Source organism: Arachis stenosperma, chromosome 3 (assembly GCF_014773155.1).
Source record: "Arachis stenosperma cultivar V10309 chromosome 3, arast.V10309.gnm1.PFL2, whole genome shotgun sequence".
Lineage (NCBI taxonomy): Eukaryota > Viridiplantae > Streptophyta > Magnoliopsida > Fabales > Fabaceae > Arachis > Arachis stenosperma.
In genome coordinates this window covers 166727946-166797091 of record NC_080379.1, presented here as the reverse complement: position 1 = coordinate 166797091, position 69146 = coordinate 166727946, and the positions used below count along the sequence as shown (strand labels likewise).

At 33.7% G+C, this 69146-nt stretch overlaps 10 protein-coding genes across 23 annotated transcripts; 4 read left to right on the top strand and 6 right to left on the bottom strand.

Moving 5' to 3' along the window:
* Positions 1-1688: 1688 nt before the first annotated feature.
* Positions 1689-5780, bottom strand: LOC130967252 (chloride conductance regulatory protein ICln-like). Of its 3 annotated transcripts, none has more exons than XM_057892070.1 (8): positions 5478-5704; positions 5157-5340; positions 4943-5066; positions 4755-4869; positions 4622-4681; positions 4473-4532; positions 4285-4370; positions 1689-2011 (listed from the first exon to the last, which is right to left on the bottom strand). In XM_057892070.1, exons 2-8 carry the CDS (start codon positions 5315-5317, stop codon positions 1940-1942), a joined length of 678 nt encoding a protein of 225 aa, XP_057748053.1. In that variant the 5' UTR covers positions 5318-5340; positions 5478-5704; the 3' UTR covers positions 1689-1939. The 3 variants fall into 3 exon arrangements, with proteins under 3 accessions (XP_057748053.1, XP_057748054.1, XP_057748051.1); XM_057892071.1 differs by having other exon boundaries at positions 1692-2011; positions 5157-5330; positions 5478-5589; XM_057892068.1 differs by having other exon boundaries at positions 1728-2011; positions 5157-5371; positions 5478-5780.
* A 916-nt stretch (positions 5781-6696) lies between these two features.
* Positions 6697-11326, bottom strand: LOC130970345 (putative pumilio homolog 7, chloroplastic). The gene is made up of 5 exons (XM_057896406.1): positions 9367-11326; positions 9108-9270; positions 7982-8145; positions 7211-7469; positions 6697-7001 (listed from the first exon to the last, which is right to left on the bottom strand). The coding sequence occupies exons 1-5, from the start codon at positions 10953-10955 to the stop codon at positions 6894-6896; spliced, it is 2283 nt and encodes a 760-aa protein (XP_057752389.1). The 5' UTR covers positions 10956-11326; the 3' UTR covers positions 6697-6893.
* A 17725-nt stretch (positions 11327-29051) lies between these two features.
* Positions 29052-30939, top strand: LOC130967880 (uncharacterized). The gene is made up of 5 exons (XM_057892919.1): positions 29052-29216; positions 29306-29526; positions 29683-29756; positions 30571-30680; positions 30781-30939. The coding sequence occupies exons 2-4, from the start codon at positions 29308-29310 to the stop codon at positions 30638-30640; spliced, it is 363 nt and encodes a 120-aa protein (XP_057748902.1). The 5' UTR covers positions 29052-29216; positions 29306-29307; the 3' UTR covers positions 30641-30680; positions 30781-30939.
* Positions 30940-31512: 573 nt separating this feature from the next.
* LOC130969369 (pentatricopeptide repeat-containing protein At5g18390, mitochondrial) lies at positions 31513-34272 on the bottom strand. Of its 2 annotated transcripts, XM_057895050.1 has the most exons (3): positions 32547-34272; positions 32087-32200; positions 31513-31945 (listed from the first exon to the last, which is right to left on the bottom strand). In XM_057895050.1, exon 1 carries the CDS (start codon positions 34085-34087, stop codon positions 32714-32716), a length of 1374 nt encoding a protein of 457 aa, XP_057751033.1. In that variant the 5' UTR covers positions 34088-34272; the 3' UTR covers positions 31513-31945; positions 32087-32200; positions 32547-32713. The 2 variants fall into 2 exon arrangements, with proteins under 2 accessions (XP_057751033.1, XP_057751032.1); XM_057895049.1 differs by lacking the exon at positions 32087-32200.
* LOC130969370 (uncharacterized) lies at positions 34263-35383 on the top strand. Its single transcript, XM_057895051.1, has 3 exons — positions 34263-34491; positions 34564-34720; positions 35095-35383. Exons 1-3 carry the CDS (start codon positions 34321-34323, stop codon positions 35226-35228), a joined length of 462 nt encoding a protein of 153 aa, XP_057751034.1. The 5' UTR covers positions 34263-34320; the 3' UTR covers positions 35229-35383.
* Positions 35384-35606: 223 nt separating this feature from the next.
* On the top strand, positions 35607-38155 carry LOC130969371 (heavy metal-associated isoprenylated plant protein 45-like). The gene is made up of 3 exons (XM_057895052.1): positions 35607-37249; positions 37478-37550; positions 37727-38155. Exons 1-3 carry the CDS (start codon positions 37244-37246, stop codon positions 37921-37923), a joined length of 276 nt encoding a protein of 91 aa, XP_057751035.1. The 5' UTR covers positions 35607-37243; the 3' UTR covers positions 37924-38155.
* A 733-nt stretch (positions 38156-38888) lies between these two features.
* LOC130969141 (serine/arginine-rich splicing factor SC35) lies at positions 38889-42667 on the bottom strand. 6 transcript variants are annotated; one of them, XR_009081797.1, is made up of 10 exons: positions 42478-42667; positions 42291-42369; positions 42127-42206; positions 41974-42040; positions 41712-41783; positions 41027-41242; positions 40720-40930; positions 40473-40616; positions 39794-40205; positions 38889-39641 (listed from the first exon to the last, which is right to left on the bottom strand). XR_009081797.1 is itself a non-coding variant. In XM_057894746.1 (8 exons), exons 1-8 carry the CDS (start codon positions 42551-42553, stop codon positions 40611-40613), a joined length of 807 nt encoding a protein of 268 aa, XP_057750729.1. In that variant the 5' UTR covers positions 42554-42667; the 3' UTR covers positions 40298-40610. The 6 variants fall into 6 exon arrangements, 1 of the variants encoding a protein (XP_057750729.1); XR_009081798.1 differs by having other exon boundaries at positions 38890-39622; XR_009081799.1 differs by having other exon boundaries at positions 38892-39641; positions 40002-40205.
* A 659-nt stretch (positions 42668-43326) lies between these two features.
* Positions 43327-49290, top strand: LOC130968555 (potassium transporter 7-like). Its single transcript, XM_057893899.1, has 10 exons — positions 43327-44047; positions 44169-44397; positions 44506-44754; positions 44957-45007; positions 45138-45398; positions 45893-45945; positions 46061-46175; positions 46262-46516; positions 47232-47754; positions 48355-49290. Exons 1-10 carry the CDS (start codon positions 43796-43798, stop codon positions 48890-48892), a joined length of 2526 nt encoding a protein of 841 aa, XP_057749882.1. The 5' UTR covers positions 43327-43795; the 3' UTR covers positions 48893-49290.
* Positions 49291-49929: 639 nt separating this feature from the next.
* LOC130968484 (copper-transporting ATPase PAA1, chloroplastic) lies at positions 49930-61958 on the bottom strand. Of its 6 annotated transcripts, none has more exons than XR_009081674.1 (19): positions 61344-61958; positions 61178-61231; positions 60518-60671; positions 58879-58953; positions 58452-58729; positions 57491-57724; positions 57033-57131; positions 56569-56718; positions 56163-56309; positions 55320-55370; positions 55072-55244; positions 54563-54695; positions 53652-53749; positions 53101-53341; positions 52494-52697; positions 52205-52285; positions 50878-50976; positions 50262-50475; positions 49930-50142 (listed from the first exon to the last, which is right to left on the bottom strand). XR_009081674.1 is itself a non-coding variant. In XM_057893779.1 (18 exons), exons 1-18 carry the CDS (start codon positions 61776-61778, stop codon positions 50434-50436), a joined length of 2748 nt encoding a protein of 915 aa, XP_057749762.1. In that variant the 5' UTR covers positions 61779-61958; the 3' UTR covers positions 49958-50433. The 6 variants fall into 6 exon arrangements, 2 of the variants coding, with proteins under 2 accessions (XP_057749762.1, XP_057749761.1); XR_009081672.1 differs by having other exon boundaries at positions 49959-50142; positions 50665-50976; positions 61344-61957; XR_009081671.1 differs by having other exon boundaries at positions 49957-50475; positions 50665-50976; positions 61344-61957.
* A 2751-nt stretch (positions 61959-64709) lies between these two features.
* Positions 64710-67401, bottom strand: LOC130967754 (ubiquinol oxidase 2, mitochondrial-like). The gene is made up of 4 exons (XM_057892751.1): positions 66797-67401; positions 66311-66439; positions 65636-66124; positions 64710-65037 (listed from the first exon to the last, which is right to left on the bottom strand). Exons 1-4 carry the CDS (start codon positions 67145-67147, stop codon positions 64978-64980), a joined length of 1029 nt encoding a protein of 342 aa, XP_057748734.1. The 5' UTR covers positions 67148-67401; the 3' UTR covers positions 64710-64977.
* Positions 67402-69146: the final 1745 nt, after the last annotated feature.

Below are 69146 nucleotides of genomic sequence, written 5' to 3'. Positions count from 1 at the left end.
TATATTTCTTTTAAATCCTTGAATGGTGGATTGTATGGTTAGATTTTGATATTTATAAAAGTGTTGTTTTTGTTTAAAGTGTGGCTAAATAAATAAAACACACTTTTAACCAAAGCATCTTCATGAAAAGATATTTTTGCCATCTTCATTGTAGTATCCACCCAAGATAATATCTAGAGAGTTTGCGGTAGGTCATTCATGTATCTTTTCCATAAGTTAGGAACTGTTTGAGCCCACTGTGACGCAAATTAATTTTAACACCAGTGATGAATTTAAAAAATCTTAAGAGTGTAGACAAGATATATATAACATGGAATAAAATAAATAGTGGAATTAATTTTTATAATTTAATAAAGATAGTTATACATCATTTTTATATATTACTTAAAATATTTTTAAATTTTAGTGGGGAGTTTGCTCCTATAATTATACAAGTATATCTGTCCTTGTTAACAACAAAGTAATATATTAATTCGATGATTATAATAAGCTTTTTAAATTTAAAAAGTATAAATGATTAGTTTTTGAAAACATTTTTATAAGTGTTTTTAAAATATTCCTAATTTTTTCAAAACTAAAAATACAGGTACCTAATTTTTTATTTACTAAATATAAAATAAAATATTTATGTTTTTTTTAAACACAAATATTTTTCCAAAATAACTTTATCAAGTTGGACTTAAAATTAATAGTATAATTTTGTATTACCCTATCCTTCTTAAATGAATGTATTTGGATTTTGGACAAATTTTATCATCAAATACGTTAATGTTTTTAATAAATTTATGAAAAATAAAAAAAAATTATATTTTCTCAGAAAGAGAAAGTATATTACAGTGCTAGTACATGTGGAGTCATTGAAAAACAAAAATAATAATCTCAAGCAAATGAAAAGCTGGAATACTATTTGTTACGAGTTACGGATGAGTTTGTGGTTAAAGGTGAGGTTTAGACTCTTTTAGAGTAACGTTTAATGTCTCTCGTATTACAGTGTCATCATCTAAGTTTTTTGTAAGGAAATGGGAGGTGATACTTGTAAAGGACTCTAATACTTAAGTTAATATAAGTTTTAGACACATTTTTAGTAAATTAAATTTGAAGTATATTTGAGGATGTCAAAATATTTATAATTATAGACGTAAAATCAATAAAAACTTCCTTAATTTATAAACTTAACATATGTCCTAAGGGTATAAGATATATAAACCCATAATAAAATTATCAAGTCCCTTTCATTTCTTACAAAATATTTATTTTTATGCCTATATTCGATAAGTCATGAGTTTAGGAAGGAATTAATATGTATCATAGGGAATATAGTCCAAGAAAAAATAAGAGAATACGATTTTGGAAGGCATTATGATAGTTATTCAATTTTTCGTGGAGGAAGCCAATATAAAGGTAGAAGAATTGAAAGGGGTGATAGAAAACAAAAATTTAGTTGGATGGATTAAAGAACAAACGAAGACTAATTAAAAAGAAATATTCTTGAGGAAGGAGTGCTAGAAGATCAACAAATTTTGTAATTTGTAATCATTAATTAGCTATTATTAGTGTTTTTAACAGTGTAAAATTTCATCTAATAATGTAGAATTATTCACTTTTCTCTTGATGATTAAGTGTTGACTAAATTTTAATAAAAGTATTAGCCTCCTAAACTTTCTTATTTAAATTATACCAATCATCAGCCACGACTTAGCACAAATCTACTCACAACTCACCTATTCTTAGTGGTTTAGAATAAAACTAGGGGCTTAATATTGTTACCTGCTAACACTTTCAAAGCACTTTCATCATTCTAAACATGGAACAAAATTCATTAATCGCGCATAATTGTCCATCAATTATCAACAGTATATAACCCCCTAATCAAATTTTCATACTAATTTACATAACATAACCAACAGTTCATATGCTATGTTCGGCTAAACACAGCCACTCAATTATGGGTGCCATCCTCATCGTGCTCCATCTCTTCTGCATCCTCAAAACGCTGATCATTGATATGAAGCTGCAATCAATCAAACTTAATATAAATAAGGGATAATTTTGAAACAAATTTAAAATCTGGTACTGAACATGGGTTTCTTATATAACTAATCGACAACTCGCCATAACCACTTCTCTTTCCTCCCCGGCCCCTCTACCAGTTACTTTGGAGATAAGCAAATACAAAATCATCAATACGAAGCATTAAAGCCTCACAAGTCATGAGAATAGATAAGGATTCCGGTACAGAGAAACACATTACAAACCAGCATTGGGTTTATCCACATCAATACACAAAATAGAATAAAAATATGCCCTCAACCAGTTAATAAATTGTCTTAGTGTAATCATTTTTGCTTCAAATTTTTAAAATAATAACAAAAAACTATATTCCAATATTTGAATTTAGAAATTAGGTTACCATGAACTTGAAAGTGTCAATAGAATGAAATTCCATAAAATAGCATTAATCATTCAAATATCCTAAAATTGTACTTATCAAAATTTTTGCAACAAAGATAGGTGGTCTACCCCTCCGAAGCACAAGCCAGTTATTGGTAAAAAATTATTTAGAGAATGGGTAGTAAAATCAGTTGAAAAACTTTCATACACTAGATGCAGTGAAGACACTACACAATAAATAGCCACCCCTTAAACAAGTAGAATAAAGACCAAATGATATGTGTGGCTGTCTTGTTCTTATAGCGACTGCCAACAACTTTTTCGCATCCATATCTAGCTCGGTGTCTCGAGCCTATCAAAATAAAAAGCAGAGGAGAAAAAAATAAAAAGATTTTGCCAAACTCCTTAATATTTAATAGATTATCATAAAATGCAATGAATTTTACATTAATATTCAGGTCATGCCTAAGGTTCTCCTTTAATCAGAATTCAGAAAATGGTACTTGATCCAAATAGTATATAGTAACCTAATTTGTTCTAGATACTAAAAAAAATAAGGAAACAAAACAAAACAAGGTTCATGATGTTTGCAATAGCAACAAGCATTTAAACAATTTAAACACATCTGACGTCTTCTCTCCTGACCTGGTCTCTCCCTATATCACAGACCATTCAATAACTGTAACAAACCAAGAGGGACAAAATCGGAATTTAACTCCTTTTAAATTTACTTATAGAGGGAGGGGAAAACAGGTAACTGATTAACAACTTCAAATTGTTGTTATTCCACATGTTTAGGGAAGTGGTTAGTATTTTGATATTATAAATAAGAAAGCTGAAAAGTTTTTAGGCAGGGAATAAGTGGAGTGACTATTTAGTGGAGAGTTTGGCCTCTCGAATGCCAAGTGAATCTTCTTTCATAACTCATTCTTCATCCTTCTTTTCTGAATAATACTTCTTGAGAGTGTCACATTGATACCTCAACTTTTCTCTACCCTAACTTCTATCTCTCACCCCTTACTACTCTAATTGTTAATTATATGCTACTGTACCTCTTAATAATCTGGAATTAGTGAGGAAACTCTTTAATAATAACCCACAGTGCTGAAGTGGCTGAACTAAGAGTGTCTTCGAATAAAGCATTTGGAGGACAAAATGTATTCTCTAAGAGGCTTTTAAATCCTTTCATTGGAAATGCTGTTTGGATATTAATAGAAAGAATTTTACAACTTACAAAAGTATCTTATAGAGTAATTTTGTTTAGTTTAAATAAAGAAATTAAAATACCCCATAAGAGAGGGAATTCTAAAATTCTTCCGTTATCTCTTCCTTTAAAACTTGATGGACAACAAATTTGTTCTCAAACTTGATACATATATATCATCTTTTGTTGTTGCACAAACAAGACATTTCAGAATTACATCAATTTAGTTACACTATTTTAAATTCTTCAAAAATTTTAAAATACTCTATCCAAACAACACTCTAAAGGATTTTAGGCAAGAAAAGAATGAAGTTCTAGTTTGAATGTGTTAAAACAGAAAGCAAATGATAATTATTCCATATCAAGAGAGGAACAATTAATCTGCAAGTTTTAAAATTTATTCAAGAGACTCAGTATATCAAGACTCAAGCATAACACCATATAAAAGGAAAAATAAAAACAACCACCAAAATGAAAGAGAAAGCACAATTAACAAATAACCTAAAGTATCCATAACTGAATTTACAGAAACTTTGAAGGTTAGACATAAAATAGTGATAGACAACTTTTAAGTATCCATAACTGAATTTGCAGAAATTTAATCACAAGAGAAGTTGCAGGATTATATGTCAAAATGTGAGACTGCACAAACAAAAGTGGATAGGGAACTATGAGGAAGAGCAACCAACCTCAAGTACTGTACGAGCTAGATCATGATGTCCATTTGACTGACCAAGAGAGTTCGCTGGATTATGAGAGATATAACCTTCTTCCTCTGGGGGAAGATGAAGATCTTTAGCAACGTAACAACTAGAACAATCTACGGGATCAAACCTTTTCAAATTTTAACAAACAAGGTAAAAAGCCCCGCATATACCTTCCTCTTCCCCTTCCATCTGATCAGCACTGAAAACCCAATCATGCTCTTCTCCTTCCTCTAAAAGAACAATATCAGCACAAACAACTCAGAAAGGAGTAAAAAGTAAAAATAGAGTATTAATAACAGTATGGGAGGATAGCGCTAACCATCCTTTGGTTCTGGATTAAGCTCAGCACACTCACAGAATACTTGAAACAAAGTATCCACTGCAAAAAATACATATAAGCAAACCCCGGAGTAACAACAAGAAAAGTACCAAAGTGTAAATTGCCAACATACATTGAGAAGGATCAGAGGGGATAAGCCTCATCTCTGTGATCCTGGATAAATCCTGTATGTCACTGGATTCAGAGTCGGAGTTTTCGGAACCATCCTCTTCAGCATTAGTGTCAATCTTCAGGAAGCGCCCTACTAGTCAGAGATTTGAAAATAACAAAACACATTAATTAAGAAATGATAGGTGATACCTGGGTGTATAAACAAGGATGGGGGTAGGCATCTGGGTCTCTTGAGACGGCATGGAGGGAAATAGACAAGAAATCAACAGCATATCCCTTGGTGTTGTCTACATCGCTGAGCCATATCACTTGCCCGCAACAAACAGAGTCACCAGATTGTGATGTTTAGTAAAATTGAGTATGTAACTGTAAAAGGATGGAAAATAACAAGTGATTTAGTTACTTGGTAGTAATATAGAGTGTGCCGGAGGAGATGGGAGGGAGGTTCGCAAGCACAAGGTCCACACCACGCTGCATGTGCATGAGTTCCTCCCCATTCTCAGTGTCCAGGACAGGTTGTCCATTATTGTTTCTCTCACTGAAGTTTCTCAACCCTAAACCCATTTTATCACCGATTCTGCCAATATCTATTGACTCTTAGAACGAACTTCAGCTTAGCTATTACGGTTGCAGACGGTTAGGTTAACAGAATCAGACTACAATTTCAGGAATCACACACACAAAACACAGAAATATAAATTTATAATTAAAAAAAAGGGCATACTTAAAGCGAGAATAGGAGAGGCAGCGAAGCAGATTGGGAGGCAAAGGGAGAGAGGCGGAGAACAGAGAGGAGCAGCAGAACAGAAGAGAGGAAGGCGACGGCAACGGCAGAGCTCAGGGGCCCGGAAGAATGGTGACGGCTGGGGCCTGGGGCTGGTGTCGCTGGAGGAGGATGGAGGAGATGTGGAGAACTGGATATTCACAGAACAGGAATCCTCGGGATTTAGGGTTTAGTTAATAAAGACACGTATTAAGTTACTATTAATAAAAAAAATTTAAATTATAAATACATTAGAAATTTTAATCAAATCGCAATGCGAGCATCCGAGTTTCTGTTCCATGCATTCTCAGAATATTTAACTAAAAATTTCAATAATCATTTTGTTTCATCCGGACATGCTGAATTGCTGAGTCATGATACTTGTCTTTCTCTGTCCTAAAAAAACATTCTCTCACCTTTGCCATTCTTGTTTGACTTGATTATTATATATGATACACACATTCACAACTACATGCATCGTGTATAAGCAAGTAAAATATTTTGTTAATCATAAACATATTGTTAACAGGTTTGATAGTGTTCCGATCCTTTATTTGGAAAGCGACACTAACTCTTATGATTTACGAGGAATATGAACGTATAACTCTAGCACTACTTTGACGGCTTCAGATTCAGTACTATTCTATCCGTTTAACAGTAATAAGTTACTTTTGGTACGTACTTTCATTCAATTTGAGTCTAGTTATATTTTAAAAGTGACTAGTATTACTCGGCTGAATAAGAGAAAGCAAATTGATTTCATGTTCTTTCAAAAGGGGAATTTTGTGAAAACTTCAACAACTCCAGAAAGAGGAACAAGAACAATAAGATAAGAAGTATGAATACAGAATAAGATGCAGCATAATTCATTCCCTTGCAACCAAGGCAAAGGATGTTATTCTAAAAGCGCCCAAGAGAAAAGGCTATTCTAGAAGCGCCTTACACAAAATAACGGAAGTTAAACCTTCCTCTTAGTATTTGTACAAATAGCAGCAAAAAAAATCCTAAATATTCACTATACACTATACTTTCTCACACATTGAGAATACCATAATTAACAGGATGATAATACTCAAGAAGTTGAAATACAAGACAACAGAAATAGTACATTCATATTTGTCCAAAAAATAAAAATTAAATGTGAGCAAGACTTGTCTGCTCTTCTTTCCTTCTTTTTTTTTTTTTTTTGTTTCCAAAATTACATGAGCAGATGGATAAGCACTTCTAAACAGATTGTGAAGAGTCTTTTTGTATGGTTATCAGCATCAGCATCCCAACTTACACTTAAATAACAATGCAAAACAAATAACTCTGCCAGCAGATTCCGACATCCTTATGAACAACAACAACACTTCTTGCAAAAGAGGAGAATATACATCATTTTCTCAAAAGATTTGGTGAGAAAATCTTCTTAGAATATGGGCTGTTACGAGAAATTGCCTTGTGGGACTCGATCGTTTCAACGAGTAAATTGTGCAAATGACCCTGGTTCAGTGAAAAAAAAAAGAGTGTGAGAAAACAAAAAGAAACTCAAGGAAAAAGTTGCAAAGACAAGATTATGGAAATTATGTGCACTTCTCACACAGACAAAACAAGAACAGAAAAAAGCATGGCAAGATATTGAAGTTGAACAAAACGTTCTGTAATGGGTTTGTCAAAAGTGAAAAGGAAGATAATGTGGTCTTGCTACAAACCTCAGAATAGCGAAGAGCTGATTGAACGACATAATTTGCATGTGGATCTTGAAGCAAGTGTTCAAAGTGAGGAGCAGAAAGCAGTTCATGAATGACTCTCGACCGATTCTCATCATTGAATACAGCAAGACACTTCTCAACCACATGGCTGCTGAACTTCTGTCTTGACAGGTGCACATAATTACCTTCAAATTGCAGAAGTATGGCTCCAGTGGCATGTGGAATTCCTAACTCCAGGATATATTGAACAACATAATTTCTGCAGCAGGTAGAAAAGAACAGAGATGAAACAGTAATAAAATCAAAGAGGTAGTAGAGGAATCATTCATCTCATAGTTTCAAGTACACTACCCTATCATCTAGAAATGATTAAGGTACGCATAGAATTGGTGATTTGTTAAAAACAGTCAACTTTGCTATCATCTTCTTTAAAGAAAGAAATCTCATTTAAAATTACTCTCGCTGCTATCATCTTCTTTGCCACAATGACACTATAAAACAACACAAGATTATCATAAGAAATGCTCATTAGCACAAGGCACAGATGTAAAACAAAGGATGCTGCATGAGCACCAAATTTTCTAGTCCCCATCAAATGTAGCCTCCGGTAAGTTGGGTTAAAATCTTCTACACAAATTACTAAAGATATTTCTGGCTTCTGGTATAAGATAGAACATAATCTGTAGGTAGACAAAAAGCTAGATGTGTCTTAAAAATTCAATGGAAGGCTTTAGCACATGCTTTATAATCTAACATTTTTGTAATTATTACCCAAATGGATCTTGAGATAGCAGAAGTGCATTAGCAGATATCTCTGCAATCAGTTTTTCTCGATGCTCCCCAGTTGAATGGCCGATGCATCTTTGTAGAACACAACATCCATGCTGATGAGTTGCAATGTCAACACAATACTTTGCAGCAGCAACAAAGATGAACTGCTTAATGCAAACAGAAAAAAATATATATATAATTTCTCCTCAAGGAATTAACAATGCCCTTCTCTCAAAATGGCCTGCATTAAATCAATTAGCACGGCTACCCGTAGAAACAAGAGGGGGCACTAGGAAAAAGAAAATATACCATAACATCATCCATATAGTTCAATTCATACAAAATTTAACATACAACATAGATATATGCCAAATGAACATTTCCATCACACAATATATATTAAACCTTAAACCTTAAACCTTAAGTTAAGCAATACATACCAAAAACAGATACCACTTCAATCATCATCACATTTTACAACTCTTCACCTACCTCAGATTATCACAGATTGATGATTGTTTTGGTTCATTAGTTAGTACTCTCTATAATGCTTGTGCACTTTGAAAATCCTACATACATTATTTTACAATGACATGTTTGTTACATGCTTGATGTTTTCAATAAAAAGACAAATATTGCTGCAACCCATAATACATCAGTAAAACAATTTTTTTATCCAATATAGAACAGGAATCTTAATGCAACCCATAACACCTAAGCAAATTTAGTCTATCATTTGTCTTGGTAATGACCATCAAGAGCTTTTACTAAACATATTCCACTGAATACAAAACTTCTCGAACTACGGTAGCATAAAAATTGCAAGAGTAGCAGGTTAAATCAATGATGGCAAGAGCCAAGCCAGAAAAAATGTGGAATCATGTCTTTCATACTTAACACGCCCCTTAAACGTCTCCCTGTAACTACCGATCCAAACAAATAAAGTGTTGCATGTTAAGCAAAAAGTGTGATAACTTCCAGAATGAAATGAATCCGTGAGAAACAAATAATGTGCTCTTTCACATGAGATGATTAGTTATCATGATCCACCATCAACCGTTTATAAAAACATATCAAGAAGACTGAACTTTTATTTGCAACAATATTATGAAATGGATCATCATACCTTGTTATCCTCATTGTTCAGGCATAGCAAACAACGCTGAACTACATGGTTTCCATTTAGGTCTTTGATGAGAGCTAAGAATCCTGGTTCAAGAGCTGATACAACTAATGAAATTTGCTGCCTGGTTTTGAGAGTCTCAATCAGCTTCTGTACCACACGAGTGCTGATAAAAAGGGAGGAAACAAATTAAGAATGATGTCAAATTGGATATCATCTAGTCAATATAATACTGTAATATTTGCATAAGTTGCAGCACTACCCATGGGTGTTTAAAGAGATTCTAACAAGCTGTCCTGGTTCTTCAGTAATTATGAGTAGAATCTGCATTCTCTGTTCTTCACTGCATACATCCAATAACTTCTGCATAAGGTAATTCCCAAAGGGATTCATCATAAGTTCCACCACATGATCAATGATCTCATTAAATATCACTTGAACATCTTCTGGGGTACCCTCTTCAAACGTTCTTTGGAGGAACCTACACCCATGCTGATCTTTGGCTATTAAATATATATATCCTCGAGCTTCGGCTAGGGAACTATACTTTGGCATCAAAGGGAACGAGCAACCAATCCCAACACTCCTAGGACTTCCATGAGATCCAACAACCTGGTGCTGGGTGTCAAGTTCTGTTCTCCTTAGATGTTTACCATATCCAGTACCTCGCACAGCAGCCTTATTCTGACATCTTGAACGATCTGAGCCTCTGTTAACAACATAATTTAAACCTTCACCTTGTAAAATGAAGCTTCCCTCACTGGTGATAGAATCTAGATTCCCTTGTGGGATTCTTGCATCTGAAGGAAGCACAGTTCTTGCATTAGATAAAGGGTGGCTATGCTGAACACTCAAATAAGGTCTTAAATTAGTACAAAGGGAAGAGTTTGACAATCTTGACATGCATGTCTCTTCCATTAAATTCATTCCATTTTTCTGTGCACATAGTATAGCATCAACCACTGAATTTCGGCTCAAAGAAGCAGCAGGCACCGGTCCCTGATTTCCTCTGAAATAATAGTTATCTAGCATCTGCCTTCTGTGCCTTGGAGAATCCATTGAAACACCAAATCCATTCAACTGAGAAGGAACTGTCTCAGGCCATTTAGTACACTGTCTTGGTCCGAATAAATTAGCCATTTTGTAATCCTGGGTTAATCCTGATAATGTCGGATTTATATCAGAACCATGGTTGATAGGACTCCTGGGAAACAGTGACTGGACCGCCGCACAATCTAAGAATTCCCTATTGAAATTGCAATAATCACCATGTTTGTTGACATTGATTGGAGTATTTCCAGTAAAGGAACAATCACGAAACGGAACCCCATTCATACCCATTGAAACATCTTTGGAATCGTACGGACTGTCATGTTGATTTCCAAGGTACATTTGACTCAAATTGGCACAGAGGCCAAGTTCATCAGCGAAGCTTCCATTGGCACTGTTAATGGAAGCTGAATCAGGTGTCAGTGAATCCAAGTAGAAAGGATTCGGGTGACAAGAGCTTCCAGAAGGAATGGTGGATTTGAGATCCTCCAATGTTGGTGATCCAGTGTCAGAGAGGGAATGTCCACCATGGAGGAACAAGCTTGACGAAGAGCCGTCAGAGAAGCCACTCAAAGGTGATGAAACACATGGATACTGAATCTGAGTTGTTAACGGCTCATCAACATCATCATACATACCACACATTCCATGATCATGATCATCATCACCATTAACATGGCGATTCCTGTGGTAAAGGTGGAGGAGATTGTGCGATGTTGCCCGAGGGATCTCATTCAGCAACATCTCAAGCTCCTCAAGCTCACCATCGTCTTTCACATTCTCAGTCATTTCTTTACCCATCTCAACACATTCACACACCAAAGAACTGAAAGAACAAACGCAGAGAAAAAGAAAAAAACAGAGAACACAAAAGGAAAAACTCACACAAAGCAATGAGAGAACCCTTTTCAGATATCGATTCAAAGAAGATGTTACGACTGTCTGGCCATCTGGGTCACAGTTTTTTTAGAATAATAAAAATGGTTCCTTTATGATGAGAATTGGGATTGCATTTTAGCATTTTAGAGAGAATCATATGAATTGGGTTAATGGGGTTTTGTTTTTGTGAGGAGTTGGTGAAGCATGCAAAGATTGAAGATTTACATGCGGTTACTGGAAAGCGTAGGTGTACACACTCAGCGTAGTCTCACACGCCATTAAAGCTGGAGCAACAAGAGACGCTCTGGGCTTTCTATTTTTCCCATATAACATTTGTTTTCCTTTTATATACTTTCACTTTTTTTTTTAAATTATTATTTCTTTCACAATGTCATGCGCACTTCTTATAAAAATATTTTTATTAGCATAAGAATATAGATATAAATCTAGTAAATATGTAAGTATTATTTTTAATTAAATTACAAAAAAGTAGTCATACTTATATATGAATAAATAAATTATATTACATAATTTAATTAAATATTTAATCGTTTTACATTTTAATATAATGTAATAAATATTTTAATCATCTGAATAATTGATAGTAAATAAAATTTAACATCTTTATATTTATATATTTTAAGGACAGATTTGGGAAAAATTAATTATAAGCCTTAATAGTAATAAATATTTATATTTTTTTCTCTTCAACTGTTTCTGTCATATCTTTACCTGTTTATCAAAAAGTATAAAAATATTATTTATTTTTTGTTCTATTTTTAAAAAATTATAAACAAATAGTTCATAAATAAAATAAATATTTGTTTTTCAAAAGTTTATTTTCTTTTTAGTCTAATATAAATTAGTACTAGTGACATTTATACATTAAAAAATAAGGGAATGGTAATTTTATTTCTACTTTTTATAATGTTATTTCTTATATAGTATTTTTTTTCATTATATATTTGTACGAATTTATAGAAAAAGATGACATTATTATTTTAAAAAAATAATTAGACTATGCTGTTAACATTTGGCACAATGGGTATGACGACTAATGAGTAATGACCAACTGCTTTTATGCGTTTATTCTTCTTCAGTTTCGAGGGGGAAAATTGTCCGTCAAAAACAGAGGAAAAAAGGGGGTGGAGAATTATTTAAATATATTAATATTATTTTTATATATTTTTATTTTTACAAAAAATAAAAAAATTCGAACCCTCAATCTCAATATAAAGAAATTATATCATTTGAGTTATAGTTTGTTGGCAATATTATTTTTATATTTACACTTTCATTTAATGTCAAATGTTATTATTTTCTTTTTCGTAAAACATTTTAATTTCTACTCTTAAGTATTATTAATTTTTTTAAAAAGTCTAACACTTTGTTTGGATTGAAGAAGGAAAATGAGAGGAAAGAAAATAGAAAGAAAAAAATGGAAGAAAAGAAAATAAAAGAAAATTTTTTTTTATGTTGTTTGGATGAAGAGAAAATGGATAAAAAGAAAATAGAAGAATAATTTTCTTTTATTTGGATGGAAAGAAAAATAAGAAGAGAGAAAATCATAACCAAGTGAAATTACCTTAATACCCTTTCTTACATTATATGTAAATTATCTTATACCAATGTATTTAAATTATTTTTTTAATAAAAAAAGTAATTGATTACATTTCAAAATTTTAACTTGTTATCTTTATTAACAATAATATTTTTTTGAATTTATTCTTTTATGTTATCTTTTAATGCATAAATAAAAATATATATCATTCTTTTTAAATATATAAAAATATAACAAGACGCAAAATCAAGTAACAACGATCAGGAGGTGTTCTCTTCTTTTGGAAAGATTGAAATTAGAGATTTTAATTTCTGTAATGAAAAGGGTAAAATTATTTTTTACTCATAATTTCCTTTCTATCTCAATTTTCTACCCAACTTTGAAGTGAAAACTTTTAAGTAGGTCCTATACATACTTTTCTATTTTCCCTTCATTTTTTCTATTGATCCAAACGAAGGAAAACTAAATTTTCCATCCGTTTTCTTCTCCCTCATTTTCTTTCCTTCCAACTTCATCTCATCCAAACAAACTGTAAGTAACTAATAGGGATAAGTATTGTTTTGGTCCCTCACGTTAAGGGTCGGAATCGAACCCGTCCATGGTGTATATTTTGACTTAAAATCGTCCTTAATGTTATATTTGGTATTAAAATCGTCCTTTTTGACCATTTTACCCTTGTATTCTCTCACCTCTCTAACTTCAAACCCTAACTTCTTCACTCCATCGTTACAACACAAAACACACAGCGCAACTCCTTCTCCTCCTTCTTCTTCACACACAACAATCACTCTTCTTTTTCTTCTTCACACACAACCATCACACACCACCTCCTTCTTCTTCTTCTTCTCCATCACACACAACCGCCACACACACTTCACCTCGACGGCGACCTCCACCCTGATGGCGGCGACCTCCACCCCGACGGCGCGGCGACCTCCAAGCGCAGCAGCGGCCAACGACGACCTTCACCTCGACCTCAACGGTGCAGTGATCTCCATGAGCAGCAGCGGCCAACGACGACCTCCACCCTAATGGCGATCTCCAAGAGCAACAACGACGACCTCCATGCTTTTTATAAGATAAAGTTTCATTCTTTATGTTTTAAAAAAAATTGAACATGTTATTGTTGTTAGATTTGGAGAATTTGATGTTGTTGATCATAATTCCTAATTTCTTAATTTTTATTGTTGGTTTTGTTTTTATTCTTATTTTCTGGATTTTTGGATTTCTGGATTACTATTGTATTTTTGTTTTCGAATTTTGTGTTTCTCTCTAATTTTTGTTCTTTTTTCTTGTATTTGATTGTTCTTGGTAATTAAAATGATAAAATTTTTATTTTTGTAATTGGAGATGAATTTGAGTATTTTTAATTCTTGTAATTGGATTTTGTTAACTGTATTAAGATTTGAAGTTTTGAGTTTGTTAATGGAAGAATTTCTTCTTCCAGAAGAAGAAGAATAAGAACAGAATTTGTTTTCCTAGAGGAAGAAGAACAAGAAGAATGAAATGGTGAAAAAAAGAGGTATTTTGTCATTTAGAAAAAAATATTTAAAAGGACGATTCTAAATAAAAAAATTACATAAGGGACGGTTTCGATTCTTACCCTCAATATCAGGGACCAAAACAATACTTATCCCTAACTAATACTACTGCTAATAATTTAATAAATCAACCAATTTATAACAAAATTCTGATTTTATATTAACAAAAAAGTTGATTTAACGTTAATTTTTTTCATAGTTTCTCTCAATTTAATAGGTTAAAGATTCATTTGTCACAAATTTAAACTTTATTTCAGAGTTTGTTGCTTGCGAATAAATTGCTATATACATAATACATTATTCACATTTATTTAAGCAGAATAATAAACTAACCACTAAATCAACTCAAATTGATTTTTTTTTCTTATATAATTCTTAGTAGATAGCTAGCAAACTAATTTTGACATTTATATTTATATATAATACTTATTTTACTCGTCACTCCTCCTTTACTTTGCGTTTTTTTACTGATCATCAATTCTGCAATGTCGTGCATCTCCCTAGCGTTGTCAATTCTATAATGATATGTGCACCTCTTCTACCGTCATTAATTCTGAACTATTGTGTGTTTCTCTATCGCGATCGTTTTTGTAGCGTTTTGTGTGCCTCCCTTGTAGCTGTTAATTCTACAGCATCGTGCATCTCCCTGTTACCATCCCTCCTTCTGATCGCGGCGGCAACCATAACAGCGTCTTTTACTGACCAAAAAATCTAAAATATAAAAAAATTCAAAACATAATAAAAAGGAAAATCTAAAATTATTGTACAAAAAGAAACTCTAAATCCTAACAAAATAGAATAATCAAAATATATTAAAAAATATCCAAAATCTAAATAAACATTCAAAACTTAATAAAAAAACCTCCAAAATTTAACGAAAATAAATATTTAAAACATAACAAAAAGAAACATTCACAAATTGTAAACAAGAATATTCAAAAATTAACAAAATTAAACATGCAAAACCTAACAAAAATAAATATTCACAAATATAATAATCAAAAACACCGCAGACCGAGATTAATACACACGATGCAAACTTCTGACGAGATAGCAAATAATGGTACATATTTTCGACAAGACAACAAATGACAACGGTAGAAGACCAATTTTAATGTGGTGACAGAAGCAGCAGTGCGAAGGAGTATTGTTGCTAGAAAAAAGTCGTGAGAGAGAAAAGAAAAGGTGAGGGTTTTGGATTTTTTTTTTTTCAATGAGAGAGAGAGTAAAAGTGAGTTTTAGAGTGAATTAGAATGATAGTTAATTGTAATTAACGGGTATTTTAGTTGATTACCTAGTATGAGTGATGTTCTTATACATGGAGCTAATATATTTAAAATAATAAATTGGTCCTACGTTTAGGTATAATCTTGTTTTGGTTCTTAAGATCTAAAATGTTCTATTTGAATCTAAAAAAGTTTCATTAAGCTTTAACGTAGTCCTACCGTAAGGTCGAAGTTAAATAATTAACGAAATGTCCTACATGACAGCAGTATAAGAACAAAATCGATAATTTGGAGAACAAATACAAACTTCATAAATACAAAATCAATCGTGGATGCATCAATACATTTATTTATCATATAAAAATATGATAAAATAGTTGACTTATTATATAAAATAGTATATTAAACAATTTTTTACCTTTTTCTTTTAAAATAAAGGCTAAACTTTTCGAATATAGTTGCTCCTTCCACATATATATTTATTCAAGATTTTCTTATTTTGTGTAGAAAGTGCCGAGGAAAAAGACCGAAGAGAAAAATTGAGAGCGAGGATGAGTTATGGAATTGATATTTTGAGTTTATGTATTATGGTTTGTGGTTTGGAAATAACAAATTACAAAAAAAAAAAAAAATTGAGAGCGAGAGGGATGTGAGGGAGTGATGTCATATGTTTGATTGGGAGTATTTTCGGCTGATGAGAGTTTTGGGCTAGTAACTTTTTATATATATATGATTTAATTTATTTTAAGATATATTTTATATTAATAACTAATTTTAATATATATTTAATATAATTGTATTATATAATTTTGTTGTTTTTTAATTAGTTTGATTTTTTTAATAATTTTAGTTTTGATATAGTAATAATATAAAATATTTTATATTATTGTTTAATAATATTTATTCTCTTAAATAATTATTTATGTAATTAATATAAAAGTTAATTATTTTTGTTAATATATCATTATATAATTATATATATGTAAAATTTATTTTAAATTGGTAGTATATCAAAATTATTATTTTTTTAATTGATAATAACTCTTTTATTGTGTATTACTTTTAAATTATTCCTGATTTTTATAAAAAAATAAATAATAAAACTAAATAGTAAATTAAAAAAAGAGTAAAGTATTATTTTTTGTTTCTAATATTTAGAGTAAGTCACAGAGTTGTCCCTAACATTTAAATCATTCTATTTAACTCTTTAACGTTTCAATATTATTTTGTTGTTAGTGATATGTTTACAGAATTGATGGTAGGATAACATTAAGACGATGTTGAAACGTTAGAGACTTAAATAGAATAAAAATGTTGAAAACAAATTAAAAACGATACATTACTCTTAGAAAAATTAATAAACCAAGTAAAATAAAAGTGAATTTTAACCGAATAAATTACATTACAAATTCAAATTTTTATTCATCATAAAATGTTTGTAGAATGATTAGTAAATAAACTTTCGAAAAAAAATAAGATGATACATACACAATAAAGTATGAATTATTTTTTTTGTCTTTTGTGTACCGAAATCCTTTTATGTCTAATTTAATAAATTTTACTTTTAACTTTAAAATAAATTTTAATTTTCTCTTTTAATAATATAAATTTTTTTATGGTATTTAATTATTTAATTATTTTTAATAATATTTAAATAAATCATTCTTAATCACATTATTTTATATAAATAAATTATTTTTTAATTTTATTATTAGAGATTTTTACTCATCATAAAATACTAATAAAATAGTTAGTAGATAAACTTTTGAAAAAAACTAGTATGGTATATTTATAATAAAGTATAAATTATATATTTTTATCTTTAATATATCAAATTTTTTTAATGTTTAATTTAATCAATTTTTATTTTTAATTTTAAATAAACTTTTATTTTATCCTTCAATCATATTAATTTTTTACCATAAATAATTATTCAATTATTTTATAATCATATCTAAGTAAATTACTCTTATTAGATACATTATTTTCATTCTAAATGAATTTATTTTTCTACTTTTACTGTTAATCACGTTACTTTCGTTCTAAGTAAATTTATTTTTAATTAAGTTAAACTTAAAAAAATAAATTAAATAATTATCTATCGTAAAAAAATTGATATTATTAAATTATAAAATTAAATTTTATTTTATAATTAAGAAAATTAATTAAATTAAACATGTAAAAAGTTCTGTATATTAGATACCAAAAATATCATTTATATTTTATTGTATATGTATCGTACTCTTTTTTTTGTTAAAAATTTATTTACTAACTATTTTATAAGTATGAGTAAAAATTTTAAATTTATAATACAATTTATTTCGTTAAAATTTATTTTTATTTTAATTTAAAATTCTTCTAAAAGTAATATATCAGTTTTGTCTTTAAAATTTTCATCTTAAGTATCTAATATTTTAAAATTGTCTTGATAAGATAACATAAAAATTACTTTAACACGTTAAGTAATTTTGATGAAAATTACTTATTAAAAAAAGAGTAGTATTATCAATTTTGATAATTAATAAAATCGATATATATATATATGTATATATATATATATATATATATATATATATATATATATATATATATATTAGCGACTTAGTAATTACTCTTGAGCAGGAATAACTATTGAGTGGTTTATGACGCGCCAAGATGCCAGAAAATTAATCCTCCTGAAATCATTCTTATGAGTTATGAGTTATGACCATGAAGATTGAAGTGTGTTAGTGTGTTACGCTACCCGCTCACTAAGCCTAATCAATAACTATATCCGAAAAGTGGGTCATGCAAAAAAACCAAAAGCTGCATTGCTTTCAAAAAAATCTTTTACCACCAATGGGTTTAACAAAATCAAAATAAGGATTTATAGTTATATTATTCTATGAAAGAAGAAGCGTTTCTTAAATTTGATATTAAAAAATTTTATCAATTAAATTAGTTTTTTAAAGATTATAAATTAATTATATTTGTCTTTCAATAATTTTAAAAGTATAGATTAAAAGTATATGGTTAGATTATTAAACTAAAAGAATCGAACTGATGGCTAAAATAATGACAAAAAATAATAAATTCTGCTGATTTTTTAATATTTATTATTTTTATAAATATATCTAATTTACATCTAATTGGACATGTCAAGTATTATGTATATTGTCAATTAATATTTCATATCATTAATTGTTGACAAAAAATATTAATAAAATGACTGAAAGATAAATATAATTAATTTATAATTTTTAAAAAATCAATTTGATTTAATAATTTTTTTAAAGACAAATTCAAAAAATAAAAAATCTTATTTTTAAAGACAAATTTAACTATTAACCCATCAAAATAATTTTAATATACATTTTCTCTGTAAAATATATTTGGGTTGTTATCGATCTAATGATATAATAAAATTTAATTAATTTAAATAATAAACATGTAATCCCACGTGCATGTGTATCTTGCTATTTAGACATGATTTTAACTTTGTGATGCGGGTGTGTCATTTACAAACCCAAAAAAATTACCAACTCTAATTAGGAGGTGTGGAATATCATGTATTATATTGTATATATATTATCGTTGTTATTATCACTTTGGCATTTAAAAAAGGACATGGTTGGAACTTTCGGATTTCCGAAGGGCAAATTATGAACAAGCGAAAATTTAAAAAAGTTCATTTGGATTTAAAAATAAAATAAAATAAAAAGCGACAAGTGACAAAAATCGTTTTATTCGTTTCCGTATAAGGAAAGCGAGAAGCTGCATGGGTCCACATAGCCGGCAGCTTTATTTTTTAGGACTTAACTATATTTTGTGTATGGTTATTAATAAATTTTTTTTAATTTTTTATTTAATAAATATACAATAAACACATTAAGAATTTAATTTTATATTTTTATATTAAATTTTTAAATTAATAAGTTTACCTTATATCTTTAGAATATTTGTTAGCTAAATCATATTTTTTATTTATAAAAAAGAATTAAAAAAAATTATAAGATAATATATTTCTCACAAATAAATTTTTATACTTTACATGCATGTTTGATACTTCAACATGGAAAAAAAATGCATATGGCTATAATCTGATTTTTTAAGTATATTCTTTTTTTTTTTCAAAATATGAGGACAGTTGAACAAAAATCAAAATCAAAATATATGTTTTGCAATTTTTTTAAACTCGGCATTCAACAAATCGGTGGGTCTATTATTTTCAATATGAGAAATTCTCCGTATACAAGCATTTTTTTATACAAGTCTTTACAAGTTATTATATTAACGCGCTTGAACGTTACTGCACGTTCTTCTTCCTCTTCCTCTTCTTCTTTTTTTCTTTCGTTTCTTACTTTCTCTTTCTCCTTCTTCAACCGTTACTGCACAATTTCACTGCATCGTCTTCTTCTTCTTGCTGCACATTCTTCTTCCTCTTCCTCCTCTTCTTCTTCTTCTTTTCTTTCGTTTTTTGCCTTCTCTTTCTCCTTCTTCATTTACGTACTTTTCTCTTTGTTTTCTTTTTTCGTTATTCTTGATTTCCATTATTTTTTGATATCAAGCTCTGAAATCATTTTTGAAGAAGAAGAAGCAGCAGAATATGAGGAGAAGAAAGAGAAAGAGTTCTGAATTATGCATAAAGTGTCCTTTGGGTGTATTTTCTATAATCGTTTGGGTGTATTTTCTGTAATCGTTTGGGTGTATTTCTGAAGTTTCATTATTTTCAAAACGATTTCAAAGCTTGATTTCAGAAACCATGAAAATCGAAAAAAAAAAGAAGTAAGAATACCAGTAATAAACGAGTAAAACAACTAATGAAAAGGCAAAGAGAATAACGAAGAAATATCGTTTGGGTGTATTTTCTATAATCGTTTGGGTGTATTTTCTATAATCGTTTGGGTGTATTTCTGAAGTTCTATTATTTTCAAAACGATTTCAAAGTTTGATTTCAGAAACCATGAAAATCGAAAAAAAAGAAGCAAGAATACCAGTAATAAATGCAAGTAAAACAACTAATGAAAGGGCAAAGAGAATAACGAAGAAATATCGTTTGGGTGTATTTTCTATAATCGTTTGGGTGTATTTCTGAAGTTTCATTATCTTCAAAACGATTTCAAAGCTTGATTTCAGAAACCATGAAAATCGAAAAAAAACGAAGCAAGAATACCAGTAATAAACGCAAATAAAACAACTAATGAAAAGGCAAAGAGAATAACGAAGAAATACATGGAGGAGGAGGAAGAAGAAGAAGAAGGAGAAGAAGAGGAAGAGGAAGAGGAAGAGGAAGAGGAAGATGAGTTGTTCATAATCCACGGTGAGTGAAGAAGAAGAAGAAGAAGAAGAGGAAGAGGAAGAGGAAAAGGAAGATGAAGATGAGTTGTTCATAATTCACGGTGAGTGAAGAAGAGGAAGAGGAAGAGGAAGAGGAAGAGGAAGGGGAGTCGTTCATAATTCACGGTGAGTGTAGCGCTTTGGAAATTAAATAACGCATTAAAAGACTTTAATGTGTAACAACTTGTAAAACTTGTAAGTCAAAAAGACTTGTATGTGTAGCAAGCCTCTTTCAATATTATGAATCTTTTAATTTTGTAAAAAGTGAAATTGAAGGGTCTAATTTCAATATAACAATATTTTAAAATAAAATTGAAGAATTTGATTTTAATTTAAAAAAATTTATAATTTTATAAAGACAAAATTAGAGTGTTCGATTTTAATATAATTAAAATTTTTTATTTTATAAAATCAGATAGTTCAATTACTTCTAATAACTACTACATTATATTATATTTATGAAAACAATTTTGTTAAGTAATCAATTAAGATACTTACTAACTGCAATCAATTAGTTTATGAATTGTATAAAAGAAGTCCACTAAGAAGGAAAAAAAAAAAAAACTGAATTTACACACTGCGATCCAAAACTGTGCTACTATGCTGCGCCGCCCACCACCTTTTCTCGCTCAGAAATCGTTTGTACCACCCACCACCATCCATGCTTAGAACTGTCCACGTCACTTACCACCGTCCGACGAGTCGTTTTTTTTTGGAAGGAATCTTAATTCAAGTTATCATATGAAACATCCAAAACCAAATGAAAATAAGCATGCAAAAATCTAAAAAAAATTATCTAAAATCAAATAAAAACAAACATCCAAAGAATATCTAAAAACTAAGAAAATAGACATTTAAAACTATTAAAAAAATTCAAAACCTAAAAAGATAAAAAAATTTAAAATACAATGAAAAAAAACATTTAAAACATAAAAAAAAATACATTTAAAACTTAAGAGAAAGAAACATCCAAAACTAATAAAAAAAATCATCCAACAAGAAGAAGAAGGAGAATGCTGTATATGGTGTAACTGCGACAGTCGCTCTCTTATGCATCGTCGATCGTAGAGGACGCGTTTTTTCTGCCAGCGGATGACTGGTGCACAATAGACGATGATGGCGGTACAGATTTGGCATGGCACGGTGGCTGCTCGAATAGAGGAGACACTAACTGACGTTTCAGCGAGAGAATTTTCATGCGGCGGCATTGCGATGAGAGTGAAAGGAGTTGGAAAAAGATAGGGCAGCGTTGCGACGAAAAAAATTAGTGGCCGGAGAGGATGCGGCGTTGCAACGAGAATAGTAAGAAAGGGGAGGCTCGGCATTGTAGTAACAGGAGACAAACCAAGAAGACACAGCAGCACAGTGACACGACTTGAAAAAGGAGGACACAAGGTCGCGGCGAGAGGAGTTGGAAAGAATGCGACATTGTGTCGTGCTATGAGTTGGAGTAGTATCACACATGTTATTTGAACGTCGACTTAGTTTTTTAAAAAATTAAAACCAGATTTTTTGAAAAATTAACTATTAGATTAATAACCATTTGGTTCCATATAAAGTTAATTACCTATACTTTTTCTTATAAAAATTATAACATTGATGTCAATAGCATAAACATCAATTGAAATAATACTATCATATAATAATCGTTACATTATTCAACCATAATTTAATTTAACGAAAATATTTAATAACAAATTTTTTTTTGCCAAAATCAATCAAAATCTATTTTATTTAGTATTCATTAATGGTTGAAGTAACAAATAAATATTAAATAATTTTAATTTTTTTTATCTCTAATATTATCGTTAATTTAAAAGCTAATTAACTTCTCATTTTATATTTTACTAACTTGTTCATTTTAAAAAATATTTAACCGAATAAACAAAACACTACTTTTACCGATTGTGCCAACTGGTAATCTCATTTACGTATGTATTATGAGTATATAGGTATTGTTAGATTATCATTGTTATGGTAGTCACAGTATATAATTAGACTTATACTAAAAATGAAATGAAAAAACCGGAAGTTCTATTAATTGATTAAGAGCCAAGTCATAGTCAAATTTCAAGGTTAACTTGATTGTGATAGAAAAGGATGCAGAAAGCTTATCTCTCCTAATCCCTTTATGTGTTGGTCCATTTCCCATCTGCCTCTTGGCTCTTGGGCACGAGGAGAATGTGTGCGTGTGTGCCCTTTTGGGTCTCTCTCTCTTTTCGTTTAAGGGATTGTCCATTTACAAATTTTCAGCAACGTCGCTGGCGTAATAATAATGTTGAGAAATGTGTGTGCCTCTTCTGTCATGAATAATCCATATCCACCAGCCCTCAAAACGTGTTTCTACTGCTACGTACTATTCTAACCTGGCTTGTATATGTTTTGTATGCAAAAAATCAGCAATAATTATTCAGCTATTGTATAAAGTAATATGAATTTGGTATTTTATAACTTTTTTTATTATATTACTGTAAACAAAATTTAATAATTTATTAATATTAAGATTAATTATACTTTAATAATATATTTAAGTGGTTAATTATTTAATTAAAAAAATCAATATGTATTATACACAAATATATAATAATTAATAATTTAATATAGCAATTAATTTGTTAGTGTGGATAAAATATTTTTATATCTTTTTATATAGAGATATAGGTGACTAATAATATGTATTAACTAATTCCAGAGTGTGAAAAAACAAAATCTATATATCATATAAAATTTGGACATTTACTAAAATAAGAAATTTGAAAACTTTAAACTTCTGCATATGAAGGTTCAAAATATTGATAAATTTACTGACAAAAGAATAAATTTAATTTTGTGCACATAAAAATGAATTTCGATTGACAAAATTATTTATACTCTAAAATATTATTCAAATTTTTTAAATCGCTCCTCCAAACCTAATTTAATTTACCCCACTTTTAATATTTAATCATTCGATGCTGCTATTCCAATCTCTAACCTTTTACCACCACCATTCAAAATTTTTTCATCAAACTCTTATATTTAACTACTAACATTTCCACTCTGTCGCCACTAACACCATCGTCCTCTCCTTTTTTTTATTATTATTATTAGTGTTACAACTCCGCCTATAATACAATTACAGTATATAGCCGGTCCTAAATACAGATAAAAGAGAGGGCTGTGTTAGATCTTTGACAGCCAACATAAAAATTTAGTCGAATCTTTATGACATGGATCAAAAACGTTACTGTGCTAAAGTTAGGTTGTTGCCCGGAAGCAACGCGCTATATGGCTCGCGTACAGTGTCAAATGAGTAAGAGCCGCTGTATCGGTGCTCGGGTGTAGTGTTAAATGAGTAAGAATTTTTGCGTTTTTGTGAACGGACGAGAGTAAATAAACTAGTTCACAAAGAAAAAGGTAAAGGTCGGGACGATAGAAGGTTGAGATTTGGGACATGGAACATAGACACTCTAACAGAAAAATTCATGGAGGTGGTGGATGCCATGACAAGGAGGAAGATTAACGTCGTGTGCCTACAAGAAACAAAATGGGTTGGTGCGAAGGCTAGGAAGTTGGATACTTCCAAGTTCAAATTTTGGTATACGGGAAAGGTGAAAAAAATATATGGGGTAGGTATTATCGTGGATAAGCAGTGGAAGAAGGACGTAGTGGATGTCAAGAGGGTGGGAGATCGAATCATCTCTATCAAACTTGTGGTGGAAGGAGGTATTTTTCATGTGATTAGCGCCTATGCACCGCAAATGTATTCGAAAAAGCAACATAAGATAAGGTTTTAGGAGGATATCGAGAGTTGGTCCAAGACATACCTATGGGAGATAAGATTTTCTTAGTAGGAGATTTAAATGGCCATGTTGGATGAGAAGTGATTGGGTATGAAAGTATTCACGGAGGTTATGGTTTTGGGGTGGCCAATACGAAGGGTAAAACTATTTTGGATTTTTTCTCAACCTTTATTCTCCTCATTGCAAATACATGTTTTAAATAGAGAGATGAACATCTTATAACCTATAAGAGTGGCATGACAAGATCTCAAATCGATTCTCTTTGTTGAGGAGAGTCGACCAAAAATTTTGCATTAATTGTAAAATTATTCGGGAAAAGAGTTTAACAACACAACATAGGATGCTTCTCATGAAGTTTCGCGTTGATCAAAAGTTAAGAAAAAGACATCATATGAAAAATTCAAGGACGAGGTGGTAGCAGATGAAAGGTGAGGAACAAAGAAACTTCTTAAGACGGGTAGAAGAAGAGGCAAAGTGGGATGAAAACGGAAGCGTGGAGGAGATGTGGAGAGAGATGGTAGAAGTTATTAGAAGAACAGTAAAAGAAAAGTTTGGTGAATCTAGAGGGATAGGACCAAGAGACAAGGAGTCCTGGTGGTGGAATGCGAGTGTACAATAAAAGATAAAGGTAAAAAGAGTGTGTTTTAAAGAGTGGTCTTTGTGCCGCAATGCAAATAATTGGTAAAAATATAAGGCGGCTAAGAAAGAAACAAAAGTGGCTATAAGTGAAGTAAGAACAAGAGCATATGAGGGTCTCTACTAGTCCTTAGGCACAAAAGAAGGATAAAAAGGTATATATAGAATCGCAAAGAGCTGTGAAAGAAGAACGAGAGACTTGGATCAGGTAATAAAGTGCATAAAGGATAAATACGGGGAGGTGTTGGCTCAAGAGGAGAAGATCAATGAAAGGTCGAAGAGCTACTTCTACGAGATATTTAATGAAGGACAAAAAACTCCTCCGAGCCTTGGTCTTTTATGCATGAGGGAAGAAGATCAAAATTTCGACTGCTAACAAAGGATTCAAGACTTCGAAGTAAAAGAAGTTCTAAAGCAGATGAAAAATGGCAGGGTAGTAGGACCCGATAATATTCCGATTGAAGTTTGAAAGGGCCTTGATGAGAAAGGCGTCAGTTGGTTAACCAAGTTTTTTAATGAGATTTTAAAGTCTAAGAAGATGCCAAATGAGTGGAGAAAGAGCACCTTAATACCTATCTACAAGAATAAAGGGGATATAAAAAATTGCAAAAACTATAGAGGGATCAAGCTCATGAGCCATACCATGAAGTTATGGAAAATGGTGATAGAATGGAGGCTGAGACAAGAGACACAAGTAACAGAGAACCAGTTTGGTTTTATGCCAGACAGATCCACTACTGAAGCGATATGCCTGTTAAGAAGGATGATAGAGAGGTATCGTAGTAATAAAATGATCTACATATGGTATTATTGATTTGGAAAAAGAGTACGATAGGGTGCCAATGGAGATCTTACGAAAATTTTTAGAAAACAAGAGAGTAAGAATTGCATATATTTGTGCAATTAAAGACATGTATGATGGAGTTACAACTAGTGTGAAGACCCAAGGTAGTGTGACAGCGGAATTTTCTATTGGTCTATGATTACACCAGGTATATCATTCTTAAATCAATACATTTTCAGATTAGTCTTGGAAGTACTCATAGAGCATATCCAATAGGCTATACCATGGTGCATGCTTTTTGCCGATGATATCGTCCTTATGAGAGAGTCAAGAAAAGACCTAAATAAGAAGTTGGAGTTATGGAAAGAAGCTCTAGAAGTGTATGATCTACGCATCAGCCGTAGCAAGATGGAATATATGAAATGTAAGTTCGGCATACGAAGGGAAAATCCTAATATAGAGGTGAAGATTGGAGATAATATCCTACGAAAAGTTAAGAGTTTTAAGTATCTTGGGTGCATCATACAGGATAACGGAAAGATTGAACATCATGTAAATCATAAGATTCAAGTAGGTTGGTCAAAATGGCGGAGTTCGTCTGGTTTTATATGTGACAAAAAAGTACTTTTAAAACTTAAAGGTAAATTCTATCGCACTACTATCAGACTAGCTATGCTTTATGGTACAGAGTATTGACGCGGCCAAAGGAAAGCACAAATATAAGTTAAGTGTGGTAGAGATGGATGAATGGTTATACGAGATTGGTTAGAATAAGGAATGAAGATATAAGAGAGAGGGTTGAAGTAGCATCTATTGTGGAAAATATGGTAGAATCGCGTCTCAGGTGGTTCGGACATGAGAGAAAAAGACCGACAGAATACTCAGTCAAGAAGATGGATGAGATGAAAGATGGATAGGGGATGAAAGGTAGAAGAAGACATAAAAAGACCATCCATAAGGTGGTCAAACAACATCTACATATAAACGGTCTCTCTATTGACATGATACATGATAGACCACAATAACGTCGTTTGATTTTATAGCCGACCCTACCTAGTGAGACAACACTTTGTTATTATTATTTTATTATTATTGTCACACTAATGGAGTTAATAGTAAAAGATGATTTTAAAATAATATAATAAAAATAAAATTCAATGATAAAGATGATCATTGAGAACTTACTTACAAGACTCCAAAACATTAATTTATGCTTTCAATTTAAGGTAGAATAGCAAGTTAGTGAATTTTTAGTTTTAATGAAATTGCTGATTTTTTGGAGAATAAAAGCATTTGAAGACTCTAGTGGCTAGCTCAAAAATAAGAATGTATATGATTAAAGTTAACTAAAAAGTCAAATCTGATTTGGATTAATAAAAAATTTAGGTTAAGTTACTAACTAAATTGGTTTTAAATAGAAGATTTGGTTATTAATGGGTTATAAAAGTAATAACACAGTTTTTAAAAAAATCAGTTTTAACTTAAAAATTCATTTTTTCATTTAAAAACCATTTTTTTATTTAAAATGTGATTTTATAAAAAATTAATTTTAACTTATAAATTGAATTTTAACACTTTAAAAAAATAATTTAATCTTTCTATCTATCATAAAAGCGATTTAAATTTATAACATATTTATATTAGAAAAATTAACTTTAAAATTCTGAACCATCAAAACTCATTTTGGCTTGGTTAATCGGTTTGTAAACCGATTTTTACTAATACAATTAACTATCTTTAAAAATAGTTATAACTTATTAACTATTTTAAAAACCAATTATTTAAAAATTGGTTAAAGTTCTTTAACTAATTCATTGACTTTTGATAAATATTTATTTGAGAGGACTATTTTTTGTGGATTATACACTCTAACATATACATTTTTTTATGGGTTATAATTTTTTGTTATTGTGAAATTTTAAATAAAAAAGTGTTTGTTTAACGTAATAAAAATAACGGTTAAAACTATTTTTTTACACGATAAAAAAATGTCATTTTTACTTGGTAAAAATGATGGTTTGTAATTGTCATTTAAATAATTAAAACACCATTTTAATTTAGTAAAAAAACGGCGGTTTTAAATTACTATTTTTAAACAATAAATACCGCCATTTTAAATAACATAAAACGTCATTTTAACCAACAAAAATTATTTTATTTAGAAATAACGGCAGTTTGAACCGCCGTTTTAACCAATAAAAAAATGCCGTTTTAACCAATTAAAAAATGTCATTTTATCTAAAAATAACAGTTTAAACTGCCATTTTAATATGTTAAAAAATTGCCTTTTTAATAATGAAAATTGTGTCCATTTTTAAAATACCGTTATAGTAACTAAATGACGCTTAAAATTACGGCAATTTTTTTTAGTCGCCATTTAAAATAATAATAGCGATTCAAACTGTCGTAATAATTTTAAAAAATTGTCATAATTACCAACTTTTTTATAGTGTATAATCACTTTTTAATCCTAATTAGGATTTAAATCCTGATGCACTTTCTAGCAAGAGATATACAATTGCCACTAAACTAAACTTTGGAATGGCGAAAAGATTATTATTGAAGACATGAATATTGCACTCAGGATCTATCTCAATGGCTGAAAATTTATCCATCTCAATTATGTCAAAGTAAACAACTACTTCACTTGGGGTGGTAAAAAGAAAGAGACGAGTTGAATAAGAAAGGATTTGAGTAAGGATGGTAAAAGATTGGAATTAAAAATGAGGTAGGTTAGTTTAGAAAAAAAAAATTTTAAACGACTTTTGATAATTATTTTATAAAAAAAATAAAGTATTAAATAAAAAATATTTTTTTGGTTTTTAATATTTATTTATGTGAGATTAATTAATTATTTTATTAATATTTTTTTTGAATTAATAAAATATAATTAAATGATATATTAAATTGTTGATTTATTTATTAAATACTAACTAGAATTGACGTATTTTTTTATTTAGAGTCTCGTTGTCTTGTGAGATAATTATATACTATTTAAAATTTTTTATTTTTATTATTTTTTATATATAATAACTAAATTTACTGTGTAATAACTAAAAATATTAGTGATTTTAAAATTTCTGTGAGTACAATTTTTATTTTAATATACGATGACGTGGAAAATAAGAACTGTCCACCTCCAGTGTTCTTCTTCATCCATTAATAAGTAGGGTTTTTTTCATTTGGACTTTGGAGAGTGGCAGAAGAATACTTGCTTCATCTTCGATCACGAACTCCACCATCCTAATCCAAAATTTGTCATACCGGGCTCACACTATCGCTTCAATTCACCCTATCTCCATTATTGCAAGCATTCAACTTCATCGCCTTCGTTTTGGTAAACCATCAAACTTCAATTAATTCGTCATTTTATTTTCCATTTTCATTCAATTTTCACTTTCCCGGTGGTGTTGTTTAATCCTACAGCAATGGCGGCGGCGAGATTCGCAGTGCTTAAGATCACCGGAGGCGAAATGGGTAGCATTTTAGGGTTCAGAAGGTGGATGCAATCTGTGGCCCAATCTCCTCCTCTAGCTGGGATCATTGACAACGGGGTTCAATCATCACAATCGGTTTTACCTGAGTTCAGTTCCCAAAGTTCCTACCTTGGTGGTTCTTTGGAGCTCATGGCTGTGCCTAAAAAGAAGGTAAGGTACACCTGCTTTTGAAATTTCCCCTTACTGCTTGGTTCTCTAGAGATAAAATTGAAATTAGGAACGAGTAATATAGAGCAAAATCTACGTCGATTTAAGTAGTAATTGAAATGCTGTATAATTGCTTCATTTTTGTTGTCTATCATGTAGATTTCAAAGCATAAAAGAGGAATAAGGAATGGACCCAAAGCTTTGAAACCTACTCCTGTGATTGTCCTATGCAAGTAAGTTTTGGATTGCTTCCCTATATAATTTGTTGTTATTTATTATTTATACCTTTTGATTTTGGAAGGGTTATCATTATTGTTGTCATGAAATAGTTCAATTTGGTATTATGTGTGATACTTGTCCAGTGAACAACTCTGTGGTACCTATCATATCTTTGAATCTATGATACAACAGTTTTGGTAAATATCTCGTGATATGAGTTTGTTTTCTAGAATTCTAGGTTCTTATTACATTATCCCAGTGTTATGGAAAGTGTTATAGTTTCTGTTGAAAGGAATGGGCCGGGGCCACTGAATTAGTGAATGGTATAGTGCGAGAGGCACAATTTATTTAATGGAGGATTAAAGTTGCAATGCAACTATATCTTAAGAAACAGAACCGGGTTGAGGGGTTGCAAATTGCAATTCGCCTACATGTCATGTTTAGGTTTCTCCTGTATTCTCTGTGTGAAGTATTGTGCATAGTGATGTCTACCAAGTATATGTCCACATAGAATTATACATTATAGCGGAAAGAGCAGACAATTTAAACATACGATTTTTCCGGCCAAGATATTAAGTAATTAGAGCCAAGGTAGAGAAAATTGAGATTTCACGTAAAATCTAAAGAGTAAGTTAAACACGTAAAATATGAAACTGTAACAAAATTTAAATCGTAAAATTATCCTACCTAGTAGAAATTTTTTAGAATTGGTTGATTCATTTAAGATTTAAAATCAGAATTTCAGCTATTATGATTAGAGCAAAAGATCAAATATTTTGTGTTTTCGTTTGTTGGTTCAGATGAGTATTTAACTTGACTCTTGTGCAGGAGTTGTGGCCGTGTCAAGCGTCCACACTTCTACTGTTGTGGTGGAGAACGGAACAGGGGGACCGAATGATCAAACTATTTGTATTTAAGCAGCTTAAGTTGATTGATAGGTAGAGCCAACCATTTATAGATCTCACTTTTCATAATTAGCTATTTCAGGGGATTGGCTGTTTGATATTAATGTTTTATTTTCCTTTTTTGTTTCCTAAGCTACCCTGCTATTGGATCTGTTTTCACGTTTAAAGATCGATAGAGTGGTGGGTGGACAGCTGGTTACTAAAATTATAGTAGGAGCATCTGTGTACCCGAGAAAGATATTTGATGTTATATTGTCTCCACTAAAGAGAAATTGGCAGCTGTGTTTTGGTTCTTATTATTCTGATGCTAAATATAATTACTAATGAATAAACATTGTCCTTTTGAAGCTGAATAGAGATATTGATCTTGCTTTTGCCGGTTTAAGTACTTAATTGTTATTTGTAAGTATAAACTATAAGCGTGCATAATTGGTGGTTTTTGGGACCACTGCGTAAACCTCTTCGCCTTTGGCCAACAAATAACATCGACTCATGGAGGACCAGTGTTGCTGGCTTGCTGCCTAGATTTACCATCAAGTATTCAAGTCCGAAGATGTGTTTATGATTGTATCCATACCAAAATAAATTTATAAAATAAAATATAACTAAGGGCCAGTTTAATAAGAGAGTGTACTTGAAGCCATTTTAATGCTACAAACAGATGTAAGACTTCTAGATGGTCATATTCAATTGAGCGTAACTTTTTTTTTTTTGACAGAAAAAACATCTTATTCATGAAGTCGTCATACCACATTTACATATGAGTGAAAAAAATTAGATCTAAATCTTTCCAAAAAAAAAAGATATTCTTTATGAACTAAAATTTGAGAGGGAATCTATTAATCAGAGACAAATTTAAATCTCTTTAGTTTTTAGATTTATCTAGGAAATATAGAAAGTGCTGCAAGCCTGCAACAATGTGTAACATTATTTTCCTTTCATTACAAAAAACAAACAGGAGCTCTAAAGCTACATGTAGCTACAAATATTATTACTTTTACAAGCAGTTAAACATTTCTTAAGCAGAGTTACAAGCCGGAAAACAAAATTCAATCAGGATATTAAAGACGATAAAAACAAATGTAATTTCTGTTTGATCCAGATGTGTGAATTTCCAAAGCCATACATCAAAGCTGCCAATCCAAACAAGGTCTCCAAAAGATTAGAGACGCTTCAATACTTATGCCATGAACATGGAAGATTTGGGTCCCTCGTCTGCAATTCAGCCTCCCTCCAGGCATCTTTTGGTTGGAATATGGTAAAAACTTAGCAAAGAATGCCAGAATGGGAATGATTCACTGAAAGAAGGAATGCAAAAAATCAATCACATTTCCAAGTTATGGAAAGTGTAAGCTCCACTTTGCCAAAACTGAAATAGAAACCTAAGAATGATTTAACAAAGAGAAAAGCTTCTTTCTTTCATGAAAGCTATTACTTACAATGATTCAAACTTTAATTTATTCCAGGACTAACCATTCTCTCCTAGAGATGGTTAAACATATTCTAGCCACATCAGCAGGTGCTTGAAATGGTATTCAGCAGATTTGCAATGCCTTATCATTGCCAAAAAGTGGGAGAAAAAAGGGGAAAAAGAAAAGTATTTGGATCAGAAAGAAAAATGGCTTTTGTATTGTATGTTCATACATTCCAGAATTTGAGGGTTTTCCAGTACATTTATTGGCAAAGTAATGGATGATGCAATGATTAACACTAAAAGTTTGTGGAAAGGCATGATGATTGCAATGATATATATGCAGATAATAGCAAGCAAAACAGTGTAATCATTCAAGTTCATTAAGGTATGCAAGAAGGAAACCTCATCAATTTTAGGAATGCAATTAGATATGATATAACGAATAAGATTAAGAAGAAAAGGAAATGCTAGACAAGAACAAGGACCTAATTGCATTGTTTAGACTCCTTTTCGGCATTCCTCAACCAGAAGTTCCAACACCCTGCCAGCTACAATCAATGTATGCAGCTAGCATCATATCTGCCACAAGCAAGCAGGCAAGCTAACCAGCCACCACAATGAATGATAAGGAAGCTTCTGACTCTCAGATCCATCAAACCCCACGGATCGAAACCTCCAGCTGTTCCACCCTCTTGGCCAGATCATGCTTCCCACAATTCTTCAACCCATCAGCAACCATATCAAAACACCTTGATATTGGCACCAATCCCATCTCAGTCATCTCCATCAAGTAATTAGCAGCATCCACAAACCTCCCTCCGCGACCACACATTGTTATCAGCATGGTATACACAGGCCTATTAGGGGGATGCCCTTTCGCTTTCATGTCGCCAAAGAAGCAAAACGCATCATCAAACTGTCCCCTCTTACACAATGCCTTAATGATCGGAGCATACAAGCTAGGAAATGGCCTGTGCCCATCCTCAACCAAATTATGCAACAGCCTAAACGCCTCGTCCATCAACCCGGCCTTTGACACAGCCGGAATCAGAATCTTGTAGGTGTTAACATCGGGCACCATCCCCAACCGACACACTTCGCGAAACAACCCAACACAGAACTCAACTTGCCCTGTTCTGCACACAGATTCCACCAATACATTGAACGTTTCCACATCAGGGACAGAGCCCTCCTTCACCATCTTCCTCATCATTTCCTTAGCAGATTCAAAGTAGCCTGCGTTTAACAGCCCCTCGACAAGAAGGTCTCTGCCCCTAACAGGAGGATTGAATCCATTATCGCTCATTTCCTTTAAGAACTGCTGCGCCTCACGCATTTTCCCATTGGAGCACCAGGCATTGACAAGGGTGGAATAGGTCCTCTTGTCGGGGGAGACGCCCTTGCGGATCATGCGGCGGATTAAGGCGTATGCGCCGTGGAAGAGCTTGGACTCGCAGAGGGCGAAGAGGAGGGAGTTGTAGATGGCAACAGTTTGGGGACAGTTGAAGAGTGAAGGCGACTTGTTAAAGACCTGGACAGCCTGGTCAACGAGGCGGTGAGTGCCATAGCATTCGATGATGGAGGAGACGGCATCGGTGGAGAGGGACATGGTGCTGGAGCCGGTGCTGTTGCTAGGGTTCTTGAACTGGTGGATGAGTTTCCACATGGTGTTGTAGTTTTTGTGGCGGGCGAGAGTGTTGAGGAGTTGTTCGAACTCCACGGAGGTGGGGGTGTAGGAGGTGGAGTGGTGGGAGCAGGCCCAGTTGAAGAAGCGGAGGGACTCATCGGGGGAGTTAGAGCAGGAGCGGAGGACGCGGAAAACCAGCTCCGGCGTGACGGTTATTCGGAGCTTGTTGAGGGTTCGCTCCATGTAGAAGTCCTTCCGCACGATGTTCGACACGTGGTGGATTGCCGTGAAGTACTCGTCCCGGGAAGAAGAGGTCGCGGTGGCGGTGGTTGTTAGGGTTTTCGCATTGAGGATTGAGTTGCGGAGTAGTTGGATGAGTGTTGCACGATTAGTCAGCATTGGATTAATTAAGATCCGAAACCCTAAACCCAAAATTGTTATCTACGCCGCGTTCAGATGAATAGAGATGACGGCATGGATGCTTGGAATCGCCGATCGGAAGAAGGAGAAGGATTGTGAGATAGCGTACCGAACCAAAAAAAAAAAAAAGTTGGTATGGTAATTTACTAATCTGCCCTGCTCAAGTGAGGATGAAATGAGAGGTAAGTTAAGGTGAGTAGTGACTAGTGAGTATGGAGGAGAAAGGAGGAAGCGAGCGATGGAACGGGGCGATCACGAATCTGACGGAGATGGCATCCAATCTGGAGTCTCTCCAGAAGCTTCTTCTGAAGAAGGCCGTTTTCGTCGACGAAGAAAGCTTCGCCAAAGCCTCCCTCACCGCTGACCAAGCCCGCACCATCAAGGTATTATTCCCCTTCTTCCCCCTTGTAACAATCTACGAGTTCCTAAACAATAAGAATTTGTGTTGCATCTAGGTTCTGGAGCAGAGAGTGGAGACTTTGGAACGAGAGCTTGATGCCGCCATCACCGCAGCTGCCCGCGCTCGCTCTGAGAAGCGACAGGCCGAAGCGGCACAGAGAGCTTCTGAATTGCACGCGCAAGAGGTCACCAAAGAGCTTGAGAACACCACAAGTATGTTCACCATGAATCCTTACAACTCAAACTGTTATCATAATTTGCAACTGCCTGTTTTGATCTGGAGTAACTCTCCTTTTTTTTTTCTGCTGAGCTATGCATGTTGATTTTGATTGAAGAAATTATTAAGTTGCTAATTTCCATTATGGAGCAATTAAGTCCACATTCAGCTACACACTGATGTAGTAGCCCTGCCTTGAATTTTTGAAATTGTGTTGATGCCATTGTGCCTGGAAACTTCAACCTGGGTTCCTAGTTTCAAATTCTGTTTTGGTTGAGGAGAAGGCGTAGATTTCGGGATTTGCAGCAGAAATTTAATGCAACTCTGCTTGTCTCTTATGAGCAAAGGTAACATTTAATTTTCATTGCAGAGGTGTTTGAGCTGCACATGGAAGAGTTACGTGCAAAGCAAGAAGAAATTGCAAAGCGTGATGAGGATATTAAACTCCTGGAAGCTATTATTCAAACGCTTGGAGGAAAGGAATCTATTTCCACGTCTATGTAAAATGCCAGGGTGCTTCGTACTCCTTTTCCTTTCTTTCCTTATTCATTATTTTTGTTAGAATTGGCATGTAAATTGAATCAAACTAGTATGTAAACTGTGAAGATTGTTTTCCCAACATCTTTATATTTTATCATTTCCATATGAATTTCTTGTTCTATGATCTTATTTTTCGGAAAGCAACAGTTGGCTAAATAGATATATTAGGTGGAGCCATCATAATTCACAAGCTATGATTGATCACGGTACTTACCTAAAAAAGTCAGTAAAATATGTTTTTCAATTTCATCCTGAAGAAAAACATAATTGATTTGAAGGCGTGCTGTGATTGTTTCTTTGCTTTTCCTTTTATTTACCTATAAAGAAACAACTGTTCAAAATCTACAAGACGTGACCCTCTTGTGTGTTATGTTATCCATCAGAAGTAACTAGGATGAACTCAAGAGTTTCACTTTCACAAGGTGCAAACCAATTATACCTCAAAATAATTGATTGATCTTTTACGTTTTGGTGATGGCTATCATTGGCTTTAGTTTATAGTAATTAAGAAATCTGTGACCTTACTTTCTTCAATTTCTATACCTATTTTCTCTCTGTTTTTCTAGACTCTAGCTGTGCATGCTTCTCCACATTCTTTCTTCCTTTTATATTGTTGGCCTTCCAAGATGCCAATGATATGTAAAGAGACAATTTCCTTTTAAAGGAAAAAGGAAAATTCGATTCTTGATATGAACTGTTTGTATTACTATTAATCATATTTTATCTTATAGTGAGATACTGTATACAGTTGAAGTTTATATGAAAATCTAGTCTACTCTAATGCAACACAATTGCAACTTTGCTTCATGATACTTCCTCCGGCTTCCTTACTAAACTTGGGTAAATATTTTTCAACTGTTCATTCTCATGTTTCTGTGTCGTTAAGCTTTTGGAAGAAAGAATCTTCCAACATTTTCCTTAATAAACTCTTAGCTAGCAACGGTACTGAGGAAGTCCAATATATAGTAGCAGTTTGGAAGAATTAAAATAAAGTTGAGAGAAGGCTCGTATCCCAATGGCGAGTATACCAAACTTGCTACTTGGTATGTTTTCCTGTTGTCATTCTTCTGCATGATAGACGTTTCTATTCTCTTTTTCTTTAATTCTTCCTTTTCTTTGTGAAGGCTCTCGACAGCGATGCAAAATAAAATAGCATATGTCAGATAACAAGTAAAGAATTAATGCACTTTATATCAGTCACCTCATCATAGTAGCTAGCTTCAGCATATGCTATAGGCCACGCATTTTGTTTTCTATGTGGCAAATCCTCACTGCTTACATGGAAAATATGCATATAACTCTACAATGTTATCATAAAGTTACATGACACCGAAATTATGCTGATGATTTTCTGTTAAAATTGTGTTATTTATTAGGACAGATGACAGATTGGAGATAATAGTAGACAGAAAATTAACACCAAATGTTAAACATTCTGCGTGCAACTGTTACAATTCATCAAAGCCAAGGATTCAATCTCTCTCTCTCTGATTATAACTTGGGTCAAAAGGAAGAAAAGTGATGTTGGACCTGTCAAAGCCAATCATTTCAAATTCTGATACACTTCTTTGCTTTGCTTTGCGTGGATCGAAAGCCTTGGGCCTTGTATCGCATATTCCAAAGCTCATTGTGCTGCTACTGTCCCTGAAAAAGCATGTGGTCTTGTCTTGTACTACTTCCACATCAAATTTGCTATCAATCTCAAAACCCAACGCAATCCTCACTCACTTTAATGTGGGCTTGTACTTGATTTGATGTTACATAGTAGTATATAAATACAACCCTGTCAGTTTGTCTGTCTCACTCATTGGATTAACCATATCATTTCAAATTGCTTCGGAACTGTTGTGTCTCAATACTCATTATTATACTTATCTGTCACTCCCGAGTCCTGGTCTTCCTTCTTCAACATTTCATCTCTAGTTTGATTTTGAACATCATCACTCCTTAGCGTCACTTATCTCCTCTCAGCAGTTTTCATGGAGGTATAATTATCTTCATAACTTCTCATATAGATTTTCACATGGTCTATGCAGACGAATATCGAAAAATCAAGTGGTGTTTAATTATTTTGATGGAACCAAAGAAGTCTTACGGAAGTAATAATAGAAGAAAGCATGCATGTTCAATCAACAAACACTGTTGTATAACACATTTTAACAAATGTAGATAATTGTGTCTAATAACATTTCCATCACTATCCTGTTTTGCAGATTGTGGAGTTAAAAGTGGAAATGGTTTGTGTACACGAGAAAAGACTAAGGAAATGTCTATCAAAATTGAAAGGTGGGTTTGTCTGATAATGATAAGGTTTATATTTTATATTTTCAATCCATTGAATTTCAACTGGCTGACACAATGCATAGGAATTATTGTCCTATATTGGCAATCAATGCCACAATGATTGAGATCAGCTAGCTGTTGGAACTAATGTCAAGAGTTTTTATTGGACCAACGTGCAGGGATAGAGAAGGTGGAAGTGGATGCTAACTGCCAAAAGGTAGTGGTGACTGGGTACATACACAAGAACAAGATCCTAAAAGCAGTGAGAAGGGGGGGTCTCAAGGCTGATTTCTGGTCCGCGCAGAATGAATTGCTTAATGCTTATGTCAGTGCCACGTATACCAGCTTTAGATTCAATCCCTTCAACCTCTTCTAGTTTCTTTCACATCCTCCAACCCCATCAAAGTATAATATAATAGGTTCTTTCTCTTTCGGAGTTTTCTTATTGGGTCTCTCTCTATATATATGGATGACATGCATGTTCTATTTTTTTTTCTCTCTCATTCCATGGAAGGATGAAGGTCAGAAACCATGACCAATCAAATGTCACAAGAACATCTATATCAAACTGGTTGGGTTATGAGTTATGACACTTTTTTTTTCACGATTCATAAGTCTGCTTAGAGGTCTTGATTGGCCCAGTTCGCGGGGGAGAGAGAGATTTACCATCGGAAACCTAAAAAATATAATAAAAAATAGGATAAACTACCAAAATAAATCCCGACAAAAATAATTCCGACTTTTATTATCAACAAAAATACTTTTAAATAATTTAAAAACGCAACTTTTTTTTGTAAATGACAAACAATTTTTATATTTGACAAACCACTTATACATTTGATCCAAAATTTTATAATAATATTTAATAACTGTTTAAAAAATACACACAAAAATAGAATAAAAATTTGATCTTTATCTTTTTATTTTATTTTTTGAAAGTATTATGAATTGTTCACAAAAAAATATATTCTTAACAAAAAAATCACCAAATTTTAAAGATAAAAATATTTTATTTTTCTAATTATTCTTACAAAAACATCAAAATTCAATCTCTTCAAATTCATTTTTTGAAAGTACATAATTAACGTTGACATTTTTGTCACATCTTTAAATTACAGACATTTTTGTCCGCGACCAATAATAAATACGCCTAATAAATACACCTCTACCTCCATTTAATGGATTAATAAGGTTAAAATATAGATTAGATGAAATCTTAAATTCTATATCGTATAGATAATCCTACCCAAAAATAAATTATTACTGCATGTAAGCCGTTGCTTTTAAATATCTCGTTTAAGGATTGAAAGATAATGTGCTAAAGACTTTTTCCCATGTCTATATCTTTTTCTCCTTTGCTTTATCTCATTTAAAGTTAAGTGAAAAACACTGAGGAAGATGATGAAGACACGTCCATAAGCACATATATTCATTCAACTAATGTAGCTCTACAATAAGCCTTCATACCACAGCACAGAATACTGCTGCAAAAGAGAATGCAATATCATTCAATTATTCGCTCAACCATACATATTACCGATTCAGAATTCTTACTGTAGAGATTGCAACCATCCCAGAATAATAATCGACACTAACATCAGTTAATTCTTCCAATCATATGGGCACAGGACTACTCAAATTTTACTGAGACAACAGTTATAGTTGGACACACCATAATCAAATGTATGTGTTTTACCTCCTAACTACACCACTATTGGCAAGGGTGATCATAATGATATAGCAACAAATGACAAATGAGCGAACAGTTTAATTAACGAACAAATGATTTGACTCATAATAGAATCTGTGAAAGACTGACTAACAGGAACGGTTTCACCAGCTTAATAGTGAAAATTCTGTCAGGCAGCTTTGGAATCAACAGAAACCATCAGCATCATGAGACAGCTATTGGCAGTACGAACTGCTAATACCATTGCCAACCCGACCACAACAAATAGGGCAGCAACAGTCAGCTACAGTCATTGGTTAGTTCTTCAAATTATTCACGATCACTCATTTCACAAAAAAGATGCATCTGCTACCATCGCACAGCTACAGTTTCATGGAGCAGCGTGCTACAACAAATATATCTCACTACATTAAGTAGCAGATATTATAAAGGTGAATATTAAATAAGTTACCAGTAAAATACCCTTAAAAAGTAACAATGAACATGTTACCATTGTCAACTTCATTATAGTTCGAACTAAAACACCAGCAAATTATAGTTCATATTTAGTTCTCACGATTTATGTTTAGTATCTGCATCTGAATCAACAAATGAATGATCCAACTCCTACAGGGGCTTCAGCTACATGTCAAAAAATGTGCAACTTGTGTCCGTCACAGCAATGAGAATCCCTTTCAGGACAACTTTGTTCCGATTAAGAACAAACACGGCAAATCAAAGATAAGAATTCTGAGGAAAAATAAGCAAGTAACCAAAGAGCTTACCAATAATCAGACCATTCAGGAAAAAACCAAGTCTACTTAGTGTCTGTCAAACCAGCACGGCAAAATACAATCATACTCCTAAAACCAGCATACTCTTGCAACCGGGTACAACTCACGACCACTCATCATCAATGACTAGAAACAGCATCAACAGCAACAATGTCAACATGCACCAATCAGGCCCATCACTTTTCCCGATCACAACTATAAAACCCAGTAAGTTGTTCATCATAAATTAACTGAGTTTAAACTAGACCACAACCATATTCCTTTTTGAAAAGTGAGAAGTGAAAATAGAGAAAGAGAAATGAACATGCAGCAAGTAGTAAAAAGAAACTACAATAACAATATCCCTCAACTGAAGTACTAACCTATCAACTACATGTTCCAACAGTTATTAAATAAGCAAGTAGAAAAAAACATCATGTCCAAATATGGAAACACTTAAACACCAAGGAGGTTTGACCCTACCAAACAGCACATAGATCATAAAATTCTTCAATGACTGATTAGATCATTAACATTGACCAGAAGATTCAACATTTTCACAACAGCTACAGCTGCACTGCTCATGCTCAAGGTGTCTCCAGAATTTTCATCCAAGAGAGCTTACTCCTGCAAAAGAGGGTAGATATTAGGTGTCACAGAGGGTAGAGGAAACTATCTAAGATTGCAAAAACAACTATTCAATGCAAAATTTGAACCAAACATTACTTACATCACCATTTGAATTCCGAGGGGATGGGCTTCGCGAAGCATCAGGGCGACCACGCGGTGAGACACTGCGAGGTGAGGGAGATCGTCCATCACGGCTACGATGATCAGGACTTTCACCTCTAGGACTTCTCGGGGATGCACTCCTTTCAGGAGACATACTCCTGCGGGGTGAAGGACTCCTTCGAGGACTAGGACTATGTGCAGGGGAGCGGCTGAAAGGTACCAACAATGAAAATGTCAAAAAAAAAAAAACACTTCATGGTGAAAAAATAACAGCAAAGAGAGATAAAGAATCAATGAAAGAGAACCTATCCACCGATCGGCTCCGGCTTCTACTACGACGATCATCATCATCATCATAGCGCCCCCTCCCTCGACTCTTGTAATCAGGGCTGGCACTGCGGCTTCTGCTTCGACGACGATAATCTCTGTCCCTCCCACGGTACCGGTCACGTTCATACCTATCATAACTTCTGCTACGACTTCTCCTACGGTAATCCCTGTCTCTGTAATCATCACGGTACCTGCAAACAAATGGCCTTTGATCAATACAAATTTCTAAACACCATAGGATGTTCTAAATAAATTTTAATTATCACAAGAAAATTTTATTACGGATTAAATATATAAGATGCTCAAACACATCATCAAAATAATTGTTTACACCAGCTAATAATCAATTACAATGTCAGCAGTGGTAGTTGGAAAGAAGAAAATTTCAAAGGATTTATTTGAGCCTAACAAAGCTAATATGAAATCTGATATAATCATATAAGCAAGTGCTACACTGCACACATGTTAAAATTTATGCGATACAAGATTTTCTGTACTAGAAGAGTCAATGCACTTAAATCATAAAAGTGAATAAAACATCTCATTCCAGTGCAGAATCAGAATCAGAGAAAATGAGATAAACCTTGCATGAATTCAAGTCTACCAGCAAAGAGACAAAACAAGCTTTCAGATATATGAAAACTAAAAAGCAGAACATACCTTCTCCTTGGGCTGCGGCTCCTTGACCTATGCCTTGTTCTTGGCATTGATTCAATAATCCTTCCTTTGTGACTGTAAATCAAATAAACCAAACTTGTCAACTACCGAGGCATAACAATCATCATATGCAAGAACAAGCAACAAAATTAATAAACTTTAGGTCATGCAATTTCTTTAAAACATAAAGAACCGATGACTAATGGATTAGAGAACCCAAATAAAATATTGAATTTTTTAAGGAACATGGAAAAATATAACATACATGCGCTCCGCATTGGGGCCATATTTTGCAAATTGGACAGTTATTTCCCGACCATCAACCATTCTTCCTGAACAACAAAATTCAAAGTATGAAAACTACAAAATTATATTATCTTTTGACGAATCAAATAAGAATCAGAAACACAAACCCTACCGTCAAGCCTTTCGACGGCCTTCTGAGCCTCATCGGCATACTTGTAACGCACAAAGGCAAAACCCCTGGACTCGCCAGTCCTTCATCAATATAATAATTAATCTAGTTAGTTAATTAATTAAAATTTAAATAAAGCATTGAAATTGTCGGGGAATAAGTAGTACCTTCGATCTTTGGGGATGAAGATGTCGACGACCTTGCCATACTTGTCAAAGAGAGGGAAGAGGTCGTCGGCGGTTGTGCCTTTAACGAAAATCGAAACACGAAAAACGCAGAAAAAATTGAGTGTTAGGTTAAAAGATTAGAGAAGGAGCATAAAAAAAGGGAGAGAGGGAAAGAGGTTGAGCTTACGGAAAGTGATGTTGAGTACGAGGAGGGAGTAGGTGTCGGAGATGTCCGGAGGTCCTGACCTTCCAAAGTGAGACATGGTGGTCGGAGCGTTGTGACAGAGAGAGCGAGGAGAGTGTGGAGTGTGAGAGCGGAGGAGAAAAGAGAGTGGATTAGGGTTTGGATTTGTTGGTTTTCTGGTGCGAGTAATGTGTGTATTTGTGTAATTTTGTGGGAGGAACCTTCTTGAACACTCAAATAGTTAAAATAAAATTACACTAATAATAAAATATTAAATATTTTGTAAATTAACTTTAATATATTTGTGCATATTTATATTATCATTTCACATATTTAATATTTTAATATATTTTTAGTTTTCATGACTGAATAGTAGTAACTAAATTTTTATTATTGAATGCACATAGTGGATAAGAATGTTCAAAATTAGTAATTTTAAACATATTTTAAATCCACTTGGTTTTAACAATTAAAAAGAATTTTATAATCTTTTTCTATTATTCTTTGCTAATAAACTGTATTCCTAAGCCTAAGAGTATAATTAAATAATTCTAGAAAGAATTTACAGCAGATGAAAATTAAATTCAAATCAACGTTAATTAAATCTTTTGGCGGGGTTCCTATGCCTTGCCTTTTCGTTTTGTTTTGTTTTCTTTTCTTGGGTACATATATAAAAAATCTTTGTGGATATTAGCATAGTCTACACAATTTAATACTTAAAATTAAAAGTTTTGTTAAGTACATTTATCGATAACTAAAAATAGCTTTTCTAAACAATTTATAAGAAAATTTATATTATTAATTTTGTAAAAAGTGCCTAACCATGCTAATTGATTAGAAGCAGAAAAAAGAAGGCGTGGCACTTTCTACTTTCTAGCCTTTGTGCAATGTTTACACAGGAAAATCCATAAAGCATCAATGAAATTTGATTCATTAGCACGTGAAAACTGAAAACTCATGCTGTCATGCATATGAATATGATGGACAGAGCCGTGGAGACTGTGGAGCAGCTGAGTTGAACACAAGATTCAGTTACCACAACGCCGCTGACACGGTTAGTTACTTGGTTCTAATTTTTCACGCTAAACGACATCTGCATCACGTGTCGTTTCCAATTTTGCATCGCACCACCACCACCACCACCATCGCCATCAATATGCTCGTGATCTCCACCTTCCTCTTCTTCTCCTTCTAATCAAATTCAGCTCAATTTCCTCTCCAATTCCTAAATCCCTATGCCAAACCCTAAAATTCCTAATTCGTTTTCTTATTCCCGTCATTTCTGAACCTTTAATTTGAGCTCTTTTTCTGCGCGGAGGCGATGGCTGAGTACGGGGATCCAGAGAGGGGTTCGTCGATGGATTCCACGGAATCGAGGTGGGTTTTCCAGGAAGACGAGGACGATGCCTCCGAGATTGATGAGTTCGAGACCGATTTGCGGCACCACCATTCTGTTCTGGATTCTGAGGACGAGGATAATGGCGAGCAGAGGCTCGTTCGAACTGGCCCGCGAATCGATTCCTTCGATGTTGAAGCTCTTGAGGTCCCTGGTGTTCAGAGAAACGAATTTGAGGTGACTTCTCGAGTTTTAAATTTATTATCAGTTTTTTCCCTTCAAATATTATATTTTTTGCTTGCTTTGAGTGGATATTGGAGTTGTTTGATTTCTGCTGTAACGACATGCCCTGTTTCAGGATGTCAACATGGGAAAGAGAATCATATTGGCTTTTCAAACTCTTGGTGTTGTATTTGGTGATGTTGGAACGAGTCCATTATATACCTTCAGTGTTATGTTCAGGAAGGCCCCTATTAATGACAATGAGGACATTATTGGGGCATTGTCACTTGTATTGTATACTCTAATATTGATTCCTTTGGTGAAGTATGTACTGGTTGTTCTGTGGGCCAACGATGATGGTGAAGGTATGTTATTGTTTTGAAGATTTTCCTTCACTGTTCTTTTTTCTGTTCTCTCTCTTTTTCTCATTAGTTCTCTGGACCAAATGTATGATTGTCTTGAAACCATTGCAGGTGGCACATTTGCCTTGTACTCTTTGATTTGTCGTAATGCTAAGGTGAGTCTACTTCCCAATCAGTTGCCATCAGATGCCCGGATATCAGGATTTAGGCTGAAGGTGCCTTCCCCTGAGCTTGAAAGGTCATTAAAATTCAAGGAAAGGCTAGAGTCTTCAGTGACTCTCAAGAAGATTCTGCTTCTATTAGTGCTTGCTGGTACTTCTATGGTGATAGCTAATGGGGTTGTAACACCGGCAATGTCAGGTTTATTAACTGCTGTTTTGTTGTGTATTTTGTACATTATTTGGAGATGCTTTGATCAGAAGGCATTTGGACTGACATCTATATCATGCTTGTAATGATATCTTGCTGTTTCTGTTCAAGGCCAAATATCGTTTTTCAAATTTCAATAACCACTTTTAGTTCTTAATATTAATTCTTACTTTATGTCCATAACTTCCTGCAGTACTATCATCTGTTAATGGTTTGCGAGTTGGCGTAGATGCAATTGAGCAAGGTATTGAGAGTTAACCTTTTGATGAATTCTTTGCCCGCATACTAACAACTAATAAGCTGATTCCTACTCCTATATAATGGTTATTTTAATAGTTGAATTGGTCACTTATTCTTTTTCCTTGATTATGCAGATGAAGTAGTGATGATTTCTGTTACTTGCCTCGTCATCTTGTTCAGTGTGCAGAAGTATGGAACAAGTAAAATGGGGCTTGCTGTAGGACCTGCTTTGTTCATATGGTTTTGCTCTCTTGCAGGCATTGGGATATACAATCTAGTCACATATGACACTAGTGTCTTGAGGGCCTTTAATCCTATTCACATCTATTATTTCTTCGCAAGGAATTCAACCAAAGCATGGTATTCTCTAGGGGGCTGTATTTTGTGTGCAACTGGTAAGCACTTATATGCAAGATCCTTGGTGTAGTAGAGGCAATATCGTGTTCTGTGCTGTACTTCTAATTTTGCTATACTCTCTCTCTCTATGTGTATATATATAGTAGTTTAATTTTGATGCACGGACTGTGTAAAGTTCGATCACATCCGTTCTTTAGGATGACTATTCACACGTTCAGTGTAAAAGATAGTTATTTTCGCTGACGTGACGTTACATAATTGAATGCGCGTGTAAAACTGGTTTACACTGATATTTGCTGGAGAACAAGTTGGACACAGATTACTGAAATGTGATATGTCTCTTAGTGACACTTCTTCCTTTGCTTTGCAAGAGGAATGCAATTTAATCAACCATGGATATAAGTGGTGTCATGTCAAAATCACACATATACACACAAACAATTTGATATATTGACATGCAAACTATGCAATTTAAACTTAACCATCTCTTATATGTCTATCTCTTATGCTATATTAACCGGATCATTTACAGGTTCTGAGGCCATGTTTGCAGATCTTTGTTATTTCTCTGTTCGATCGGTTCAGGTAACAAATCATGTGAAAGTTAATACTATCATAGCCTCTATTTTCATTTCTTTTACTCTCTTTATCTTCCTTTTCCCTAACAAATGGATGAATTCATGAAATTTTTTGTTTGCAGCTTACGTTTGTCTTTCTTGTTTTGCCGTGTTTACTATTGGGTTATTTGGGTCAAGCAGCATATCTTATGGAAAACCATGCTGATGCTGGTCAAGCCTTTTTTTCTTCTGTTCCAAGTAAGTGCCAGGTTCTGTTCTACTGTTCATCATTATCTGGCTACCTGCTGTCACAAGTCTTTACAGTTTAAAATCTTTATGTGCAGGAGGTGCATTCTGGCCAACTTTCGTCATTGCTCTTGTTGCTGCACTAATTGCTAGCCGGGCTATGACGACAGCCACATTTTCATGTATAAAGCAGTCAACTGCACTTGGTTGTTTTCCTCGTCTAAAAATAGTTCATACTTCTCGGAAATTTATGGGCCAGATCTATATCCCTGTCATAAACTGGTTTCTATTGGTTGTTTCCCTGGTGTTTGTCTGCTCTATATCCAATATTGATGAGATTGGAAATGCATATGGTAATTATTATTTTTTTTCAGTTTCTTTATTTTAATCTTTCAAGGTATTTTATCAAATTTATTTGTTGGATATGCATATCACCTGTCAAACTGTAAATAGTTTCACATGTTCAATGGGATATCAACTATTTAAATATATCCTCAACTATTGCTAAAAAATAATAATAGCAGTGGTTGAATTATGTTTAAAAGGATCTAATTCGCATCAAGAAACCTGTGTGCACTGATTGCATTGAATACTATCATTGCACAGTTCTTTCGGAACTCTGTATGCTCACAATTATTACATTCCATACATATAAAATATAAAGATATGTTTGGTTCCATCTGCAAGCTTTTAAAAAGTGTCAATCATCATGCGATTTGAAATAGATGCAATCGAACCTTCCTTTTTCTGAATATTTAAAAGTTCAGAGGGAGGGTAGGTTGTTTCATTCCAAGGTCAGGATATGCTGTGAGATTCTGCAGGGACTTATAATGGTACTTACAGATTAAGTACAAAGTAGATGTGCAGTACGCGCAATTAAACCTATGACCTATTCATTAACAAATTTGATCCGATCATTCAACACTCACTCATGGATTAAACATTATTTTGACCTGCTGGCTTAGATAGGAGGAGGAAGTTGATTCTTGTGTTTTCAGTGCTGAACTTATCTCTTTATTATGAATATGAAATATATAGTCTTGAGCTTGTAAATTTTATCTTTTTCAGGCATTGCTGAGCTGGGGGTGATGATGATGACCACTATTTTAGTAACCCTTGTTATGGTCCTTATATGGCAGACACACATCATCATAGTGCTAAGTTTTGTGGTAGTCTTCTTGGGATTGGAGTTGGCTTTCTTTTCCTCAGTTTTGTGTAGTATACCGGATGGAAGTTGGATTATACTGGTCTTAAGCATAATAAATTTTTTTATAATGTTTGTATGGAATTATGGAAGCAAACTTAAATATGAAACTGAAGTCAAGCAGAAGCTGTCAATGGATTTAATGCGAGAATTGGGCTCCAATCTGGGGACAATACGAGCTCCTGGAATTGGGTTACTTTATAATGAGTTGGTCAAAGGAATTCCAGGAATTTTTGGACATTTCCTGACCACACTTCCTGCAATACACTCCATGATCATATTTGTGAGTATCAAGTATGTTCCAGTTTCTATGGTACCCCAAAGTGAAAGGTTCCTGTTCAGGCGAGTCTGCCAGAAAAGCTATCATATATTTCGTTGTATTGCCAGGTAATGATCTCAAATTTTCTTAGGGACATGTGTGATGTGTAACTATATGAGATCACTGGGGCTAACTTAATATCCATGTAAGTGGTCTAGTTTTGGGTAAGTCTAATAGATTGTGAAAAGAAAATGTTACGTGATCATCTGTCAAAACATTAATTCCATGACATAGTATAGATAAAATTATGTTAGGGATTCTTGGGGAAAAATTGCTATTGTGAAATCTTTATTAGTGTTTAGATGTTAAATCAACTAATAATAACTTAAACTATTTTGACAGGTATGTTTGAGCAGTTATTTGTTTGTGAATTGAACGTATATTTTATGTTTTACGTGGGCACACTGAAATTCTAATCATACATACTGATCCTGGCAATTATAATGTCGTTTTACTTGGTTGGAGAGCAATAACTCTCTTGGTTGGAAAGGAAGTAAGAAGAAAAGAAATGTAATCCTAATTCCAATTGAACAACCTTTTTTTCTGTCCCAAATCAAGGTTTTTTTCGGGGGATTCTTTTCCAATTCCCTATTGTCTCTACACATCTAATCAAGAGAAAAGTTTGAATCTCCCCATTTTCTCTGATCCTCTCTGATATATGCCAACAGGTATGGCTACAAAGATGTTCGCAAAGAAAATCACCAGACTTTTGAGCAGCTATTGATGGAGAGCCTAGAGAAGTTTATACGTCGAGAAGCTCAAGAGAGGTCACTTGAGAGTGATGGGGATGATGATAGTGATTCAGAAGATGACTATTCTGCTTCTAGGGTCCTCATAGCTCCCAATGGGAGTGTTTACTCACTCGGCGTTCCCCTTCTGGCTGAATTTAATGATACAAACATTCCCACTTTTGAAGCAAGCACATCAGAGGAGGTGGCTTCAGCATCTTCAAATAATCCCCCAGTGCTTGACGCAGAGCAGAGTCTTGAAAGAGAGTTATCTTTTATACGCAAGGCTAAAGAATCTGGAGTTGTTTATCTTGTTGGTCATGGGGATATACGGGCTAGGAAAGACTCCTGGTTCTTAAAGAAGCTAGTTATTAACTATTTTTATGCCTTTTTGAGAAAGAACTGCAGGAGGGGTATCGCAAACTTAAGTGTACCCCATTCACATCTGATGCAGGTTGGCATGACTTACATGGTTTGAACACATTTTTTACAACCCGAATAAAACAAATGCAACTTAATTTGGAAAACAGAAAGGTAGCAGTGAGTGGGTCTTGGAGGGGTCTCATTTGAAACTGCACAGTTCGAATGGTTTGCTCGGATACGTGGTTTCCGAACTTACTGAATATCTTTCCAGTTCATCATTCGGAAATTTTTTATGTTCCTTATGGTTGTCGATTGCTACGTGGGTATACAGAATTAGAACAGGCTGGGAACAGAAAGTAACTGATATTTGTAACATTTTTAAGGAAAGGGAGAGGGGAAAAATATATATATATACGTATACATTGCTGTGTACAAATGCGGGTGTGGAATTCCAGTTCAGTTTTACAGAACGCCGAGTTTGTACAGTGGTATCTGATCGGATCTTATAGGTTATTCTTACATGTTTTTTTATTTTTGATAAAAATTCAGGTGCAGTTAACAAGCCGTTAAATAATTTAATTGATTTGACTAAATTTTCATCTAATGACTCTTAGTTATCAATTTTATATGAAGTTGATTGCACCTGAATTTTTACCTTTCTTTTATTATTATTAAGGTTATTCCTACATCTTTACTAAGATAACGTTAGAAAACTTGATATGATTATTGCAAACTTGAGCATATAGGGTTCTAAAAGGTTGATATTTTCCTCAAAGATCAATGATTACGTTGTTTAGATGTAGTATGTTCTTTCTTTGGACAATAGGTTCATTATCCACTATTAAATTTTATTTTTATTTAACTGCAAATAGAAAAAGGCAAAGAGAAGAGCGAGCACTATTTAAGAAATTGGACATGATATTCTGTTAAGGTGATTTTTTCGAAATAATTAAAGGTAAAATCGTTTATTAATAATTAAAAAGTGTTAGATTATAATTTAGTCAAACAGTTTTCAACTATTAATTTTACATGAAAATAACTATATGTAAATTTTTTATCATAATTAAATTGGTTTATAATTTTTAGATTGATCAAATTATTCTCTTGGTTTAGTCATTTAAGTGACGATACAAACTGAATTTACATTATCATCCATATGTATAAATTAAATCCAATATTAAATAAAAAATTGTTGAGGTGCAATATGAAAGATATTTTTCTCACAGAATATGAAATGTAATATTTGCAAATACAAAAAAGGCATTATACACGAATGAATTTCATGAGATTGCAAGGGATCCCGATGCAAGAACATTGGAAGGATAAGTTATTTTGACACAAACGACGCTGCCACAAGCTTAGCTACTGGCGGGAAGGAATAAAAGACAGAATAGAGTGTTAATAGAAAGTAATATTGTCTTTCCAAGAATATATTAGGATTCTGTGGAGAGTAGTTGTAAAGTGAAGGAATGAAAATTAATTACCTTTAAATCAGTTCGGTGAAATCCATGCACAATAAAAGCAATTGATCAATTCTTCACTTTATTATTTATAACTACTCTCGTTGTAGAGGATCCAAATCAGAGAGTAGGGATAGCATGACCCATATTAAAATTCCTCATCCTTATATTATAACGGTAGCCTAAGGATGATGCCTCACCTAATATCCCCATGCAAAGCCAGCATTGTGCAGTAATCCTGATGACATGGGAAACGTCAAGATAATATTAACAGGATGGAAGACCCAAAATGGTTATGGAATTTATTTTATTTAGTTCAAATAAAAAATTGTTTTCATATCCTCCAATTATACATTATATAAATTAGGGTGGTGTCCCCACCATTGTGATGGCAAAGATCAAAGGTTAGAATTTATGAGGCATATACCTAGCATGCTCTACTTAACCTGCCATCAGTATGGGGAACCTCGTTTCTATGCTATTAGGAGGAGCCTCCTAACATCTAATACCGGTATTTCAGTTTCTGGTTTTGGTTTTCCAGGTCAGAATCTGCATATATTTTGGTCTTCGGCAACATGCCATGTATTTGTTTCTGCTTTGCAGAAAATCTGAATCTTAAAAGTAACGAGTTGGTCATTACACCGATGGAACTCAAGCCCATGAGAGCCCCAGCAATTGATGGAGTCAGCATAGTTCCATTTATAGGGAATAACACTCCAGCAGCAATTGGAATCCCTACCTGTATAAAGATAGAAAGATAATTATAACACACCATTTGAATAGTACATTTCCAGAGATTAAAAAATCAATAGAAGCGTTGGAACAACAAATGAAGAATAATCAGTCCCAAACTGGGTTGAATATAAAACTTAACTAGTAGTTACAAAGTAAGTTATAACTTATAAGTATCCCGGTGGCAGTGGAATAAACACACAATATAAGTTATCTTTGTTTTGTTCAAGTTATATTAACTTCAAGACACAGCAAATAATAATAATGATGATAAATGCGCCAACGAGCTATAGCTCAAATGGCATAGTCTCCCCATCCTCACCTAGAGGTCTCGGGTTTGAGTCTCACTCCTAACTTTGGAAAAAAAATAAAAATAAAATAATGATGATAAATGCCCATAAATAAAAGATAGATAAATAAATAAGAAACAGTGTTGATCAAATATTTGACACAAGAAATAACAACCACCATCAAAATCATGGCAACATTGGCAAAACAATTATGAAAAAGAAAGAAACAAAATTAGCATTTCCCAACATAGCAGCCTTCTTTTTGTACTTACTTGGTCCTATCCTTTCTTCCCCCTCTCCCTCGTGCAAGTCTTGTTATTTATCTTGTCATAACATGACTCAAAATGTCAAGTTTAAAGATGATCGTGTTTATATAGTTATTTTAATGGGTGCATAAAAAAATTAAAAAATAAAAAATAAAAGAAGGTGCAATGGACAGTGGCAGGCTGGTAACAGAGATGCGAGACATCGACCAGTGATTTCATGACAATACTCTTCCTAGAGGTAGAATCGGTGCTCAATGTTACTGGTCAGTTGGACATTACTTAAATTAGATCCGACACTTACTGTATTCTGCGTTTTAACTTTTAATACGAAGAGTAGCATGAAATAAGCTGTTAGAACTTAGAACATATTGATGTGGAGCTCAAATTTCAACGTGAAAAAAATTCAACTCACAGCCGTTCACCTTCCTCTAATTTCCTTTATGTAGAATCAGAATAAATTCTCCCTCCTCAACACTCTCGAATATACAAATTTTCCCACTAACAAATCACATGGGTCCTCTCTCTATCACTATCTAAATACACCAAAATAATAATAATAATAATAATAATAATAATAATAATAACAATATAAATAAATAAATAAATAAAATTTAAGATAAACACTGCAGCAACCTGTTTTAAATGCAGATCAATTTCTATATTGCACGGGAGAACTTACAATGTTGTATATGAAGGCCCACCAAAGATTTTGTTTTACAGTATTCATGGTTAGCCTGCTGAGCTCCAAAGCATCAACTAACTGCATAGAGCATAGTCATAACAGATTAGATACCTTGAATACATTTCATCAAGATTCAAGAAGTATTCGAGGCTGAGATAATTGAAGTAAATTCATTTTTAAACTTAAGACATGTCCTACATATTGTAAAGTGAAGACAACTTTGGACAACACAGAAAAGTTTTAAGAAGATTAGAATAAATAAAAGATCCTAAAGAAAGAAGAATACCTGTGAGAGCTGGTTGCGCATCAATACAATAGAAGACACCTCACTAGCAGCTCCAACACCTCCACCTAATGCGATACCAATATGTGAAGAGGCCAGGGCAGCTGCATCATTAATTCCATCACCAACCATAGCTACAATCTTCTGATCTTTCTGTAGTTCATTTATGAACTTTTTTTTCCCATCTGGTTTCACTCCAAATAGAACCTGCAATTGGCACAAATTTTCCAAGTACTAACAATCATTAACTAACCAAAAAAAGTGGGGAATTTTGTACAAGAAGAATTTGGACCAAAGACGTACACAGACATCTATGCTAAAGCTGAAAGAGCCAGCAAAAGGATTACATATGGACAAGGTGGGAATCAATTGCTGCAAGTCTAAAACAGCAGCAGTTACACACACGCCGCACACCCTTACATATACCACAAGGTGTCAATTGCTGTAAGTAAACAGCAGTCAAACACACACAGAGCATGTTTAGGCTTGGGGTCATCAACATCGTCAAAGTTTGTAGCTCCACACTTTTTACAGTGTAAATGTAGAAGTTTCTGAGTAATAAAGCAATAGATGACTCAATTCAGCTATGTCAAGGTATGCAACCTTTTACCTTCTCTTTAGAGATTCCAACAAGGGATGCAACATGCTCAGCTGCATTCCTTTTGTCTCCAGACAGCATGTATACTCCAATACCTTGCTTAGACAATTGATCAACAACGTGTTTTGCATCTTCCCTTATCTCATCTTCAAAATAAATAAGGCCAGCTAGAGTATCATTTACTCCAACATAGACAACAGATTGATTTTTAAAATCCTCCAATTCTTGATGTATCTTGCTGCTAACCCCATGCCTATATAAAGGAAATATATGCTGACATAAGAACTTTATAAAGAAAAAGGCAAGAAAAAGTTCTACAACTAAACAAAATTTATAGTATATACATTTTTGTTAAGGAAAAAAAAAAAGAACAAAGCTACCATCCAGTATCTTAGTAACATGGATGAATCTAAAGCAAGCATAATCAGCAATATGCTGCATTCATTTGAAAAAAAATGGAAAAAATTCCTTTAAATAAATTAAATTTAAAAAATAAATAAAATTTGAGGTGCATCCTATCCTGTATATTTTCAGAGAATGATAAAAATCAAATACTCCAGTACCTGGTGATCCAATCCAATGTCCCAACAGAGACCTTTTTGTTATCAACAGTTGCTACTGCACCAGAACCAGGTTCTTCAAGGAATGTTCCATCTGCAACCTGCAAATTTGTAGTAAGGCATACATACGCTAACAGGTGTGTCCTCATGAAACTAACCTTTATGACAATATATTTAACATGAATTACAGATTTCAGCCATTCACAAATTACCACCAAAAGGTTCTATTTTACAAAAGTACATTAGTCAGTGAGTCTTACAGCCAATAAACGTTGCCTATTAATAAGTCAATCTCATATAGATGGCATATACTGACAGTAAAAGGGGGGCACTAAACAAAGTTAAGTACCCAGTCATTTCTCCTCTACAAGAGAATAGCAACTCATAGCAATTAGCCAACTGTTATTAGAGGCAGATTAGCTCATGGAAAGCCAAAAATCCACCAGTATTATAAACTATGATATCATTCCCTTTCTGACACATACACACTCAGACGCATAGATAAACCAGGTAATATAGTAAAGAGCACGGTTGGCAAATATAACAATGTTATTATCTTTTTATTTTAATTTTCAAATAATTTTGTTTATTTATTTCCATTATTTAAGCAAAATACATTTTATTAATATGATAAACTAATCAATAATTTAAAATAAATAAATAAATAAATAAAAGATACTATAACAATTAAAGCTAATGATATGATATTTAATACTACACCAAAAAGATGTATTAGAATATATTCAATTTATCAGCTCATGTAAAGCAAAAGCGTCATGTGATTTGTACGAGCAAGAAGAGAACCAAAGAACAGTGGGTGATATGATGAGAGAAAAGAAGTAAAGTTCGTCACAGAATAAAGCAGTGAGAACACTTGATGTCAGGATGGGGAAGTTGAATAGAGAAAGAAGAACCTTAGCATTAGTACAATTAACTTTCTGAGCAGCATCCACAATAGCTTTCCCAACTGGATGTACTGAATTCGATTCTACTGCAGCTGCTAACCTCAAAACTTCGACATCAGACCATGTATTCTCTTCTGCTTGGCTGAATTAAAAAATGAACTTTATACCACATTGAGTTGGATAACTTCAACAGAAGAATTCATACAGTATATACATATTTTTTACATATCTAGATTTATGTTTCACAAAATGCCATTAGATTTCTTTTGGAGACCTTTTTTAACCAAAAAAGAGAGAAAAGGTGAGCACAACGATGGGTTATTTTGACATTCTTAATGTAAATTAGAACTATTATTTGATTGCATGAATATACATAGCAAAACGCATGTTTTTTAGTCAGAGTAAAAAGGATATCATCTTGTATTAATGAAGAATTCAAACAAAGTTGACGTCATTTTAATCTTCCCATAAAATTGATCGTGATTAATGGGTGGATGTATCTTGCTGTACAGTAGTACCTTGAATTTGCATTTTGTTCACATGAAGGAGCAATAACCTTTGTCACAACAGGTCGACCAACTGTAAGGGTTCCTGTTTTGTCAAATACAACTGTATCTACCATGGCAAACTTCTCTAGAATGTTTCCACCACGCAACAGCAAACCTCTTGTAGCCCCCAAAGAAGTTCCAACCTGTTAAATACACATACAATGCCATAATCTTAGATTAAACAGTCTTTATGGAAGTGATTGTTATGAAGAAATTACCAGCACAGCAGTAGGTGTGGCTAATCCGAGTGCACATGGACAAGCAATAACCTGCATCAATAGACAAGTATTACTACCAGGAATAGCTATAAGATCCTTCATCTAGACAGTAACTGAAAACTAAAATATTTAGCAGGCTATTTTCTCTCTCCTATTTTTCATCTCAAAAGGAAAATTATAGTACTTTACCTTCCATAGAATTCAACAACAATAAATGAATCATTTAGTTGGACTAACAAAACCTAAGTATGTGTGCCTCTTAAATAGTAAAAGGGTCTCTCATGAAAGCAAAAGAGCTATCTTTCTTTTCTTTTCTTTTCTTTTTTTTGTCTTAAGCTATTGCAGTTTTAAATACCTGAACCTTAAATGCTCTCAAACAAACTAATGACGTAGCATTCAAAATAAAATACAAGAGGGCAGATGCATAGCCAAAAGAACCATAAATTAGGAACCATGTAGCTAAAGATGTTACACGCAGATAAAAAGGGAATGAATTAAATTGATTTGAATAATGAATTGTTAAAGAAACTCTACACCTTCTGAAAATGCCAAAATATAGATTCTATGTTTCTAACACACTACTAAACATCTTATATAAAATCGTGTGAAGCTTGAAGCATAGCCAAAAAGATTTAACGATATATATGTAAATATATAGTGTTGTGCCTTGTCAAAAGAACAGTTCAATCTAAATGGCCAACCCATTATGTGAGAGCACCAAAACAGATTTTATAATATTAATTTGCTAGTTTTGTATAGAGATGTAGACAAGATTTTCAAGCTTCCTTGTTTCTCAAAATGCATCGAGGGATATTTTAACGTCCATAAACATTTGAAGCATACCAGAACACTGCAAGCAAGCTGCAGAGCCAATGAAACTGCACTTCCTTGGTATAAAGCAGTAGGTAAAACATGTTTGCCAAATAGACTCCAAAATGTAAAAGTGGTGAAAGAGACTGCCATCACCCCATACGTGAAGTGTCCAGCCACCTGGATACAAAAAATGCTAACACTTATTTTTAGTGATGAGGATAAGGCATAAGATTTATTAAAGAAAAAGGATAATACAGCCACAAAGAACAAAAGGATGAGAAATCCTACTTGAAAAAATAAGGGGGGAAGACCATATAAAAAAGAAGAAAACATAATTGAAGCTAACCACCCAATATAGAAGCATGAAGTTTGCAAGACTAGACATTTGTAGATAGAAACAAACTTGCTCAAAATAATTGAGATTTAATTAAGAAACCTTATCAGCCAATCTCTGTACTGGAGCTTCCCTGCTTTGTGCCTCTTCAACGAGACGTACAATGTCCCCCATAGCAGTCTCACCGCCTGGTCTCCTTACTTCCATTGTGAGAGTTCCATTAAGATTTATACTTCCAGCTGCAACATCACTCTACAGATATAAAATCCATCAACCAAAGTTACTTGAAGTCTTATACCGCCCAGTACTGCCAGTTCCACAACTGTGAAAGTCTCAATCATATATCAACAAAAAATGAAGTGTGTCCATCATTAACAAAGATGCAGACATAAAACATGATCATCAATTACCAACTGGTCTTCATGTTTTATTTATAAATGCAAACAATGCCTTGAAGAATTTCAAACCATGACCATAGCATGCACCATTGCTTAAAGAAACCAACACATTGCGTCCAGCGACAACTAAATTTCATATTATACGAATATGTCAGGATAGAATGGTACCCCTGGTAATTTTGTTACTGGAAGTGGCTCACCGGTGAAACTTGACTCATCTACAGTGCTTCTACCAGATCTGACAATTCCATCCGCTGGGATACGATCCTAGAGAATAAAAATGAATGTTAAAAGGAATATCAAAGCACATACTTATGCATGTCACTTCCCAAAATATAGACAGGGTGTTCAAACTTAAAATCATTATTATAAGAAAATGTCTTGCAATACATAGAGCACCATGGTTCAGGAACAAAGCAGTGTGGTAAGAAGAGTAATCCCCCTTTCCCGTATCATTCTTCCTTTATCTTTCATATCTCATTAGATAACTTTTACCATCCAAGACATGCTAATAGAAGTCATCCTTTCTTTTTTTTTAAAAAAAAAAAAAGCAAAGATTAAAGTTTCTCTGTTTGAAGGAGCTCCAGGTTTATCTCCAATAAATTGTAGATTTTGATATTACTTACTCCAGGCAACACAATAATTTGGTCTCCCACAGAAAGACTGTCAGAAGGAACTTCAACAATTGAGTCAACTTCTGTTTTGCCATTATTAACAAGAAGGCGGGCTTTTGATGGTAGTAAACTAAGAAGTCCTGTCATATCACTTGTTGCTTTAATTTTTGCTCTCTGCTCAAGATTCCTTCCTAACAAGACAAATGCAATCAGCATAATTGGTTCCTCAAAGAAAGCTTTCCAACCCTGCATTAGAAAATAATATAGTTAAGACTTAAGACATATAAACTTAAATCGATTGCCATCACATGTATATATGTATAATTTGAGGAAACAAATATACTTTTTGGCTTTGGATTAATATGCCAAATGAAAACAGACAAGAAGCATCACACCAACAGTGAGCATGTCGCTTAAGAGACACACCCCATTCTTAGTCTTTATCCAAAACCAAAAAGAAAAATAAAATTATAACCAGCACCGTAAAGTAAATGAGATAGAGAATACGGATAAAACATGCATTGTTATAGGTAAAGGTAAACAGGGTGTACATAAATCAGTCCAAACCAATGAATCGGATCCTACATTGGCGGGTTTGATTTATAGAAAAATATCACACTAAACCAAACCACCCGAATTGATATAGCATATTACTTACTTTACCTAGTTTCTATTTTAGAATCTGGATAACAAATGCTGCTATCTTATAGTCTTCTTTATATATAAAATGATAAATAAATGAAGATGACTATAGTGCAATTTTTAGTTGAAAACTTGTCTTATCAAGCATCAATTAGCCATAACTTTAGAAGTCATAAGTAAATGACAAAAAATAAGACACTCCGCAAAATATGGGATTTTAGTTTTCCATTTTCTTTAACTTTTACAAGTGTAGCCGAGCAACAAAACATAGCTAGAGAATAAATGAAATGAAAATTCCAGGTTGGTGCTAAAGTTCAAATGAACATTTTACCAATTTTGGTAGCAGCGTAGCAAATGAACTGACTGTAAATGATGACAAGGCCCCAAGACCAACTAGGGTGTTCATGTTTGGTGCCCCTTTAAGAAGGCTTTTTAGTCCATCTAAGATAAGCTGGCGACCAGGACCAAGCAATGTAAACAAAGACAGTGACACATGAAATCCAACAGAATGAAATGCATGAATCCACGGTGCCCTAGCTGCAAAGAAATGAGAGAGATGGCCAACAAGACAAACAGCACAAAGAGCCCAAGAAACAGCTAGCTCGCGACCTTAGAACAGCACAAAAAAAAGGAAGCACCATGATGATTAGTATCAAGATTAGAAAGCAGATAAATCCTCGGAGAACCATTCAGATATATCAGAAGTAGGCTGTTATCGCTACACTTGGTTTATAGAAAAGACTCAATGAGATTCTTACCACTTTGTCTTAATTGTTTGCGCTTTTCCTCCATCTTTCTTTCAAAAATTTGGATGAAATTGTCTCTTCCCGAGTCTGCACTTAAGAAAGAGCAGGATAGTCAAGCAACCATACCAATGGAGAAAGCTGATATGATTTTAATTTAGCAAAAGAAATTATCACTCAAAAAAGTAACTTGTAGTAGCAATTTAGAGGGGTTTACGCCACGTTTCCATCATAGATGAGCACAATACAGTCATTCTTCCCAGTTATTTGCTAAATTAGTTTGCATATTGTTCACTAGTAGGAGGTAACAAGCATGCATAAGGGGAATGCAGCCAAAAGATAAAAAGGACTATCCTCTGTCCCTCAAGTAAAAGAAAGTAGAAATAACTCAGAGCACTGTTACACCATCGCACATGATAAAGAGAAATATGAGGGGTATGAAAAACAAATTATGATTTTAAAAGTACAACGATACAGCTACAACCATGATAGACATATCAAAAATTCATTTATTATCCTACAATGGGCAAAGATAAAATAGAGCGGCGGTAAGCAATAATTGTTTACACAGCTACATAAGCCCATGTATCACTCATAGTCTCATACAAAATAGAGTCCTCAAAATTCTTGATAACTAAAGGGTTGCTACTTTCAGAGTCAACATCAGCAAATCCGTCATCATGCAGGGCTGCCAGAAGAGTGTCACGGAACTCCAATACCCTCAAGAATCCATGGAGACTCACCTACTGAAGGGAGGAATTACAACATCAATAATGGTTTTAAACTATCCTATAGATCTAAGAATGGTCGATATAAGATTTGGAAATAGTTTAGCCATATAAAAAGGTATTGTTTTGAACTCAGAACCTCATGAATTAAGAACATACCATTGACTCCAGACAACCACTCTTTAGCATTTATATGATGAAATAATTCCTTCAGTTGCTATCGTCCTTACCTGCCACTTAACCCACCAAGCTTCATGTGAATCAAATTGAATTCTATGACATATGTTAACATCTAATCTCATTTACACTAATAACTGCTAAGTGGATAACCAGTTTTCAAAGGCATCCAATATCATCTATTGGGCAATTTGAAGGCACCACTATGTACTTCTTTTGATAGAAAAATCACTTGCGAAAAAATTATCCTCACACACTATTCAATAATTCCCAACCAAAATCTTGGGTTCAACGTTGGTCTACCAATAATCAAGCAATGGCTATAACAATTCTGAAGGTGGTACAAAGCTGAGTTTTACACTTTTTACAGATTGATCTGCACAATACTGTCCCTAAATATTCTAATATTTCTTCAATAACAGAGAGATAACAGACGCACAAAGGACATTACTAAGATGGGACAAACTAGGTATGATTCATAATAAAAAGGGTGGAAAAAGAAAGAATAACCACGGGGAGCGAAAAGAAACAGGCATTAATATATTAAAAGGAATAAACTCCATGTTGAGCCAGCAACTACTAGGATCGAACTCTCTCAACTAAGATGTTGGGTTTGGCTCCTGATCCTGATCCTTCATAGGAATTGTCTCACTGAGGCTTGTGGCATCCATTGACACCTCTTCCTAAATTTTTTCCCATCCCAGAAACACAAACAAAGAGACATTATACTGATAATGTTGAAAACATACCTCGAAGGCTGGAGCTATATCCACAGTTAGTCAAATGCTCTGCAAGTGCCTCCCCTAAATGCTTCTGCCAATTTGGTGCTTTTTTCGCTTCAGATACAGGCCAAACTATTGCTGTCTCTGTAGTTAGATTCACACTAGCAGATGACACTTGGGGCTGTGCATTAACATAAGAAATAAAGAACCACACTTCAGATTACTGATCCTTTATTTAAGAAAACAAATTTTAAAAAAAAATCTAAATGGCCATGCATTTAAAGAAGAAAAATAGAATTTCTTATCTACCTTACTTGTCATTTCCTTGAATTTTCTGTCCTTTTACGATTTTTTATCATTTTTATCAGAACTAAATATTACAGAAGATAGCGACACAGATTCTCAATGCTACCTTAAGAACATCAACAGACAACAGACTTATCTATTTATAATTGGATCATAGTGTAAGGGAGTTCAATTTCACAACGTGGGTATATAAATTCAATGCTTACAAATATAATCTCAAATATTGCACACACATGAACATCAAATGCCAATCAACTATTCACGTACAAGAGCACATTCAACATCAAAGTTAGTCAACATTTGCAAACACTAATCAATTTACACATATAGAATAATGGAAGCACCTAAACCAAATCAAAATCAATATTGCAACGAACTTACACGACTTTCCAGAATCCTCTTTACAGTCGCAGCACATCCACCGCACGTCATTCCCTATCAAACGCACACAAAGAGAACGTAAAAGAAAGCTTAGTTAGAAATGCCAAAGAAAATAAAACGGAAGAAGAGAACCAAACCATACTTCACTCAAACAAGTTTTTCATACCGAAACATCGAGAATGATCACATCAGGCGAAAGCGCCGAAACCTCCTGAGCTGCGTCTCCAACTAACTTCACGCTACCGTCTCCAGACTCGCCGCCGCCGCCGCCGCCTCCCCCTCCTCCTTCGCCGCCAGTTCCGGCTCCGCCGAAGCCTCCGCCGCCGGCTTCAGAAACGAAGGAAGCGACGGAGCTTGAAACGCACCGTAAACGGCACGGAGGTCGCGGCGGAAGCAGCACGCGGAAGGCACTGAGCGACGGCGAGAAACTGAAAACCGCGGGTGAGCTCGGAATGTGGCGGGAGGCGTAGGAATTGACTGCGCATTTGAGGCTGCGGCGGAGAAGAGGAAGGCGATGAGGAGCCGTGGCGGCGAAGTGGCGGTGGAGAGCCTTGAAGAGTGCCATCTGCGCCGGTGTGGTGACGGAGATTGCAGAATCCATTGGATTCTGCTGAAGAGTTGAAGAAGAACAAGAGGAGACTGTTTGAATGTGGAAGCAATCTACTGGTCCAGTTGAGCGAAGTTATAGCTTTGCGCGTGTTACTCTCTACTATTTCTTTATTTATTTACTTTTATTATTATCTTCTTCAGTTCTTCACTTCTTCTACCTATCACTGCGCTGCTAATTAAATTTGGTATTGCACAATTTTGGTATTAGAATCCACTCCTGTTTACACGTTTTTCTTGTGGTGGGCGACACTCTTGTAATAATTGAGAAATATTTATGATAATATATTTACTTTATTGATATTTATTGTTGTTAACTATCTAATTTTCTTATTCATGTACCTATTGTTATATTAGTGGTATATTTATTTTCTGTTACTTTATTTATTTATGCATGTATTAAATATTTTTTTTCAAAATATTTCATCCGGTTACGTTTGAAAATTAAAAGTATTTATTTAATAATAATAGTCATTAACTTAAATTTCTTTTTAATCACATTATAATTTATAAAACATTCAGCAATATAGTGCCCGTCACGTGACCCCTTGCTTTTCACAATTCCTTCTTTTCTCTCTCCACTCTTCAGTCTTCACCTAACCCTTTTGTCGGTTTGTCACATTCTCCTTGAAGTGCTGTTATTAAGTTTTTTTCTGGTTCGGAGTTCACTAATCCCTCTCGTGCCCCTTTTTCCCTCTTTTCTCCTTCATCGACACGGTAGCAGAAATGGAAACAAAAGCTTCGTACAATGTAAAGAATAAAGAATGAATGGATGATTAAATAAAGCTTTAGTATATAGCTATAAAATAATAATTTTAATATCGATCATCGTTGGATGAGTTCGAAGGAGGGATGAATGATCAGTGGAAAAGAGAATAGAACTAACGCTTGTTTAAGCTAAGGTGGCTCTTTCTCTAGGCTGCTAGTACCATACATGGAAGGTGACTATTGTGGCGTTTCAAAAATATGAGATGGTTATAGACTTAAGAGTTAAGCCATCCGTGGGATTTGCTTACAGTGGAATAGTGGATATTGGGGTGCAGCAAGTCAGCAACGAAACAACAATGATTAACCCATCTCTTGTTTTTCTTGTTTTTGTCGAAGTTTAAACACCAGATATGAATCATCGATACTAACTAGGATTTAGGGTTTATGTATGATTGTTGATACTAAAAATGAGACAGTACTGAACATGTATGAAAGTGGCTAAAAGGGACTAAATCCCAAATAGTCCTTCAGATTTATGATTTTTTTTAGGGCCGTCAAAATGGGCTAAACCCATCGGGCTAGCCCGTTTATGAGTTTAAAAGGGCGGGCTTTGCCTCTAAAATTAAGCCCGTTTAAATTTTGGGCTAAACGGGGAGAGCCCGATTAACCCGAAAAAAATGACGGGTTAAACGGGCTAGCCCGCGGGCTAAACGGGTGACCCGTTTAAATTTTTTTACATTTTTTTTTAAAAAAAGTAGCACTTTTAGCTAATATTTCTCCTGATCCGATCCGAAAATCTGACCCATCAACTAAAAAAATTATTATTTTTTATGGTTTTTGACCTAAAAGTGGTATTTTTTGTCAAAATATTTTTCAAAATTAAAATAAAATGATAAACGGGCTGGCCCGTTTAACCCATCGGACTGACCATAAACGGTCCAGGCTAGAAAATCCAGGCCCGTGAATAAAACGGGTTTAAACGGGCCAGCCCGTTTAACCCACGAACTTAACGGGTCGGGCCTAAATGGGCCGGGCTAGCCCGTTTGACAGCCCTAATTTTTTTTATGGTCTCTCAAATCCCAAATTTACTGTACTAGTCTCAACATTTAGTTCTGGCCTCTGGATACTATATTAGTTTTTGAATTCCTTTTCTAATATTGACTCAACAAATAAAGTCCTAAACTAGCTCTAACTTATATCATCATGGATATATTTAGTCTCGTGTTTAGCTTGACAAGTTAAAACTAGTTCGACGTTTCATTCATTTACTCGGCATTTCATTTCAAGAATCACTACGGGAAATTAATCGGCTAAAAGGTAAAGAAATATGGGGTCAGGTGATAGTCCTATTAAATATCGTATAAACGATGTTTGTACGGTTTATATGTGTTGTTCTATTAAATATTTTATTTCTATAATTACTTTTAATATAAAAAAATTAAAACAAATATACACATAATTTATGTAACGTCTCTCATTCTCTCTCTGAATATTAGGTACTATTATTGTTGGTGGTGGTTGGCACGAGAATGGCGTGGCCATCCCTCTGCACCATCATTTTTTTTCTTTCTTAGCATGCAATCATGGATTCGGGAGTGTTATGATTTATGCTTTAATTTTAATAGAATAGTCTTCGATTTTGCTTGGTCAAGTTATGGGGAAAATAATTGTAAACTTATTGTTAGAGATTTTGAATGTATTTAGACATCTGCAAAGAAAGGAAGAAAATATTCAACTACAACCTTTACAATGACCTGCTGGCTGCTGCATAAAACCCCCCACAGAAATGAATATAATAGAGCATCCATTTACTATAATTAGGAAACGATCTAAGGAATTAACAAAAATGGTTGACGGCACCCTAATGCAAGATATAAGATGTGAAATGGTGAATCTTTATGCAATACTAATTTTGGAACATCATGTCGCGTCACACGAACAAAATTTCACTTGAGTTCATATACTCTCACTGCATACCATATTGAGTCTAAACCAATTAACCAACGATTAATACTTTAAAGCATATATCCTCTGTTTGAAACTGTTAGAAGACAACTAGTGGGAAGGTTTAAGAGGTAACCCGTAAGCATACATGTGAAAAAGACGAACGAAACAAACATTTTGTTGTAAACTGATGCTGCTAACTTTAGATTTTTAAAATATGTTTTGAAGATGATGCCTCAGCTTCGAACTACGACTTACCAATCAAAACGTTCCGTCTATAATGATGATATTGTATTCCAAAGGTGGAAGAAGTGTTCTGACTTTGTTGTAACTCTATCATATTGAACCAAGTATTGTTTTCCTTATAAACATATTTGTCTTCAGATGAGTTGGACTATAGGATCATCATATTCATTAGTATAACAGCGGTATAACACGGAATTCCTGTATCAAACAAAATATTGGTACTTGTAGCTATCCAGATGAACACCAAAGAGGACTTAGCCTCATGATTGAATTTGTCGCAACAGCAATGTATAGAGCTAATGATAGCCAATAGGAGCTGGTGCATCCCTCAGTTCTTTTCCCTGAAAGTGGATATCCTACAGGAGAAGAACATAACTGTATAAAATCCAACGTACAAATGCAATCAGAATATGCAGATGTGAATACAGTCATACCAAAGATGGTCAATTAAGTAATTCTCCCTTGGAAAGCAAACAATGAACCTACCGACCACAAATCAAGGATAACATACCACAAGAAGAAAATGCATCTTTCACATGATACCAAGTCTACCAAAGTGGTTAGGTTTTTGATTCTTTAACCTCCATATAGTTTAGTAATATTTCAGTAGAAAGTTAAGTTAATCAGCATTTTGTAGGTGAAATGAATGATGGAATGGATACTCTCAGCTGAAACTAATGAATGTGTCTGTACAATCCTTTATATTGAAATTGTAGTTAGGGCTGAGGAAATTGGAAGAATTGTCATTTTTAGTTGTCTTTAGAATTGCTCCTCGGGTATACTACTATCTATATATCCATATATCTTAAATGCACACTTTTCAAACTCTATGTTCCAAGGGGAAAAAATCGTATCTAACTTCTGAGAGAAAATGAAATGAAAGAAGCATAAACAATTTCAGAGGATATGTTGCAACACAACCAAAAGATAAACATTGTTTTGAATGATACTCACAGAAGCAAAATGGTTCACATCTCGGTGATGAGCTTCATCAGCACGAATGACGGTTATAACATCTTTCAATTTGGCGTCCTTGGGAAGCCTCCAATAATCTATTGCAATGGCAGGAGCAGGAACATTTTCAATTGCACCACTCTCTAGGTCCCTCAAGAACTCAGTGTAAGAATGTATGGCCTCCTCCTCAAGATACCCAACAACTCTATGAGCTAACTTTGGGGAGAGTAAGTAAAGCGCAAAGAACGCGTTGAAGAAAACTCCCTGGACAACAAGAACAAGTATTCTTTCATACCATTTAGGCTTCACAAGTTCCACCATGGTCATTAAGTGCATTCTCTCATTCTCTGCTTCCTCAAGCAATGCTTTGATCCAGCCCCCACTGTGCTGAAACCTGCGGAGCGACCTCAGGTGCAACAACATTCCTCCCACCATTCCAGGAACAGCTGCAACTGTTTCAAGCATCATTGCACGGCAACCATATTGTCTCTGGAAATATCACGCCATGGATTATGATGAAGGACAACTTATACACATGGAAAATATCTTGATAGTTTTCTAATGAAGTTGTGGTATCTCTTTATATATCCCCCTTTATACACAAATTATATACTGGCTTCTTTTATATTTTGTTGGGGATTATGCCCACACTATAGGGGATTTTATACTACACACCTTGAAAAAAACATCAGTCGGAATTCTGATGAGCTTCACTGTCCTATAAGCAACTTTATCCAGAAAATTCTTTGGAACATGATGCTTGGTCAAATCAATTGACAAGTTTGAATGGTAAGTCTCCCACGGCTGCATAGACAAAAAGCAAAACATGCTAACATCCGTTCAAAGATAACCATAGCCCAAAAAACTAGTGGTTCCATATACTGATATAAGCTCTTTAAAAGAATTCCAACCATTATCAGCATAACAAAACAATTAACAAAAACCCTCCACTTCATAAGAGCAACAAAATCTTGTGGTAATGCTAAGATTTACCTTAACTGATCGTAAATTTCATAATGAACTAACCAATGCACGGAAATTCGCATGAACATTTATACTTCACAACTGTAGAACTATGAAAAGCCATAAATATATAGAGTACAAAATAATTAAATAATTTGCCGAATCAAACAATCAAAAACTGAATCCTCAGTTCCTCACCATGAAGCAGTTCCAAGGCCACTCCGTCCCATCCTCTCTCGTAACCTTCTGCCTCGAAATCCCCCAATAACTCGAGGCCACAAGGCTGCTGCCTTCACTCTTCTTCTCCTCCTCCTTCTTTTCCGTCGAATTTGCCTCAACAGGCGACCGCAGGGACTCGGAAGCCATCATTCTCTTCCAGCAGGGGAATCCTCTTTTCAAGCCACCAGCACCCGCGAAATGGCGGCTCATTTCCGCCGCCATAAACGGCATCACCGTCGCAGTTGCAACCGCCGTGCCACTATGGTTACAGTTATTCCTGCCGTTGATCAGAGCTCGGAGAACCACAGAACTGAATGCAGAATGCTTCATCGTTTCGAGAGAAGAATCGCGTCTCTTACTGAAACCTCTTCAACAGAATTGCCACGAATTTTTTAAATTGCAGTTTAACGAGGAGGAAGCTTAGCGGTTATGTATGGAGGGAAATAGAAGCGCCGGAGTAGAAAGTTTCGGTGCTGCGCATGTTTCGTGTGATGAATGAGGGCTGAGCGGTTCGAAGTGTTTTTGACCGTGGATTTAGGCGGTTGAGATGTAATGGACGCCTGGACGGGTATGATGGGTGGGAAAGGGGTGGAGGGAGTTTGATTGGCAATAGAGGCGCGCAGTTTTAGATAAGAAACTGTCACGAAAAATGAGCATCTAGTTTGATCGAGTAAGGCGGTTAGAGTGGATCAGATTCAGTGCAGCGTATGCTATGTAGAGCCTGCATATCCAAATAGCCCTTGTCCTTTTATCAACCGTTGACCGTTGATATCCCAAAGGGTGAAAGGGAGTTGCAATTTGGAAGAAAAATATTATTTAGAAAAGAGTAATACTGCAAAGTTCAAATGAGTTTTTTTTTTATAAATGTTGGACACCTTAGTCTAAAAAAAACTTTTACCAAAATTATTCCTCAAAATTTTATTTCGTAAAAGAATTTGTTTCTTGTTAGATTGTCTATTATCAATGATCAATTATCAATTACATATATAATAGGCATGGAAAAGAATTGGTGTATAATTTTCTTTTTTTTTTTAATATTCTTCATCAAATACAATTAATAAAAAAATAAGATACTTTATTAACTCTAAGGGTTGAACAATTATTTTTTCTTTTTTGATATAATTGTTCCAAAGTGGTTTAACTTATGGAGATTGATAATGGTCCAAACTTTCGAAGGAGTCCTTAATTCGTGTATAAACCACGATTGGAGTATTCTAATGTCAGATATTTTGAACTAGATTGAGAATTTATTTAAAATAGAGAATTATTTATAGAGTGGTTGAGAGATTTTGTATCATAATTTTCAGCTTTATTCGTAATTTTTTCATGGTGGATGATTATTTTGGGGAGCATTAAATTTGCTCCTTAAGTCGGATTTAAGATCGGATCTAAAGATCGTATTCGAGCATTCAAATGCGAGCGCACTCATTATTCTAAATTTTGAATTTTATTTTACAAGCTAAAATGTGATTTTTTATTATTCATTTTATAAATTGGACAAAAAATTATAAAAAAATCATTTAAAAATAAAAAATCATATTTTATCTTCTAAAATAAAAATTCAAAATTTAAAAGATTTAAATTCAATTATTTTAGACCAGGTTGAATTAACTTACTGTTGGCTACTTCTAGCTGGAGTTTTATTAGGAATATTTTATTTAATAGGGTATAATATTATACTTACATTTGAACGTAATTATGTTTTAGTCATTAACATTTAAAGTGTCTTATTTAAATGCAAAAAAGTTTTATTTAGTTTTAATGTAGTCCCACTATAAAGTTAAAATTAAATAATTAATGAAATGTTCTACATGACAGCAGTACAAGAACAAAATCGATAATTTTGAAAATAAGTACAAGCTCCAAATACATAAAATCAACCGTTGATATATTAATACATTTATTTATCATTCTCTTTACTTCTATAAAAAAATATTTCATTTAAATTGTAAGAAAATTGATAAATAAATATATTGATGCATTTACGGTTGATTTTGTGCATCTGAAACTTGTACTTGTTCTTTAGATTATCTTGTTCTTATACTGCTGTCATGTAGGATATTCCGTTAATTATATAACTTTGACCTCACGGTAAGACTACATTGAAACTAAATGAAACTTCTTTTTTTTATTTAAATAGGACACTTTAAATCTTAAGGACCAAAACAAAATTACATCTAAACGTAGGGGACCAATTTAGTACTTTACCCTATTTGATATTAGGCTTCTTGGGTCATTGAGCTCATGTAAGTACAATAACATGTTTATTATCTTGACTAACATCAAATTTTTTACCGTTATGGATATTTAATTTATAAAAAATAAATTT

Coding starts and splice junctions, on each gene's coding strand:
- LOC130967252 (XM_057892068.1), bottom strand. CDS start 5,317: ATGGGTTTAGGGTTGAGAAACTTCAGTGAGAGAAACAATAATGGACAA. Junction 4,533..4,621: donor TAATCCAGAACCAAAGGATG/GTTAGCGCTATC, acceptor TTGTTCTTTTAG/AGGAAGGAGAAGAGCATGAT. Junction 4,371..4,472: donor GATGGAAGGGGAAGAGGAAG/GTATATGCGGGG, acceptor ATCTTCCCCCAG/AGGAAGAAGGTTATATCTCT.
- LOC130970345 (XM_057896406.1), bottom strand. CDS start 10,955: ATGGGTAAAGAAATGACTGAGAATGTGAAAGACGATGGTGAGCTTGAG. Junction 8,146..9,107: donor TGAACAATGAGGATAACAAG/GTATGATGATCC, acceptor TGCATTAAGCAG/TTCATCTTTGTTGCTGCTGC. Junction 7,470..7,981: donor CTATCTCAAGATCCATTTGG/GTAATAATTACA, acceptor TACCTGCTGCAG/AAATTATGTTGTTCAATATA.
- LOC130967880 (XM_057892919.1), top strand. CDS start 29,308: ATGGCGGCGGCGAGATTCGCAGTGCTTAAGATCACCGGAGGCGAAATG. Junction 29,527..29,682: donor TGGCTGTGCCTAAAAAGAAG/GTAAGGTACACC, acceptor TCTATCATGTAG/ATTTCAAAGCATAAAAGAGG. Junction 29,757..30,570: donor CCTGTGATTGTCCTATGCAA/GTAAGTTTTGGA, acceptor ACTCTTGTGCAG/GAGTTGTGGCCGTGTCAAGC.
- LOC130969369 (XM_057895050.1), bottom strand. CDS start 34,087: ATGCTGACTAATCGTGCAACACTCATCCAACTACTCCGCAACTCAATC.
- LOC130969370 (XM_057895051.1), top strand. CDS start 34,321: ATGGAGGAGAAAGGAGGAAGCGAGCGATGGAACGGGGCGATCACGAAT. Junction 34,492..34,563: donor ACCAAGCCCGCACCATCAAG/GTATTATTCCCC, acceptor TGTTGCATCTAG/GTTCTGGAGCAGAGAGTGGA. Junction 34,721..35,094: donor AGAGCTTGAGAACACCACAA/GTATGTTCACCA, acceptor TTTTCATTGCAG/AGGTGTTTGAGCTGCACATG.
- LOC130969371 (XM_057895052.1), top strand. Junction 37,551..37,726: donor ATGTCTATCAAAATTGAAAG/GTGGGTTTGTCT, acceptor ACCAACGTGCAG/GGATAGAGAAGGTGGAAGTG.
- LOC130969141 (XM_057894746.1), bottom strand. CDS start 42,553: ATGTCTCACTTTGGAAGGTCAGGACCTCCGGACATCTCCGACACCTAC. Junction 41,784..41,973: donor GGCCCCAATGCGGAGCGCAT/GTATGTTATATT, acceptor TTTGATTTACAG/TCACAAAGGAAGGATTATTG. Junction 40,931..41,026: donor CGGAGCCGATCGGTGGATAG/GTTCTCTTTCAT, acceptor GGTACCTTTCAG/CCGCTCCCCTGCACATAGTC.
- LOC130968555 (XM_057893899.1), top strand. CDS start 43,796: ATGGCTGAGTACGGGGATCCAGAGAGGGGTTCGTCGATGGATTCCACG. Junction 45,399..45,892: donor CTGTATTTTGTGTGCAACTG/GTAAGCACTTAT, acceptor GATCATTTACAG/GTTCTGAGGCCATGTTTGCA. Junction 46,517..47,231: donor TGAGATTGGAAATGCATATG/GTAATTATTATT, acceptor TATCTTTTTCAG/GCATTGCTGAGCTGGGGGTG.
- LOC130968484 (XM_057893778.1), bottom strand. CDS start 61,778: ATGGATTCTGCAATCTCCGTCACCACACCGGCGCAGATGGCACTCTTC. Junction 61,232..61,343: donor TGATCATTCTCGATGTTTCG/GTATGAAAAACT, acceptor TGCGTTTGATAG/GGAATGACGTGCGGTGGATG. Junction 53,750..54,562: donor TTAATTGTACTAATGCTAAG/GTTCTTCTTTCT, acceptor ACAAATTTGCAG/GTTGCAGATGGAACATTCCT.
- LOC130967754 (XM_057892751.1), bottom strand. CDS start 67,147: ATGAAGCATTCTGCATTCAGTTCTGTGGTTCTCCGAGCTCTGATCAAC. Junction 66,440..66,796: donor GGCCTTGGAACTGCTTCATG/GTGAGGAACTGA, acceptor TTGTCTATGCAG/CCGTGGGAGACTTACCATTC. Junction 65,038..65,635: donor ATGTGAACCATTTTGCTTCT/GTGAGTATCATT, acceptor CTTCTCCTGTAG/GATATCCACTTTCAGGGAAA.